This window comes from Aristolochia californica, unplaced genomic scaffold, assembly GCF_029961685.1.
Source record: "Aristolochia californica isolate CCGP_79_NKW_82.1479 unplaced genomic scaffold, dmAriCali1.0.hap1 SCAF_3, whole genome shotgun sequence".
NCBI classification, from domain to species: domain Eukaryota; kingdom Viridiplantae; phylum Streptophyta; class Magnoliopsida; order Piperales; family Aristolochiaceae; genus Aristolochia; species Aristolochia californica.
Genome location: NW_027181992.1, coordinates 40,148,824 through 40,220,912, shown reverse-complemented (window position 1 = coordinate 40,220,912; position 72,089 = coordinate 40,148,824). Strand labels below are relative to the sequence as shown.

Genomic DNA, 72,089 nt, shown 5'->3' with positions numbered 1-72,089 from the left:
GTCAAGTCCGGTCTGAGTCGAGTCCAGTCTAACTCTGTTGTGTCCGATCCGAATCGAGACTTGGTCCAAGTCTGGTCCGGGTTGCTTGGCTTCCTTTGAGCTTTGAAATTAAAATCACTTCAGAAATCGTCATCGTACCCGACGCTGGTTTCTGAATAGTGGGACTGAAAAAAATAGTAGGTTTTCTGCAGATGGCGAGTATTTCTGGCGACGAGAGAAGATTTCAGGCGACAGGCACGATTTTCTGGCTATGGTTGAAGACGAATCATATTTTCCATTGGGACCGCTAGTGTGGGTTACTAGAAGGCCGAGCGGTGGCTTGGCTGCAGTCGTTGGCATTTCGGAAGTTTCGTTGGAGTTGGGTGACAGTAGTGCCGACTACAACAGAGAAGGAATAGGGTGCTACTGCTCTACACCTCTATTTTTTAGCAATGGTCACTGGGCCGATCACAATGATGACGTTTGTATTAGCGATGGGAAGGAAAGAGAAACGAAGGAGAAGAGCTTTCCTGCTTTGCTACCATGATAATTTTTCACCAGAAAATTATCTTTCTCTTTCGTATTTCAATCTCCAATTGCACACTTCGATTACACGATTTATACATAATAGAGTAGATAGATTACATGATTCTTTCCTTTAATCTCTCTGAAGATAAATCAAAGTAAATCCTCCTCTAATTTCTCTCAAACGTGTACATTCTTCACTCTTCTTCTTCTTTCTCCGCTTTACTCAATATGTAATCTATGAAATCCAAAAAATCAACATGGTATCAAATCAGTGATTAATTTTTAGGACTCAAAGCTATGAATTCCAAACTTACTATTGTTCGGCGGATGATTGATTTGTTGATGGTTATGTTTCTGGTTTAAGGCAAGAACCCATGTTAGTAAGACAACATATATCTTCTCTGGCTCTACTTGAAAAGCCTGGTGCCAATCTCATTCTTCTTTGGATTTCTTCAATATATTTCAAGACATCATACAAGATAAAGGATCATCATCGGCTTATACAGGAAGCTGCCGATCTACTACTTCTTGGATTAAATTCTGGTGATTTTGTGTTGATTATCTAGTGCCTTGGTCCAAGAAGGTTGAGGTTGATTAACTCGAATTTTCCTAACTCATTATGTCGTCAACTTCTAGCACTCCTTATTGCTTTGGAACATCCATTACTTGCCTCCTGTTTTGAACTCAGTATCCTGTTTACATTTCTGATTCCCATTCAAGTGCAAGAGCTACTTCACCGGACGTGTGTAGATCGTACTACTTTGGACAATATTCTAGAAGCTCACAGCAATTGATGATCTCGGTTCATTTGGGATCATTCCAGTAGTATTCTCTTTCATTAGCGTCGCTGGCATCTAATCTCACTTTGGGATTTCTTTTCTCACATCATCAGCTTGGTATCCGCTCTGGTTGCTCTAGTTGCTTCGGCTATCTGCTTCTGGATAGCCTTGAATTCTGCTTCTCTTCTGGATGAAAGTCAGACCGGTATTGCTCTCTGCTCTCATCTAGCCCAATATTGCTCTCATTGCTGTCATCTGCTGGCCGTCAGAAGTCATTGCTGTTTTTCCAGCTTGTCTTTTGACTTCCTTTGATCAAGGATTATGTGCATGCGTTCTTCACTAATCTCAAACCAGACCCGTGCCCGGTGACCTCTGTTACAATTTGCCACTTATGGTTTAATTGCCTCCTGGTATTGTTGAAGATAAGATATTGGAATATTTGTTTGTATCGACCGGGCCAGTCCTTGTATAAGATCCGTGCGGTTGCTTTCCTAAAAGGTTCGAGCCTTTTAACCCAATGGTTTAAACATGGTAGCAGAGCAGGTTGGTCCCGAGTTCGAGTCCCGCTCCCACCGAATTTTGTCCCAGGTATTTTTGGTGAATTTGTCCCAGGTTTTTTCGGTGAGTTTGTTCACGGGTTTTTCCCATGCGGGGGAGTATTAGAATATTTGTTTGTATCGACCAGGTCAGTCCTTGTATAAGATCCGTGCGGTTGCTTTCCTAAAAGGTTTGAGCATTTTGGCCCAATGGTTTCAACATAAGATTTGATTTTGAGATAATCAGATAGGATTGGAAGATATGATCTTGTAATTTAAACGGGATAAACTCCCTTATAGATTTTTAATTTTTTTGTATAATTTTATCCATGAATAAGAACTCTATTATGGTATCAGAGCGTACCTATCGATCCTGAAGAATTTATCGTCGCTTTCGGCTCCAGCGATGACGCAATCGAGGTTCAAACCTCTTGGTAAACAGACGTCTCCTCTCTCTGTAAGGTCGAACAAATCCATCTCCACGGCAGGCTCATTCATCGCTTCTGGCTTCGCAACAAGCCTCGTCTCCGCCCCCGGCTCCGATAACAATTCCATCGAGGTCTAACACCTCTCGGGATTTTTTTCTCTCGGACTTGCCATTCGACGATCCTTGGCACACACGCCAAGGCGTTCCATGAACACGCGACCACCACTGCTATCGCAGACGACGACGACGACATCCTGCTGCAACATCCAGCCGCCCGGCCTTGTCCCGGCCACTGTGAAGTTTCCCATAAGAGGAAATCCCCTCTTCTAGAAATCCGAAAATCCGGACACGTGCGCACGCCCCGAGGCTGAAGAATCTGGAAATCCGAACCCACCACACACGCCGAGGCCGTCTGATGTTTGGTGTATGCAGTAAGCTTATGCAACCCAAGAAATTAAATTTATTTTTGGCTGGGGGAGTATCAGTTTGTTAAACTTTATTCCACGCAAACCGATCAACTATAGGAGCATTACCTTCAACAAGGATATTGAAAGCATACATTTAACCTTGTTAATCCCAATTGTATCTTCACCATTAAGATTAACTTGCGTTGATTCTCGTACCACAACTCTTCACTGCGAAGAATTATAGCACATAGAGTCATTCCATTACTATGGTTTTAGATGTAAAAAACAAATATGATTTTGTTGATGTCACACTAAAGCGACCAGACAGGGATGCCAACGATTAATTGTAACAGTGGATTCATTGTAACAACCTTTTCAAATCCTGGTTATTGAGTTCAATTTCCAAAGATATTGCGACAAGTGTGTTCTATTGTAATGGAACACAAACAGTTTGGAATGAACTATACGAACACTTTTATCAAATAAATAACGTTCAATTATTTCATATTGAGAATGAGATCCATGATTGCTTCCAGCATAATATGGTTGTTAGGTCCTATTTTACCAAACGCAAAGGATTGTGGGACGAGAGAGATGTTCTTTGTCTTGTCTCACATTGTAATTGTGGAACTAAGCAAGATGAACTATCCTATCGAGAAATACATAAAATCACTTTCTCATTGGATTAACTGAATCCTTTACTACAATACATGGACCCTTTGCCTAAGTTTGGCAAGGTTTATTCCCTCGTGCTCAGACATGAATGACATAAAAATGTATCTGATAAAAGGAGCATAGTTCAACCTGAGGCAACAACCTTTGTAGTCAAGAATTCCAGCAAGAAAGGTGCTTGTACAAAAAGTAACAAAGATGGTCACAACGCTGCAAATTATTGGGCACATGTGAAGTGCACTTATTGTGGATGGAAGGGTCACTCAATTGATTTTTGTTGAAAAATCAAGAATGCAGAATCAACTATGTACACAGAGAAGATAAACATCTCCAACTCTTTCACTTTACTCAAGAGGAATGCCAAAAAATAATGCAAATGCTCAGGGATAACAAATCCTTTATGGCAAATCATGTGGGTAACTCCTCAACCCATGATGAACTTTTAGGTAAAGCCCCTCTACTTCTCCTCTCAAAATAAACAAGCTACATGGATCCTCGATAGTGGAGCCACTGATCATATTGTTTGTTGTCCTAAATTGCTTATATCTTGGAAAGTTGTTACGAACTAAACCATGGAATTACCAAATGGTTCTCATGCCACTGTTACCCATATTGGTCAAGTGGTTTTCTCTTCTAGTTTGGTTCTTCATAATGTCTTATGTGTCCCAATTTTCCAATTAAACTTTATTTCCATCAGCAAACTTATTTCTCATTCTCTTTGCATCACTGTATTCCTTACCCATTTTTGTGCCATACAAGACCTATGCTCGAGGAAGATGATTGGGGTGAGAACAAAATTCTCTACTACCTTGCTTGGCCACAAAAATCATCTTGCTATTCCGTCCATTCTTCATCTAGTATTTGGCATCAACATCTCGAACATCCTTCAAATAAAGTATTTGTTTCATTTCCTTTTTTAATAAAAACTCTTGTAGTTCAAACAAATGTATGGTTGGCCCATTAGCTAAATAGGCAAGATTACTATTTTCTTTGAGAAAAATCTCTAGCAAATCGCCTTTTGAAATATTGCATGTTGATGTATGGAGGGTTACCAAATTGCATCTATTTCTGGGGCCCAGTATTTCCTCACCATGGTTGATGATTTTACTAGATGCACATGGATTTATTTGATGCGCCAAAAATTTGAAACTTAGACTCACTTAACTAATTTCATTAGTATGGTAAAAACCCTATTTTCTTCTAAGGTGAAAGTTGTGTGTAGTGATAATGGCTTTGAATTTACTCTTGTGATCTAGTAGTTGTGCAAAGGCATTGTCCAACAAACAAGTTGTGTTTATACCCTGCAGCAAAATGGGGTAGCAGAATGCAAACATCGATACCTGCTAAATATGGTTTGAGCCTGGCTTTTTCAAGCCCATCTTCCTAAAATATTTTGGGGGATACCATTTTAACTGCCGCTTATCTCATAAATCGAACTTCTACCCCAATTTTGCAAGGTAAAACACTTTATGAACAATTATTTAATATAGTATTCACTTAGTCATATTTACGAGTATTTGGATGTTTATGTTTTGCCTCCACTCATGCCGCCAAGCCATTCAAATTTGATGCACATGCAACCCATTGCATTTTTCTTGGGTATCCTTATGGACAAAAAGGATATAGAGTATATGATCTTGAACTACATAGAGTGTTTTTCTCCTGAGATGTTACTTTCTTTGAACAAAAATTATCTCTTAAACACATGTCCGCTGCCAATAAGAGTCACATGTTTCCTCCTCCTATAACGTTTGTCTTTTATGATGACCCTATACCAGACACACCTACTTAGTCAGAAAGTCCTAAAATTACAAATGTTGATAATGCTTCTCCACACCACATATCTTCTCCCATGCCACCCCCTGGTCGTCGCCTCTCTACCGGACCAATTAAGGGACCCAACTTCCTTCATAATTTTCATGTGGAAGTGACCCTACCGTCACAACTTGAACAATCATCCACCTCCAGCGTGGTCAACTCATCAAGTACGCCTTATGCTTTCTCTCAAGTTCTTTCTTATGCCGGGTTATCCACCTCTCATAAAGATTTTGTCAATTCATTAACCATTTCCAAAGAACCAACTAGTTTCTTACAGACCATGAGGGATCCTAAATGGCGTCATACCAAAGCTTTTGACTGTTGTTGGAATTGGTTCATATGATGAATAATTTGAATTGCTTAGGAAAATAAAGAACTTGATGACCCCCCGACTTCTTCATCTTATCTTCCTTATTATTTCCCATTACCCTCTTATTATCGGGCAGCCTTTCTCCTATCGTCCTTTATTTGACTCACGTTTATTCCCTATGGCCAACCCATTGGTGTACTGCTTTGGTTGGCCCTTTTTATATATATGGGTGATTTTTAAGTCCATCGAGACTTTTTATTGGTACCTTTTGGTTTTTTATCGTTGTCTTGTGAATTGCAAGCATTACCCACTTTAGTGAAAATTATTACTATATTTGTTCGAAATCATTTGAGGTTGATTTTTGACTTATGTTTTATTACCCAGTTCTACCATTTGAGAGTATGTACCCAATTTTGTACTTATCTTTGGGACACCATGAAGGAGGAGATTATTACTACATCTATGTTATTTGTTTCAAGTTGGGATCGCTATCATTACCTCCCAGCTTGAGTGGGAGTGTTGGAAGATATTAATATGTTAGAGTGTGATTGATATAATTAGTTTATGTTTTTTAAAGGTGTCTTCTTCTTCATGGATACTTCTTCTAGAGTTGTCTTTCAATGAAGCTTGAGGTCTTGAGTAGGCTTGATCTTTTTGAAGCTTTAAACCTTGAGATGCATTGTCTCTTGTAGGTAAAGTATTAGAAATACTTAGTTTGTAAATTGTTAGCTCTGTTAAGTTTTTTGTTAAGTTGTGGAGCCTAATTATCGCCCTACATTGAGTTGGTTGCGGATCGAGGGGCACCGTTATTAGGATTTGATCATCTTAATTCGAGGAACATCTCGAGTTGCAGCCCGAGAGTTTACAGAGAAACACCTGTAAGTGTGTGATTTCTCTTGTAAAGTATTTCATCTTCATAGTGGCTTACTACAGTGGCGGAAGACAGGACGTAGTCTCACCTTGAGGTTAACCTGTATAAATCTTGTTGTGGTTTTTTTAGCTTGTTTTTCCCTTCTTCCGCGTTTATTATTATTGCTCTCATTAGTTTGGAATTAGGGCATTTAATTTCTAAGAAGTGGTATCAAAGTTTTGATTCATGATTGAGAGCAATGGCTAGCGGAGAAGGATCAACACTAGGAATGAACAAGTTTGATGGTATGGATTTTGCGTTCTGGATGATGCAAATCAAAGATTATCTGTACAGTAAAAAAAATTGCATACACTACTTCTGGATATGAAACCAAAAGGTATGAAAGATGATGAGTGGAATCTCCTCGCTAGACAAGTGTTGGGAGTAGTCTGATTAACACTATCAAAGAACGTTGCTCACAACGTTCTTTGATAGTAAAACCACAACAAGGATGATGAAGATTCTGTTTGACACGTATGAGAAACCTTCCGCAAATAATAAGGTACATCGCATGAAAAAACTCTTCAATTTAAAGATGACAGAAAATACATCACTTGCATCGCAATTGAATGAGTTTAACACGATTGGCAATCAATTGACATCCGTTCAAATTAAATTTGATGATGAGTTTCGTGCTTTAATTTTTTTGGCGTCTCTACCAAATTGTTGGGAGCCTATGAGGGTTGCGGTCAGCAACTCTATAGGCAATGGGAAGTTGATCTTTAATGATGTTCGGGATACCATTCTCCTGGAGGAAGTTCGTAGAAAGAACTCCGGAGAATCGTCAACATCTAATTCTGCCCTAAGTGTCGATACTAGGGGCAGGAACTTCAAGAGGAATTCCAAAAAGGCAATGGTAGATGGAAGTCAGGGAATAGTAGAAGCAAGTCCAAATTCGGAAGGAATATGGAATGCTGGAATTGTGGCAAGTCTGGTCACATAAAGAAGAATTGTAGAGCACCGAAGAAGGATGAAAAGAAAAATAATGTTGCAAATGCGGTGACTGAAGAGGTACAAGATGCTTTACTCTTGTCGATAGATAGCCCTACAGACTCTTGGGTGTTAGATTTAGGAGGTTCTTTTCACACCACCACACATCGTGAGATCATGGGAAGGTGTATCTTGCTGATGGAGAACCTTTGGATATTGTCGGTAATGGTAATGTCAGTTTAAGGATGTCAAACGGGATAATGTGAAAAATTCACAAGGTGAGACATGTACCAAAAGTGATGCGTAATCTGATCTCAGTAGGGTAACTTTATGATGAAGGTCATAATGTGAGTTTTAATGGTGCTGCCTGGAAAGTCACAAAGGAATCCATGGTTGTTGCACGAGGAGTTAAAACTGGAACTCTTTACATCATTTTCAGTTGCAGAGACACGGTTGCAGTTGCTGATGCTGTTACTGATTTTGACTTGTGGCATTATAGGCTTGGTCACATGAGTGAGAAGGGAATGAAAGTGATGCAGTCAAAAGGGAAGCTACTAGGGTTGAAAACTGTAAACAATCGTTTGTGTGAAGACTATATTTTTGGCAAACAGAAAAAGGTTAGCTTTTCTAAAGCTGGAAAGGAACAAAAGACAACACAATTGGAGTTGGTTCACACTGATGTGTGGGGGCCTTCAACTGTTACTTTTCTTGGTGGTTTTAACTACTATGTGATATTTATTGATGATGCAAGCAAAAAGGTATGGGTTTATTTCCTGAAAATGAAATCCGGTGTCTTTGATACCTTCAAGAGATGGAAAGCAATGGTTGAGAATGAGACAAATTTGAAGGTGAAGTGTTTGCAGTCAGACAATGGAGGAGAATACATAGATGAGCATCCTAGGAGCATACGATTACATGCAGGATTGAAAATGATGTTCTAGTGTGAAGTTATTAGCATTGCTGCCTATTTGATCAATAGAGGTCCCTCAACACCCTTGGATTGAAAAATACCAGAAGAGGTTTGGAGCAACAAAGGGGTAAACCTTTTTTTCTTGAAAGTATTTGGTTATGTTTCTTATATTCACATCGATTCTGCTGCTAGTAGTAAACTTAATGCCAAATCTAAATTATGTTTCCTTATTGGCTATGGTGGTACCAAATTTGGTTATCATTTTTGGGATGACCAAAGTCATAAAGTTATCAAGAGCAAGGACATGATCTTCTATGAATGTGCCTTGTATAAAGACAGGTAGATAAAAGAGTCTGAGAGCACAAGTGATGAAGCCAAGAAGTCTGAAGTGATTCAATTGAGAGATCTTCCAGCTATTGAGATAGAGAATATTGCTCAGAACATTCTTGTGACTGGACTCAGGAGATTTGCCTGAACTAGCAGAGCGCCACAGAGGTATTCCCGTACACATAATTATATTTTGTTGACTGATAAAGGTGTAATAGAGAGTTATGAGGAAGTCATGTAAGTTGATGAATCAACCAAGTGGGAGTTGACCATGCAGGATGAGATGGATTCATTGTTATCCAATCAGACAAGGCAATTGACCAAGCTACCAAAAGGAAAGAAGGCCTTGCAGAATAAATGGGTGTATCGAATAAAAGACGAACATGATGGCATCAAGCGGTACAAGGCAAGACTGGTGGTAAAGGACTTTCAACAAAAAGAAGGCATTTACTACACTGAGAATTTCTCTCCAGTAGTAAAACTGACTACTATTAGAACAGTGCTTGGACTAGTGGCCAATGAAGACTTGCATTTAGAGCAGTTGGATGTAAAGAGAACCTTTCTTCATGGTGATTTGGAGGAAGAAATTTACATGATGCAACCATAGGGATTCAAAGCACAAGAAAAGAATAAAATGGTGTGTAAACTTCAAAAGAGCATGTATGGTTTTAAACAAGCTCTAAGACAATGGTATAAGAAATTTGACACCTTTATGAGTAGTAATGGTTTCTTGAGGTGCCGATCCTACTGCTATATATTGATGACATGTTGATAGCGGGTGCTTGCAAATAGGAAATAGATAATTTGAAAAGGGAGTTGTCGAAGAAGTTTGCAATGAAGGATTTGGGTGCTGCCAAACAAATTCTTGGGTTGAGGATTACTAAAGATATTGATGTCTTGAAACTATCACAAGAAGAATATGTGAATAAGGTGCTGAAAAAATTCAACATGAATGACGCAAAACAAATGAGTACTCTTTTGGCTAGTCACTTTAGGCTAGTCACTTTAAGTTATCTAAGGAGCAGTCACCTTCTACAGAGTAGGAGTGAACCAACATGGCCATTGTGACTTATGATTTTTCTATTAGCAGTCATATGTATGTCATGGTGTGTACTAGACCAGACATAGCTCATGTAGTGGGAGTTGTGAGCAGATATATGAGTAATCCGGGTCAACAATATTGGGAAGTAGTGAAGTGGATTCTCAGGTACTTGAGAGGCACTGCAAACTTAGCCTTACGTTTCTGAAAGTCAGACTTGAGATTACAGTGTTATGTAGATGTTGACATGGCTGGAGACATTGATGGCAAGAAGAGTACCACTGGATATGTATACACATTGGGTGGTACAGCAGTTAGTTGAGTTTCTAAGTTGTAGAAGATAGTTTCTCTTTCCACTACTGAGGCAGAATATGTTGTTGTGACCAAAGCCAGCAAAGAGATGGTATGGTTGCAGTCTTTTGGGGAAGTATTAGGTCTCAAGCATGAGAAGAATGTGTTGTATTATGACAATAGTGCTATTCATTTAGCAAAGAATCCTGTTTATCATGCTAGACCAAAGCACATACAGGTGCGTAATCACTTCATCAGATCGGCTCTGGAGAATGGATTCTTAGCACTTGAGAAGATTCAAGGGAGTTAAAATCCGACGAATATGTTGACAAAGACTATTATGATTGAGAAACTAAAGTTGTGTGCAAATTTAGTTAGACTTCTCTCTGAGGATTGAGAAGTTGTTGCCACTACAGAGGATATATTGATGATGGATTAGTCTCCAAGTGATAGATTGTTAAGTTGTGGAGTCTAATTAACGCCATACGCTGAGTTGGTCACGGATTGAAGGGCGCCGTTATTAGGGTTTGATCATCTTAATTCGAGTATCTCAAGTTGCAGCCCAAGAGGTTAGAGAGAAACACCTGTAAGTGAGTGGTTTCTCTTGTAAAGTATTTCATCTTCATAGTGGATTACTGCAGCGGCGGAAGACAGGATATAGTCTCACCTTGAGGTGAACCTGTATAAATCTTGTTGTGCATTTTCATGCTTTTTTTTTTCCTTCTTCCGATTTTATTATTATTGCTCTCGTTAGTTTGGAATTAGGGCATTTAATTCCTAACAGTTTTGTTATCATCAAAATCAATAAGGGATTCAATACTAGGTGGAGCAAATTTTTTTATTGATAATTAGTTTCAGGAAAGAAATAACCCTAGGGTACTTGTGTAAGGATAGAAGAACATATCATTGTGAGAACACTCATGAAATAATTGTGGGAGAATGTTACACCCCAATTATCTTTCCCATACCAAGGTATAGTCACCATTCATTAGTTTGTGTTTTTCTTGGTTTCTTGATTGTTATTTGCAATGTCTCATATATGTACTTTCATCATTTCTCTCCTTTGAAATTGTGTGAGCATTAGTTTGTTTGTTACTATTTGGAAAAGTTAAATAGGATATTGGGCACCTTACCATTGCTAACCTTATGAAATTTCAACACATGAGCCAACTACAAATAAAACAAGTGAATCAAATACTTGTGACATGAAAATTATTAATTGCCTAGGATGTAAAGTGTTGGAAGATATGCCCAAGCCCACACGACTAAGGAAGGCCCACATATCTAAGAGTATTATAAGATGGGTCACACAACCAAGGAAGGCCCACAAGATGGGCCATGGTACATAAGAAGTAGGACCTACAATGATTACCATGAGTTGACATCCTTTTCACATCAATTGGAAGATCAAGGACTCATAAAGGCATTTTTATCTTATGGTCACGTCCTAGAAGAGTTCTAGTTTGATTTATGTTTGTTTTTTATCTATATTGAGTCATTTAATTATGTTGGGACTTATCTTTAAATGTTAGAGTTTGGGTGTAATTGGGACAAAGGTAGTTTTATTGTAATTGGACTCTACTACCTTCCTTTATTATAAATAGAGGTTCATGTACACTAATTACAATAAATCAATGAAGTATTTTTTTTTCCATAAATTCAACATAGTATCAAAGCCAAGTTCTGTGAGTTGACATGGTCAACCCACATAGATAATGAGATCCTTTTCTCAAAACCCTAAATCCTAAGTGTAGGTTCGAAATTATTTTTTCAATCCCTACACCCTTAGTTTGCTTTGAGTTTTTTACCTCTATACAGAGTTTTTAATATTGAAAATATATATTTACGAAAATATATTTGAGTCTAATTTTCAAGGAAAAATGATTTTTTCTGATCAGAGTTATCTACAAAGATATATCGATATTTGAATGAGCGAAGGTCAGATTGCAAAAAGGTTCGAGCAGTAGCAGAAAGCTTCAGATTTCGAGGTATTTTTTGCTATCAAGAACTAGACATTATATGGAGAAATATATATCAAATGAAATATTTGTAAGTCTATTCTTTTACCAATTCAACCAAATTTTTATCTGAGTTATCTACAAAGAGAAATCGATATTTGAAGCAGCAAATGTTAGATGGAAAAAGAGGTTCAAGAGGCAGCAGAAAGCTTCAACTTCCGAGGTATTTTATGCTATCAAGAAAGAGATTTTATATGGAGAATTATATATCAAAAGAAAGATATGTAAGTCTATTTTCATACCTATTCAACAAATTCTAGATATGGTTTTTTATATGCAGATATTGATCTTTGTTGGAAGATGGGCTCAAGCCCACAAGCTCAAGACAAGAAGCCCACACGTAAAAGGAGTGGCATATGTGTAAAATATGGTACTTTCCATAAAGATGGCATAGAAGTGTAAATATGTGTTCCTTTTATGTCTTTTGTTTTATCAAGTTGTAGCCCTAAGGGTATTGTAAAACTATAAATAAAGGCATTGGCTCAGAGGTAGGGCATTGAAGCACTCTCCTCTCTTTCCACAAATTCGTCTAGCCCTCATTTTTCTTTTGTACGCAACCCTCTTCTCCCTTAATCCAAACTCTCTTCTTCCACGTTCTTCTTCTTCTTTCTTGTTGATCTCAAGTTCCTTTCATGAGATCCTAAATTCTACTTGGTACCAGAGCAAGGAGTTTAGGATCTCTTCATGGAGTTATTATGAAATTTGTTCAAGAAGTTGTAAAAGAAGTTCAGTCATAAAGAGATAAGTTCCTCATCTTCTTATTTACGTTTTTTTTTTGTTTCTTTTTCTTATTTACATACTCCTTTTTACTATTTTTCTTTACTTCTTGAATTTTGAGTCACATCAAGTCAAGATAAATCTTTATATGTTGTAAAGATTTATTTCTATGACTAAATTGATGTTATAATCTTGACTCCTTGTAAATCAATTACAAGAGTGATCAAGATCATTTGCTGTTTGCATCTTATTAAGATTGATGGGCGAAATTCAATTACCTTTATGTAATTTGGATCCATCTCATTTGAGGTAGAATTCTAGGACATGTTGCTGTATCTTCTCCTACTTTAGGTTGCTCATGGGTTTGTGTTATGTTGTTGGATGCCCATTATATGTTTGATAAAATGCCAACAGCCATTTACCCTTTGTAGTTCCATTTTTTTTAACTTCAACAATTGAATTTTTTCTTACGTTGAAGTCTCCCATGAGCTGAAGATAAATCTCTTCCAAGTGTCTTGGTTTGTCGTTAAATCTTCTCTAAATTTTTGTCTATTGCTCGTTTGTGTTGGAGTTTGGATTAAGGCCTAATCGGTTGCATCTACTTTCTTCTCTTTGTTCTTATGAATACAAGAGAAGTTGAGTGATGGCTGGATGTTATTATCACTTTCTAAAGGCACAAATTTGTTGATAATTTCGTGTTTGCCCTTGTGAAAGAAATTGGTTCTTGTTCTCTTTTGTTGGTGATTGATTTGGTCTACGGGGTCTTCAAATTACATAGAGTAATTGTTCTTTGAAGAAGGCTTTTTCCCTTGACCTCCATATTTTACTTGCCTCATCATGGAGATTGGATACAATAGTTATAAGAGTGATATACTCCGTATTACTACAATTCCACTTAGAGGTCTCTCCAATTACATGAGTTGGTCACAATCGGTTCAAAGGGTTCTTATTACTCGTGACCTCTTGAGCCATGTTGTTAACTTTCCTCCTCCGATTGATGAAGAAGATGCGACCTACCACAAGTGGGTTAAGGATGATAACATGGTGATAAGTTGGCTCATTAATAGCATGGAAGAGCAAGTGGCCAACAATGTGGTCCACTTGGAAACCGCCAAGAACATATGGGACAATTGTGCCAAGCTTTACTCAAGCACTGCTTCATTACAAAAAATATATGATGTCTTACAAAACATGCTGCATACGAAACATAGAGATAATATTCACGAATTTTTGGCACGGTTTCGCGGTCTTCTTCAAGAATGAAAACTAGCTCAGCCATATTCCACTGATATTACCGTTCAAGAACGACAAAGAGAAGCTTTGGCAGCAGCCATTTGCTTATCGAATATTAAACCATACCTTGAGGTGGCCAAAACTCAACTTCTAAGTTCTTCTGCTCTTCCATCCTTTGATGATATTAGTGTTACATTACTTAGGATGCCAGATCCATCCCCTCCTTCTCCTATTGATGCTCCATCAGCGATGTTCTCAGGCAATTGGGGAACATCTTCCTCATCCCGAGGACGGGGCAGAAATATGAGAGGGGGTCGAACTATGAGAGGGGCTGAAAATAGAGGTGGTAGAACGGGTCAGAATTCTTTCCGTACTGAACCTCAACTTTGCACTTATTGTGGCCGTCAGAAACACCTTGTGGTATCATGCTGGAAACTTCATGGCAAGCCTGATTGGGCCACAGCTAACCCAATCTCAGTTAACATTGAGAAAAATGAAGATAAGGCTGAATCATCATCTGGAAATGTGACTCTTACGGCTGAAGACTATGCTGCATTTCAAAAAATGAAGTCCTTCATGGAATCATCTATTCCCTCATCATCTACTGCTGCCACTACTATTGCCTCAGGTATGCTTTCTTCCTCTTCTTCCTCTTCCTCTTGGATCATCGACTCTGAGGCCTCCGAACATCTATCACGTAACAAACACTTGTTGCAGTCCTTTTCTCCTTATTATCCTCATAAATTCGTTACTATTGCTGATGGTACCCAAACCAAGGTCCTTGGCAAAGGTTCCTCCTCTCTTACTTCATCTATTCCCCTTCAAGATGTTTTGTTTGTTCCTCAATTTCCTTTAAATTTGCTCTCGTTAGCCAATTGACCAAACAATTAAATTGCTCTATCACCTTCTCACCGTCTTCTTGTGTCTTTCAGGATCTCACTACAAAACGGGTGATTGGTGGTGGCCATGAAAAGGGGGGTTTGTACTACTTCACTCTTCCACCATTAGCTACATTATCATCCACTACATCTGAGGCCCAACTTTGGCACAACCGAATTGGTCATCCGTCTACCCCTTCACTTCGTTCTTTGGTTCCATCTTTAAAAGGACTTTCTAATATCAGTTGTGAGGTTTGTCAATTAAGTAAACATGTCAGGAGTACATATTCTCCTCGTCTTACAACTACAAGTACTGCTCCGTTTGAGCTAATACATTCTGATATATGGGGCCCTTTATGTGTCTCAAATATTTTCCAAGTTAAATATTTTGTCATTTTTGTTGATGATTTTACTCGAGTGACTTGGTTATATCTATTTAAAGAGCATTCCGAAATTCTTCCTTTGTTTAAAAATTTTCAGGCTATGGTCTTGACACAATTTGGGAAGAAAATTCAAACCCTTAGATCTGATAATGCTAAGGAATACATGTCTCATGACTTCAAATCATTTTGTGAGAGTAATGGGCTTATTCATCAAACATCATGTGCCTATACTCCTCAACAAAATGGTTTTGCTGAAAGGAAGAATCGTCATCTTCTTGAAGTTGCTCGGGGCCTCCTCTACTCCATGAAGGTACCCTATTTCTATTGACCTCATGCTATACTTACAGCATGTTTTCTCATTAATAGGTTACCTTTATCAGTCCTTCCTCATAAAACTCCTTCCTCTGTGTTATTTAATGGTGAAGATCATTTTTCTCTTCCTTTGAAAGTGTTTGGATGTACATGTTTTGTTCATGTTACATCTCCACATAAAAATAAACTTGATCCTCGGTCTATGAAGTGCATTTTTTTGGGATACTCTCGCACCCAAAAAGGTTATGTCTGTTACAATCCTACCCTTCGGAGGATGTTTATCTCTAGGGATGTGACTTTCTTTGAGAACACTCCCTTCTAATCCTCCCATGATGCTCCTCTAGGATGGACTTGTCCTTCTACTACTCCTAGTCCGCTTGTGCCGTTCAATCTTGAAGTGGATCCATCCCCTGATGCACCGGCCGTACCTTCACCTGTGGAGTTTTCGGATCCACCCGAAGTAAGTCCTTCTCCTCCTATGTATGGGCCTGAATTTGATACTCAGCCTATTGCTTTAAGAAAAGAACGTCGCTCCTGTACTACTTCGCATCCTACCTCAAATTTTATGTCTCACCATCGCTTGTCTTTCGAGTGTTTTCAGTTTCTTGCATCCCTTTCTTCTACTTCCATTCCGCAGTGGAGACATCCAGGATGGAAGGCGGCTATGGATGAAGAAATGCACACCTTATACGAAAACTCAACCCGGTACTTAACATCACTCCCGAAAGGTAAAAGACCGGTTGGTTGTCGATGGGCTTTTATGGTGAAACATAATCCGGATGGATCGGTTGCTCGTCTTAAAGCTCGACTGGTTGCTAAGAGTTATACCCAGTGCTATGGGATAGATTATGAAGAGACCTTCTCTCTTGTTGCAAAATTGAATTCGGTACGCATCATCTTATCTATTGCTGCTAACTCCTCATGGCCCGTCTATCAGTTGGATGTTAAAAATGCTTTTTTAAATGGTGATATCAGTGAAGAAATTTATATGGTTCAACCACCTGGTTATGTGGTTGAGGTGGAGTCAGTATGCCAGTTAAAAAAGTCTTTATATGGGTTTAAGCAGTCTCCTCGGGCTTGGTTCAATAAATTTAGTCAAACACTCCAACGGTTTGGTTTTCATCGGTGCTCAGTTGATCATTCCATATATTATAAAGATACGGTCAAAGGAAAAATATTATTGGCCGTATACGTGGATGATATTATCTTAACCGGTGATGATGCTTTGAGCATACAAGAGGTGAAACAGATGATATGTCAGGAATTCAAGACTAAAGACCTTGGTATGCTTAAATATTTTTTGGGTATAGAAGTTCTTCAATCTAAACATGGGAAAATATTGTCTCAAAGGAAATATATCTTGGATCTCCTTGAAGAAACATGAATGAAGGGTTGTAGACCAGTTGACACACCTATAGATACAAATGTAAAATTATGTGCCACAAATGAAGAAGATATTGATATTGGCAAATATCAAAGACTCGTGGAAAAACTGATTTATCTCATGGTAACTAGGCCAGACATATCATATGTTGTAAGCGTGGTGAGTCAATTCATGCACAAATTACCCACTGGCAGGCTTTAGAGAGAATATTACGTTATCTAAAAGGAGCTCTAGGAAGAGGATTGCTGTATAAAAAATATGGGCACTTCAACATAGAAGGCTTCTCAGATGCAGATTGGGCTGGATCTCCTGATGATAGAAAATCTACATCAGGATATTGTGCTCTGGTTGGGGGAAACTTGGTTACATGGAAAACTAAGAAGCAAAATGTGGCTGCAAGATTGAGCGCTGAAGCAAAATACAGAGTTATAGCCCATACCGTTAGTGAACTTTTATGGATTAGGACCCTTCTTACTGAACTAGGTTTTTATAAAAAGGGGTCCATGAATCTGCATTGTGATAATCAAGTAGCCATTCATATCACTTCAAATTCAGTTTTTCATGAAAGAACTAAACATATTGAGGTGGATTGTTATTTTATACGGGAGAAGTTTCAAGCAGGAATAATCTCTCTCAAACATGTGTCATCTCAAGAGCAAGTAGCTGATATTCTCACTAAACCCGTTACATCTAAAATCCTATCGTTTATATGTGGCAAGCTGGGTATTTATGATGTCTTTTCTCCTCCAGCTTGAGGGGAGTGTTGGAAGATGGGCTCAAGCCCACGAGCTCAAGACAAGAAGCTCACACATCAAAGGAGTAGCATATGTGTAAAATATGGTACTTTCCATAAAGATGGCATAGAAGTGTAAATATGTGTTCCTTTTATGTCTTTTGTTTTATCAAGTTGTAGCCCTAAGGGTATTGTAAAACTATAAATAAAGGCATTGGCTAAGAGGTAGGGCATTGAAGCACTCTCCTCTCTTTCCACAAATTTGTCCAGCCCTCATTTTTCTTTTTTATGCAACCCTCTTCTCCCTTAATCCAAACTCTCTTCTTCCACGTTCTTCTTCTTCTCTTCTCCTTCTCTCTTCTTCTTCTTCTTCATCTTTCTTGTTGATCTAAAGTTCCTTTCATGAGATCCTAAATTCTACAATCTTGGAAGAGTCAATGGTCATTCTGGAAAAAAAGGAGAAACAGTACTTAGTTCGGCCAGATAACGGAGACCGAAATCTATCAGATTATTTATCTTCTGATAATTATATATTATGAAGAGAAGTTATACTTGGATGAAATTTATTTAAGTCTAGTTTCATAAGGAAAATATTTAATGTCAATCTGATCTATATTTAAAGAAATATTCGCATTGGAAGAATCAAAGGTCATGCTAGTATTCTATTGTATTGAAAAATCCGAATTTATGCCCATTGTTTTGTGTTACTTTTTGAGTTGATATATCAGGAAAATATCTCACTTCTCCCTGGTTTGAGGGCTTATTTATACATCTCTATTATTTGGGCCTATTGCTACATCTATGATATTTGGTTCAAGCTGGGATCATTGCCATTACCTCCCAGCTTGAGGGGGAGAAGTAGAAGAAGTATAAGAAAGAGGTATTTTATTTCATATGTTGTGGATGAATTTATGTAATCAAAATATTCAAGAAAAGGGGAGCACAAAAGATGAAGCTTCTGCATCTAAGATAAAATATTTATATCGGATTATGATTATTTCATGGGTCCTTCTACAAGGTTTATTATTTTGGTTCATGTTATATGAGTTCGAAGATGGTCGTGTTATATACAGCTGCTACTATTATGTCTCTTTGGATGAGACATTATTATTGAAGAAGAGGTGGCCTCAATATATATTACATCACCGTGACGGAGGAGATTATTACTACATCTACTACCCGTAAGGACATCTATGTTATTTCACCGTGATGGAAGAGTTTATTACTAACTCTATGTTATACCCCCCATGAATTGGCATTTATTACTCCTACCACTTGAGAGTCGTTGTCTTGTGGAGGGACACAGTGATGGAGGAGTTTTTTTATTATTACACTTCTGAATAGTGTATAGACCCACTACCTATAGAAGATAGGAATGGCACTACCTATAGATGATAGGAGTTAATTGACTGGATTAAATAGCAATGTCATACAACTTGAAGTGATTTTACTATCACTTTTCTTATGCTAGTTGGGCCTCATGAACGAGAGCACCAGCATGAGGGGAAGAGTTGGAAGATCTGCCACATTATACAAAAAGAGATTCTATATATCATCTGCAGCAAGCTGGGAGTTCATGTTGTTCTCTTACCCCCAGCTTGAGGGGGAGTGTTGGAAGATATGCCCAAGCCCACACGACCAAGGAAAGTCCACATATCTAAGAGTATTATAAGATGGGCCGCACAACCAAGGAAGGCCTATAAGATGGGCTTAAGCACATAAGAGGTAGGACTACAATGATTACCATGAGCTAGCATCCTTTTCACATCAATTGGAAGATCAAGAAGGACTCATAAAGGCATATTTATCTTATGGTCACATCCTAGAAGAGTTCTAGTTTGATTTATGTTTGTCTTTTATCTATATTGGGTCATTTAATTATGCTAGGACTTATCTTTAAGTGTTAGAGTTTGGGTATAATTAGGACAAAGGTAGTTTTATTGTAATTGGACTCTACTACCTTCTTCTTTTATAAATACAGGTTCATGTACACTGATTACAATAAATCAATGAAGTATTTCTCTTTTCCATAAATTCAACATAGAAATAATCTTAACAAATTGAGAGATTTTTCATGTGGCCATCACTTGTTGTTCTCATTTTGAGCCATCATTTCGTTTACTCTTTTAATTTTCATTAGAACAAATATAATGCCATATTATGTTTCTAGAGGTTTTTTTTTTAAAATTATAATGCAATGTTAATTTTAAATTTTAAAAATTAAAAAAACCTAAATCCTAAAATTTTTAAAATGTTAAAAAATTTCATTTATTATGCATTTACTCGTTTAATCTATCAATAAACAACAATAAATGAAACATGTTATAGTAAAAACATAAATATTAACCACTGACAACAAAAATAAAATCCATTCCATCATAAACAATTTACGACCATTCCCATGTTATACAAAAGTTGCATTAGTTGTGGCAGTCACCCATGAAGAAGGATACATTGATGGACAATTTGACATAATACTTCATAGTAATTTGATTAGTGATGACTTTTAAGGCCCTCTTATTCCACTTGGAAAATTAGTGAACTTGGAAAGTCTGGGTGGAATTCACTTCACTCAGTGATCAACCCTATTTCTTAGCAACACGATGGAATGTGAAATTCCATTTCTCATATTGGAATTTCACTTGCCATCGTTAGTTGTCTTTGTGGGTTTGCACTGAGTAGTTTGATGCTCTTTTGTTCTATCATCTTCATTCTGCCTTCTTCTTTTTTGTTTATTTTTTCAACAATACAAGGGGGGAGGGAAGCTACGCTTGAAGGGGGAGAGCCTTATCACCCCCTTTTCTGTTTTTGGCATCGTTTGCAAGTTGCAAATGACGTCGAGGAAGGAAAAGGGAGAACTAGTGTTTCCATACAAAAATTCTAGCACGAGGGTGAGGAAAAGGCGTCCTTAGCATCCTCGACGACTTGTAGAGTATGCAGAAAAACTAATATGAGGGCTTCATTCCAGCGACAGTGGGAGGAGGAGCACCTCCCCCACCCGCTTCCTTAGTCACCATCCAAGAGGATTTTTCTTCATTTTTTTAAATATTAATGTGATTATTATATTTTTTTAAATTGATAAAAAATTTACTTCAATTAATTACTACTACTGCTTCAATTATTTTACTAATATATTTAATTTATTAAGACCTATTTTTTATTTTAATTAAGTATTTGTGACATCTTTAATTGATGATATTTGATCAAATTAATCCTATATTATTATTTCATGATTTTTAATTGGATTCAACGAAACTTTTTAATTTGTTGTATTGAAGTCAAAATTAATTTTTATCAAAGTAAATTTAATTTAAATATTAAATTAATTTTTTATATTTTTTAATTTTTATCTAATGCTTATTTTATAAAAAAATTAATTTATAATTTTTAAATAAATTACTTGAATTTTTTTATTATTTATCACTAGTTTTAAATAAATAAATTAGTAACTTAATTTATAATAAAAAAATTAGTTAATTTAAATTATATTATCACTTTAAATCAATTTAAATCATTGCTTACATTTATTTTATTAATTTAATTACACGATGTGAATTAAATTTTATATTTTTTTAAGAGTCAAAATTAAATTATCAAACTAAAAAATTATTTTATAACCAAAGTAGTCGATACCAGATATGTTAACTAATTAAAAATATTTTATAATTTATAATGACTTATATGAATGCCCTCTTTCCATAATGTTACACTAACATAAAAAATCTACATTCTATATATTATTGTACTTTATATAGGTCGCATTAGCATAAAAGTACACTCTCCAAAGAAAATAGATCTTCTTAAATTTTATTTTATTTTTTCTTTCCCTGAGTGATCTGTGAACGGCAATGCATCTACATGCTTCCGTCCACCGGAATCGACAGATCACAAATCCGGCATCGACGCATCACCAAGCCAGATTTATCAAATTCTTGTTTTCAATTTTCTGTATAAATATGTGATGTAATCTTGTTTCCAAATCGTGGTGAATAAAGATTTAATCTTTACATGGTATCAGGAGTCCATCCGATCCTGTTTCCTAAGTAATTTTTTTCCTCTCCGACTAGTAACCTTTTTCTGCCACTGTAGTCCCATTGTTCATCGCCGCTGTCGTAGCATCCAGCCCAACAACAGAACACTAGAGGTTCCCTCCCAGAGCTATAATTGATCGATCTGCCGGAAAAATTTTATTCGGCCACCACCACTCTTGACCAGAGAGCGCAATAGCTCGGCGACCTCACACGGTTGGAAACGAGCCTCCCCCCACTGGCACAAAAAGCGACGTCGGCCGAAATTCGTTGAAGACGAGCTAAATCATCTCAGACACTCGCCGAAACACTGGCTGCCCGTTGTCGGAAACGAAGGAGACAAGCCACATGTCTCGCTTCTGTCACGCCGCCCAGAACCGGGTTAGCTCAGATCGCTCGGGTTCGCACTGAACCCACCTCGGTTCAACAGGCTTGAAAAAAAAAATGGTCGCCGAAGCCTTTTCTCAAATTCTCCCTTTCCATACCCTCATCCATATGATTACCATTAAACTTTCTTCCACAACATATCTCTTTTGGAAAAGCCAACTTCTTCCTCTTTTGGAAAGTAATAATCTTCTCCCCTATGTGAATGAAACCCTCATGCCACCACCTCAGTTTGCTACTACAAATTCTACCATTCCTACTACTGAATATTTGCAATGGAGAGCAATGGATCAATGCACAACAATCAATCCATTGTCTCTTACACACACACTTTCAAGGGTCTTTGCGATCAGCTTCACGCAATCGGTAGACCAGCCGACAACACCGACAAACTCTACTAGTTTCTCCGTGGACTTGGCGTCGAATTTTCCACCTTTTCCACGTCATGAACATTAGGTCATCTCATGTGTTAGACCTTATTCATTGTGACATATGGGGTCCTTCACCTGTCAAATCCCATTTAGGATATGCATATTATGTTATCTTCATGGATGATTTTTCCCTATTCACTTGGCTTTATCCTTTGAAATTCAAATCAGATTTTTGTAATATTTTTACCCAATTTCAAAAACTTTTGGAAAATCAATATTCGGCACATATTAAAAATTTTTAAAGTGATGGTGGAGGAGAATTTACAAGTACTTGCTTCCAAACTTATCTTCGTACCTCTGGAATCCATCATCAAATTTCTTGCCCATATACACCTGCCCAAAATGGACATGCAGAACGCAAACACCGTCATGTGACTGAAACTGGTTTGACACTTCTTTTTCACTCTCATCTTTCTCCTCGCTTCTGGGGTGAAGCCTTCAGCACTGCAGCTTACATCATCAACCGTTTACCCACATCACTTCTTGTCGGTAAATCCTCGTTTGAACTTTTATATGGTTATGTTCCAAATTATGAAAATTTTCATCCTTTTGGTTGTCGTGTATATCCTTGCTTACGTGATTATATGAATAAAAAATTTTCACCTCGTAGTCTTCCATGCATTTTTTTAGGTTATAGTCCCTCTTATAAAGGATTTCACTGCCTTGATCCTATCTCCTCACGGATCTACATCACCCACCATGCCCAATTTGATGAAACCAACTTTCCTTTCATAAAATCCTCACAGGCTCAATCCCCATCCTCTCTCCAGTTTTCCAACTTTCTGGAACCCAGTCTTATACATATAGAAACTCCTCCTTCCTTCTCACACCATTCTTCGCATATTACTCAATCCGGATTAAACCCATGTTCAATTTGTATTAATCCAATCGATGCATCCTTGTAGACAACTGATTTTTTTGTAGGTTCCTCCTCGTGGCATCAGATTTCCAGTCCGACACCTCCTGAGACAAATCACTACTCCTACTCCAATCTCTACACTACCGTTGGGTTCTCATCATATGCTAACCCGAGGTAAAGCTGGCATTTTCATACCACGCCACCCGGCCAACCTCGGTATCATGGGCTCCTCTAGACTTCTCTCTGCTCTCCTTGTCTCTACTGACCCTAAAGGATTCAAATCTGCCGCTAAGAATCCAGCTTGGTTTGCTGCCATGGATGAAGAAGTTCGAGCTTTGCAAAATAATCGGACGATTTTAGTCCCTCGACCTACAAACACCAATATTATGGGTTCCAAATGGGTGTTTCGAACAAAATACCTGCCTAATGGATCCATTGAGCGTCTCAAAGTACGCCTCGTTGCCAAGGGCTATACTCAAATCCCTGGTCTTGATTACACTGACACCTTTAGCCCTGTGGTAAAAGCAACTACTGTCCAGGTTGTGCTCTCTCTTGTTGTGACCAACAAATGGCCTCTTCACCAACTTGATGTCAAGAATGCATTCTTCAACGGTACTCTCACTGAAAAGGTTTACATGGAATAACCTCCTGGGTACATTGACCCTCGATATTCGCATCACGTATGTCAATTAAAAAAAGCTCTCTATGGTCTCAAGCAAGCTCCTCGTGCCTGGTTCCAGCGCTTCAGCTCCTTTGTCACTCAACTTGGATTCTCCTGCAATCGTGCTCACACTTCTCTATTTGTTTTTCATCAGCATTCACACACTATATATATACTCCTCTATGTTGATGACATAATTATTACTAGCAACAACTCAGCCCTTATCACCAGGTTCACTCGTGAGCTTCATTCTGAGTTTGCAACTAAAGATTTAGGTCCGCTCAGCTACTTTCTTGGTATTAAAGCTTCGCCAACTAGTGATGGCTTATTTATCGGTCAACTCAAATATGCACGAGATATTCTTACTCGCGCTCAGCTACTTAATAGCAAGCCGGTTCTTATGCCTATGGTCATTTCACGGCATCTATCCGCAGATGGTTCTCTATTTTCATATCCCACTCTCTATAGGTCTCTCGTTGGTGCCCTTCAATACTTGACCATCACTCGCCCTGACATCGCCCATGCGATCAACTCTGTTAGTCAATACCTGCATGCTCCCACTGAAGATCATTTTCTTGCTGTTAAACGTATTTTTTGCTATGTCAAAGGTACCATTCACTTTGGCCTTATTTTTCGTCCATCCTCTACTCCTGTTGCTCTTGTCACTAACTCTGATGCTGACTGGTCTGGTTGTCCTGATACTCGTCGCTCCACCTCTGGTTACTCCATTTATCTTGGGGACAATTTGATTTCTTAGAGTGCTAAAAAACAGCCAACAGTATCTCGTTCCAGATGTGAATCTGAGTATCGTGCTCTAGCGCACACTGCAGCTGAAATTATTTGGCTTACACATCTTCTTACCGATCTATATGTTCCACTTCCATAACCACCTCTACTCATATGTGACAACAAAAGTGCCATCTTCCTCAGCTCCAATCCCGTATCTCACAAGCGCGCCAAACATGTTGAGTTAGATTATCATTTCCTTCGAGAACTTGTTGCTACAGACAAACTTCACACACAGTATGTGCCATCTCACCTGCAAATTGCGGATATTTTTACCAAAAGTATTCAACGCCCTCTCTTTGAATTTTTTCGATCCAAACTTCATGTTTGTTCCAATCCAAACTTCATGTTTGTTCCAATCCGACGCTCAACTTGAAGGGGGGTGGGGGTGGTTGGGTGTGAACGGCAATGCAACGGAAGCCTGCAGACAAGGCTTCTGTCTGCCGGAATCGACGGATCACCATGCCAGATTTAGCAAATTCTTTTTTTCAATTTTGTGTATAAATATGTGATATAATCTTGTTTCCAAATCGTGGTGAATAAAGATTTAATCTTTACATGATCTACTTTTGAAGTGCCTTAACTCCCTTAAGGGAAATGATGTGCCACTGTGTATGTATTGAGACTTTAGAATCTAACCAACACTTAGCTTTCCACCCAACGCTGGTCTGTTGTCTTCTTTTCTTTCTGCCAAGTCATGTTCCCACATCGAAGCCACTAAGTATTCTAGTGATGTCTATCTTTCTATGAGTATTTGGTTTTAACTCTTCAGTTTTCACCGCCTGGTCTTCCGCCTCACGTTGTACAATATAGGAATGTAAAATAATATTGTCGTGATTATCATTGATCAGATGTACACTATTTATAGAATTACAACAAAGACAGTAATTGATTACAACACCACAATTTTATTTTTTCTTTGTTTCAAACACCTTTTATCTTTATCTCTATTAAGGGTGGCATCAAATCGAGCCGAGACCAAACCTGCCTATGTTCGAGCCAGGCTTGATTTAAATTTTTCAAACTCGAGCTCAAGTCAAGCCTAGCCTCGAGCCTAAAATTGTAATCGAGCTCGAGCCCAATGATTTTAACCGAGTTTGAGCCCAAGCCAAGTTCGAGCTTCCACCTATATTTAAAACTTTGCATAAAATACATGTCAAATAAATTGTATATAAAATTATTTATACACTCTACATAAAATTATTTATAAAAGTTGCATAATTATGCATAAACTTTATTCAATAATAAAACACAAAAACATCATTGAAATATCAATATCAATATTAATATAAAAAGGTTGATGTCTCCTCTGTAATTGAGAGCTCGAAACATGACGCGATTAAACTACAGTCTACAGATATCTAGTAGTGCTGATTGCTGAGGATTGACGAATTATTTGGCAAACAATTAAAATGCCCAACAAAATAATACAATGGAAAAATAGAAAAATCAATAAAACTGTAAGAGCTAAAAATAGAAAATCAATAGTAGGGTGAGAGCCATTACCTCTGAGTAATGAGTAGGAAGAAGCTCTTAAAACATGAGGTGTTCATCCATAGCAGTTTTAATGTGAGATCGAAGATAAATAATGGAATACAAAAGATTAAAAAAAAAATCATTGTTAGTCTGTTACATCATCGACAAAAAAAAAACAAAAGATTAAGATTAAAAGAGAGGCAAATAGGGACATAAGAGAGACAAGGGAAGACGACAAGTGGTTGGGCTCGGAAGGTGTTGGATAGTTACCGAACCCGATCAGTTTTTTTCCCCTTGTTTGCCTTCTTGTCCATCAGTAAGCCTGGATAATTAAATGCCAAACACCCAGTCGACTGGGACAATCCTTTTGTACCTGTTTTGCTCATTTGGTTTCTCTCTATGAGTTCCTTTTGTCCATTTTACTCAAGGCAAGGAGAATCTCGCCTTCTGAGCTTCTCTCCAATTCCCGCCTTTTCCACTTTAATAAATTTTCCTTGATAGTTGATCGATATCCACTGAGACCATATTAGCCTTCATTACTGAAAATTATTTTAATTTTTGGTGTATATTGATGAAAATATTAAATGGCATAAATTCCCACTTCCCATCTTCTTTTTTACCAAATTATCTTCCTCAAGCAAAGAACTTTCCCTTTGCAACTTTCGTCTCTTTTCTTTCTTCTATGTTGGCTCTTCTCTCTATTCTTGTTTCATCATTCTTCTCTTAATTTCTTCAAATGGGGTGTGTTCATAGTAGCTGGAGTGAGTCAAACAAAGCAGAGATGGGGGAGAAGGCTCGAAAAACTCAAGAGGGTTGTGCAACTGATGAGAAGAAAATGTTATGGGGTTTGAGCTTGATGATTCTTCTGGATTTGAGCCGAAGGCAAAGGAAGTAGGAGGGTGAGAACGACCACATGTGACTCCTGGCGGACTCTGCTCTAGCAGTTGCAGACAACGCGGACCCAGAATCTCAAGAACTTACATATGCTTCGTTACTTCCGTCGACGAGCAAGAAGTTGAAAGGAAGAAATCGAAGAGGAAGAAGATCGGAGAAGAAGAAATTGAAGAGGAAGAAATCGGAGAAGAGTAATAAATCGAAGACTGAGATTGACAGTAAGAAATCGGAGAGGGAGAATGAGAAATAAGAAGATGAAATTCTCCCCATTTTCGCTCGATCGCCGCCTGTCGAATGTCGTTTCCCTGTTCCCCCTAATTCCTGAGAGAACAAAAGACGAAGAGTCGAAGACCTCCTGCTCCCAATTCTCACCTCCCAAGCCCTCATTAACTTAACGAGCCATCTCGTGAGCTTTCGAACCGAACCATGGTTCAGTGGAGCTAGGGTCGTTAACTTAAATGGGCCTCATCTAGATTTCAAACTATGTTCGAGATCCAAATAAATCGAATTGAACTGAGTCGAGCTCGAGCCGATCACGAACCGGCTCAGTTCAATGCGACCCCTAATATCTGTCATTATCTTTATCTTTATCATGCCCCCGCAAGATGGAGCTCCAAGAGGAGAGTTTAATCTAGATCTTCAAAAAGATGAAGCATATTCTTGGAAGTGGTTTGGAGAGAGCAGTGGCACTGGTAGTAGCTAAAAAGAGCAGCGGCTTGGAAGAACAATGACTGAGAAGAGTAGTAGATGAAGCGGACAAAATTGCATCATCCGGTGGTAGAGTAGTGGCACTGGTAGTGGCTGGGGGTGGACGGAATTGCATCATCCAGTGGAAGAGTAGCGGCACTGGAGGCGGACAGAATGACATCATCCAAAGGAAGAACAGTAGAACTTGAGGTGGCTAGGACAAACAGAATCGCATCGTCTAGAGGAAGAGCAATGGCAATGGAGGTGGCTGGGGCAGACAAAATTGCATCGTCCGGTGGAAGGGCAGCAAGTGGGGCGGACAAAATCGCATCATCCGGTGGAAGAGTTGCGGTTGGGCGGACAGAATCGCATCGTTCGGTGGAAAAACAACGGTTGGGGCAAACGGAATCGTATCATTTGGTGGAAGGGTAGTAGCTGCGGCAGACAGAATCGCAGCGTCTAGTGGAAGGGCAATGGCTGGGGGGTGGACGGAATCGCATCGTCTGGAGGAAGAGTAGCAGCACTAGAGGTGGCTGGGGCGGACAAAATCACATTGTCCGGTGAAGAGATTAGGAAGAGCAACGGCATTGGTAGCAGCTTAAATGGAGGAAATCGCATAGTCCTATGAAAAGATGAGGAAGAGCAGAGACATTGGTAGCGATTGAAGTAGACGAAATCACATCGTCCGGATGGGATGAAGAGATTCTGGAGTGAGGGTTAAAAAATATATATATATATATGGGTCATCATTGTGGTCAGCCGAGAGATGTTCTGGTGCGACTCCAGCAAGGAAGTCGCCGACAAGGCAGACAGTAGTGGCAGCAAGGTCAACCGATTTTGGCGGGAAATCAGCGATGAGAGGAGACCGACGAGTGTGGTTGCCGATTGGAGGTGACAAACTGAGACCGATGGGGCGGGCATCAGATGCGACTACTTCCGAGATGGATTTCTAGCAACGGCGGACTGGTTCTGATTAATCGATCGGGAGATCTAATACCATGTAGAATATAGGAATGTAAAATAATATTATCATGATTATCAATGATCAGGTATAATAGTTGATTACAACTCTACAATTTGTCTATCTTTGTTTTAATCACCTTTTATCTTTATCTCTATCACTATCTATATCTTTATCTCTATCACATGTTACCATGTAATGCAAATTCAGATCCACTGGATCCACTTTAAGATAATGATTGATGATGATATGGCACTGTGATCACTGATTGTATTGCTGACATTGTGTCATCCATCCCGAAGACGTGTTCCAACTGACAGAACTCGCGCCGTGATGGACATTGGCATGGTGGTGACGAGGTTCCCGGTGACAGTGTACACGGCGCTGCGAGACACCTTACTGACGGAAACAATAGGGTTGCCACGCGCCGCCGACATTTCCATCTTTGATAAGTGTTACGATCTGTTCGGATTCGAATCGGTCCGAGTCCCGACGTGTCTTTCTACTTCTCAAGGGGTCCGATACTGACGCTGCCGACGAGAAATTTCCTAATTCCGGTGGACGAGGTGGGGACATTCTGCTTTACATTCACCCCTTCTGGTTCAGGGCTTTCCATAATAGGGAACATACAACAAGAAGGGATATAAATCTTCTTCAATGGTGCCAATAGCTTCATTGGGTTTGGCCCCAACACCTGCTAAGCTTGTTAATCTCATATTAATCTTCAATTACTTGTAAAACATGGGTGATCACTGTCAGTCTGAGTCTTCCATGTAATATGTAATGTAAAGGTACTGGATTTTTCCAATTATAGTGAGAGAGGTCTTTTGTGAGTAACCACAATCTCCTTTGTTTTATGGTTTTCTAAGTCATTTTGTATTGAATTGATGAGTAACAAAAATTTTGTCCATATATTATTGTAGAGAGCAATGATTTGACCTAAATGTGCATTTTGATCCATGCAGAAGTACCCCAATTCTATTAGATTGGTAAAACCATGTTTCATTAATTAGTATATTAATATATTTAATACTACATTAAATCACTTATTAATATAGTAATCATGTTTATTTTGGTTAATTATCTGTTTACGTATATATTCTATTTAAATATATTATAAAAAATTATTCATTCTCTTGTTTACATCATATTTTTTATTTTGGAATACTAACACTAGATTCTGTTTTCTAATGCACTTAAACTCCACTACACAAACACCCAACTTGAAGTTGAAATTGAATTAAATCATTACCTTGAATTTAAAGTTTAACTTCAACTTCAATGTTGACCCCCCCCCCCCCCCCCCCCTTTGCTTTCCACCCAAGGCTGGTCTGTTGTCTTCTTTTCTTACTGCCAAGTCATGTTCACACATAGAAGCGGTTAAAGTATTCTAGTTATGTCTTTCTACGAGGATTTGATTTTAACTCTTCAGTTTTCACTGCCCGTTCTTCCGCCTCATGGTACCTTATCTTTCTATGAGCTTAATCAAACTGCTCATTAGTACTTGAAATTTTCACATTCAAGTACCAACGCCAGCCGTAGAAAACTGAGGAACTTCCAAATTTTTGATAATTAACCTCAACCAGGAGCTGATTGCAGATACAATAAACAGTAAAATGCCAAGGACAAGGATTGTCACTATTGCCTATAAAGAAATAAACAATTCAACTCATGAACCGAGAGAAAAACCCAAAAATTCAAATTTACACTTTACTGTGCACTCTCCCGTAGCAAGGTCTAATAAAATCATAGACAGCCGGAAATTTACACCTGTATTCAAAACACAGCAAAATTCAGCAAATACATCGCAAAGAGTTTATTGCTCTCCATCAAAAATTAAAGAACAAAAATACCTCATCTCGATCAACTTTCAGATGTTATATACAGCAGAAGAGCACCCTGCATAGATTACACATAAAGAGTAAATAATAAATCAAATGTCACCATCCATCACTAAAAAAATCAAAAGCAACAAGTAAATAGTTGCAATAAATAAAAAGAAATTGAACTACCTGTTTTGATTTATTTTATTTTTTTAAAAAGAGCCTTCCCTGAGAAACCCAGAAAGCAGAGCACTTGAAAGTTTTGTAATTGCTCGTTATCAGAAGATAATGAGTTGAACTCGAATGCTATCTGAATATATGGTTCCCATTCTGTTGACATCTTAGATTCTCAATTAGAGACAGATAAAATAACTTTAGAGCCTTGATATCATTTCCCTGAATACATCAATGGGAAGTTCCAAGATCAGAAATTGCAATGTGACAGCTAAAGAGGTGAACAAGAAAATTCAGTTATCTGCAAAAAACATAAAGAGGATGCAATTAGAACGGGTTGTTATTACCTGCAATTTTCGACAATACTGCTCTGCTAAATCTTGAGAGCAATGTGCAGCAGGGAAACATTTAGAAACAAAGTGCATGAGAAAATCGTTGCCAAACTTTTCATACATTACTTTCTGAGCCATCACTATCTCTCCAAATAAAACAAGCTGCAAATTTGAAGATGGAAAACATCAATAAATAATTGAACCCAGAGTAGCAGCAGTTACAGTTTCCTACTGAGAAAAATATGGTCCCAGCTAAATTTCATAGTAAAAACATGAATGAGTGATTAAACAAAATATGTACGTCATACCACAACATTATATTTCTGAGGCTCCAAAAAAGAGTTTTTATTTACCATAATATTTCTGAAGTCATGTGTTTGTCAACTTGCAAAAGGACAGATGCATGGATAGGCAGAAGTTTGAGCAAACTGAGCATTCTTAACCCATGTTTACAATAAAATATCTTTTTCGACTGCTAGTATAACAAATATTTTACAAGAAAACATGCGAAAGCAGTTGAAGGTATGGAACTTGCCATGTTTGCATCATGAAAATCAAATGATTTGTCAAGTACACTATATAGACAACAGTTTGTTGCAAACGTCTCAATGATGAAGGTCTTGAAACCAGGCACCTGACCAAACATTGAAAAGTATATCAGTATAAGAGCTAGAAACATGAAAGACTTATTTATCTTTCAAATGATATAAAAATGACATAAATAACAAAAGAAAGACTAGCATTAGTCTACTTACTTTCTCTCCACTGTTAGATTCGGTACACCAATCTTTGGTAAGTCTAACAAATATTTGTACACATGCCTGCAGAATTATTCATTTGTAAGAAGGTAAAACACTGAGTAATTACATAAATACACTAGTCACAATTGTTATTCATACCTTCCGGACAAGTATATCCTTATGGTTGCAGGAAGTGTACAAAAGCAATTGCATTATTGAATCCAAATAGCCTCTGCTTTTAGGTGCAAGAAACACAGAAGATAGATCATGTGTAGCCATTACATAGAGAAATGTATACAGTGTCTTTTGAAGTTCTTGCAGTTCACGGATTTCCTGCCAAGAATTTACAAAGAAAATGAGGAAGAAGAAGAAGAAGAGACACTGTAGAAGGGTAGTTTGGTACTTTCTCATTATCTGCACCTCCTAGTTATAGTCTTGTTTTATTCAGTATGTTTGATAGTTTATGTAGTTCAAGTTTCATGTAGTTAGGAAGTGTAATGTAGGAGTTATATGGGTTTGAGTGAGTAGAGGCATTATCGTTAGGGGTGGCATCGAGCCGAGCCGAGCCCGAACCTGCTTATGTTCGAGTCGAGCTTGATTTAAATATTTCGAGCCGAGCCTCGTCTTGAGCCTAAAATTGTTATCGACCTCGAGCCCAACGAGTTCGAGCCGAGCTTCGAGCAGAGCTCGAGCCTCAACATACATTTAAAATTTTTCAAAAAATATATATCGAATAAAATGTATATAAAATTATGCATACATTTTACATAAAATTGGGCATAACCTCTACTTAAAATTGGGCATAACTTATATATATAATATGTATATAAGATTGGGCATAACCTTTACTTAAAATTGAGCATAATTTATATATATAATACTTGTATAAAATTCGGTATAACCTCTACTTAAAATTGGGCATAATCAATATACATAATACCTGCAAAAACACTCCGTAAACACTCTATAAAATTGTCTATACATTCCATAAATACTTCATGAAATTATTTATACACTCCATAAAATAATCTAAACACTCCATACACTGCATAACATTATAAATAAACTACATACAATAATCAAACACAACAAAATAAAATAAAATATCACTATCAATTTACAATCACCCAAATAAAAACTATAAATCCTTTAAATAAAATCCTATTACTATTACAGACTTACTAGAAAATTACAAAAAATATTTTAAATTTTTCTTAGGAAAATTAAATGGACCTCTGATTGCCTTTTCTAAGGAAATAAATAAAAATTAATAATTAATCTAATATATTATTATACTTATCGATAAATTTTTAATTACATCAAATGTCAAACACAATTGCTATGAAAATTGCCTCATGCTCAAAGTATGATATCATCAACTGTCAAATACTTATTCAAAATTTTTCTATATGGTTTTCTAACCCATCTTGGCAAGAAAATCTTACTTAGAAAATTATATGATTTTTTAAAAAGAATTTATAATTAGAAAAATATTTTGAAAAAAAATGAGGCACTAATGGTCCCTATATTTCTATTAAAAATGTCTTTTCAAAATTTATTGAAAAAACCACTAATAGTCTCTAGAAACGTATTTCTACTAAAATATCTTTTCAATTTATTTAAGAGCCATGAGGAAGGGACAAAGAGTTTTTTTTTCCTTGTTTATGATCTCACATGTAGGGGTGGCTTTCAATAAATTATATATAAAATTATGCATACATTTTAAAAAAATATAATGATAGGGGAGGTTCGGGATTGAATTTCAATAATGGATTAAAATGAACCAATATTAATATTTTTTACTTCAATTGTTATCTAGCTTTTTTTGTAATTTTTGAATCTGGCCATAATTTATTATGGCCATCTTAGTGCCCCTAGATAAAAATTTATATTCTAGGGAAAACTAAAAATATTTTTCCTATGATACATATTCCCAAAAAAACCTTTAAATAAAATCTTATTACTATTAGTGACTTGTTAGAAAATTACAGGAAATATTTTAAAATTTTCTTAGGAAAGTTAAATGGACCTTTTATTGTCTCTTCTAGGGAAATAAATAAAATTAATAATCAATCTAATATATTATTATACTTATCGATAAATTTTTAATTAAATAAAATATCAAACACAAAATTGCAATGAAAATTGCTTCATGCTAAAAGTATTACAGCATCAACTGTTAAATACTTATTCAAAAATTTTCTATACAATTTTCTACCCCATCTTGGTACGAAAAATCTTACTTAGAAAATTATATGATTTTTAATAAAAAAATTTAATTAGAAAAATGTTTAAAAAAACATGAGACACTAATAGTTTATAGAAAATTATTTCTATAAAATTTATTTTTAATTTTTTCCAGAGGAAAAAGTTTTTTTATTTTTTTATTTTATGATCCCACACGTGCGAGATCATCTTCTCGCGAAGGAGGGGGGAGATTATTGCTCCCTTGTTCTGGTTTTCCACCGAGACGACGCGGAGGGAAGGGGGTTATGGTGCCGGGGAGGACCTATCGTCGGGGATGACGGCCACGACGGAGGCGGCGGCGACAACGAGGAGAGGAAGAAATTTTACGGACTGCCACAGAGGCGGCCGGCGAGCAGCTGCGACGGCGGTAGAGACTGCCGGCGAACAGCTGTGACGGCGGTAGAGGCGGCGATAACAACCGATGGGAGGGGTCGGCGGTGACGAGGGGGGAGGAAAAATTCCCCCCCCCCCCCGCTTGCGATCCCATTACCGATCCATACCGATCCGACTCACTTCGAGCCGGCTCGCAAGCCGACGAACCGAACCTAGCTTCGGTCGAGCTCGATAAATGACGAATCGAACCGAGCCGGCTCGGTTTGAAGCCACCCCTAATTATCGTCCTTGTTCGTATTTTAAGCTATAAAAATAGATTAGGGGTCGACCAAAACCCTCGACCCCTAATCACAAGAGTCTAATCACTCTTTTGCTGTCGTCTCCTATCCCTTTCTCTCTTATCTCTTCCTTCCTGTCTTAATCCCTCTTATCCCATATTTTCACATAGTATCGGAGCAGTAAGACCTTGTTACAAGTACGTGAAGCCTTCCTCTTCCTTTTATTGAATTCTACAACTTTTTTTTTAAATGATGCTAATTTATTAAGAGAGGTCAAACGAGCATATTACAAGAGGAGAAGTCTTCCCAAACAATGAGAGATTGCTGGAAGGTTCCGAATTTTGCCAATTTAGCAGCCAAAGAATTGGCTGATCTGGGAACGAGGTTCCACTTACAATGAATGGATGACACAATGTCAGCAATACAATCAGTGATTGGCCAGTGGCGCCAAGGAGGGGAGTTATCTTTTGAAAACCAATTGGTGACAATCTTTGAGTCTCCTTCGATAGGCAGCTTGCCATGAAACCGCTCTTTAAAGATTTGGAGGCCGAATAGAAGAGCACTTACTTCAGCAATATTTGAATCAGCAATACCCACCGGCCCAGCATAGGATAGAATAGGGTCTCCACTGTTATCTCTAAAAACACCCCCAGCTCCAGTCGGCCTAGGACAGCCTAAAGCATTGCCATCAAAATTGAGTTTGATGCAGTCGTAAGGGGGAGGATCCCAAGTGGCCATAACTGGATTCCTGCGGGGGGCCCGCCATATGCATGATCAAACCCCAATTTTCCCGAAGAGAAACGCCCAATAAAGAGGCAAACTCCTTCCTAGTATGTAACCAACTCGAGATAAGGCCCACTGCTTGAGAAGCTGTATTATCCGGGGTGCTAGCCTTGGAGTTGGATCTCCGGTTATTTCGCTCGAGTCATAGGCACCATGGGACATGCGCAAGGCATGCGAAGAGAATTATCTTGCCCAACCTAAGAAAGCGGATCCCCATAACCATCTCATAGGTGTCGAAAAGGTCCTGATGTAGCCCCATTTGGAGTCCAATCTTCTGAAATATCTTCATCCAGACTTGCTTAGAAAAATCACAATGTAAGAGAACAAGCTGGATTGTCTCGTCCCACACACCACAAAGGGGACAAGTACGATCGGGGGTTGTGGAACCTCTTTTATGGAGGTTGTCAGAGGTGAGGATCTATTCCCTGATGGTCGTCCACACGAAGAACTTGATTTTACTAGGCGCTGAGAACTTCCATGTCAGGTTTGCCTTGTGCTCATGCATGATGTAATTTTGCTTTGTAATGTGAGAGTAGGCAGATGCAACTGTGAATCGGCTATTAATGCTAGGCCTCCATGTCAGTTTATCAACTACATGCTCACAAATAGTAATGCTGCTGAGTCTAGAGCGGAGAGAAAAAAGGCGAAGTTTCCTCATCAATTAATCCCCGACAAAACGTGAGACTCCATGAGCGATCTCTCCAAAAATCAGCCACTGACCAAGAGAGGTCCCTCGCCACCCTAGAGAGCCCTAGGAAGTCCTCAGAGAGGGGGCAGGGGCCACACCATTCATCCGACCAAAAAAGGAGGGTTCTTCCATTGCGTGAAAGGAAGTTGCATCTCTGAATATTGGGAGGAGCTTTTGAATTGATTTCCATATCAGGATAGGAGGAGAATAGCGCCATCCTCCCTCCACCAGTGTTATGCACGCAATAACATTATTATTTTAGTTGTTTTTCTTCAATTTACTTTATTTTATTTCAGTTTTAGGTCACATGGGTATTTTTGGAATATTTTATTTATAGAAGTATTTTTGTAATATTTTATCCCAAACCCTAACGGGGACCCTATTTAAGGGGTAAGAGTAATGAGAAAGACAAGCATTGAGAATTAGGTTAAATCTAGTGTAAACAGGCTTGAGTTCTTCTCAACGAGCTGTAGGGTTTTCAAGCTTCCCTTTGGCTTGATCTTCGTTCACCATGTCTCCCTACGAATCCATGTGTCAGATCCGGGACCGTAAAAATTGGCATCAGAGCGGGAACACAATGGGGGATGTATTCCCAAATTGGGAGAAGGTACAAGCTCGCATGGAGAAGGTAGAAGCTCACATGGACAAAATATGCAATCGCATGCACAAAATATGCAAAGAAGCAGGAGAAGCACGAGCATTGTATGAAATTTTCATGGAATGTTGGACAAGGGAGCCACGCGTTGCCGCATAAAAGGTCACAAGACCTGAAATTTCTGAGCAAGAGGTACGCAATGAAGGAAAAGCAACAGAAGAATTGAAAACAGGTGACGAGCCAGAAAAATTGAAAATTTTGTCTTGTGTACCAGCCAAAGTCCCTGCGGGGCAACCTCAAATTCGGACGGGCGGAAAGGCCATGCTTCAGCAAAATTCAAGATTTCCGCACAAGGAAATCCAAAGCCGACCAGAAACGATGCAGAGTCGGGAGAATCGGAGTGGTTTTCTACCAAAATCTCCCCGGTACAGGCTGATTTGGGTTCAACCTCCCAAATCCCCTTCTCACGGCCAGCAGAATTTTTTTCCACACAGCAGACAGAAGCATTCTGATCTATCTCGGTCACGGCGAATCAGTTAGGGCATCCCTCCTCTGTCTCCGAACATCTACAAGCACTGGCAGAAACAAGAGTCTACCGGAAAAAGAGGAAGCGCTGTCGGAAACAAATCCTGTGGGCGCTGGCTTCCGGATTCTCGTTCTCAACCTCAACCTCGCCCTTGGAAGCCCAACGGGGAACCGTCTTCAACGCCATTGGGGGTAAGCTTTGGAAACTTCCTCGATTTTTAGATCAAAATAAGTTTTTCAGGGCGTTGATGTGGCTCAGAGGGGCTGAGCAACAGCAACGCTGCTCGAAAATTGGGGACAAAGGGTCTCTGGGTCGTGAAGCAAAGCATCGATGGCCAATTGAGAGAATTCCGGCTGGTGTGTATGAATTTCGACATGGAATTTTTCTGGGGATGCCGAGATTCCTAGAAAAAAATTTCTGGGGACTGCTGAAATTTTTCTGCTGTATTTTGCTGTGAGGGGCTGTATTTTGCTGCTGACGCACACAGTCCCTGTGCGTGTAATCCCCAGAAGGCTCTGAATCTTGCTCTTCGGGCAGCAAACTCTTTTGAAATACATGCTGCTGGGAAATCCAGATTAGAGATGGTGTTGTATTTGCATGTGATAGCAGCACTATCCTGCAGCTTGGGACAGTACAGTCAGGCTATCCCCTCTCTTGGGCACTCAATTGAAAATCCCAACTTGCATGATGGTCAGGAGCATGCTCTTGCCAAATTTGCTGGCCATATGCAATTGGGTGATACTCATGCTATGGTAGGCCAACTTGCCAATTCCGTACAGTGTTATAAGATGGGCCTGGAAATCCAGCAGCAAGAATTGGGAGACAGCTCCAAGGGTGGGGGAGACTTGCCATGATGTAGCTGTGGAACTTGTCCCCGCACTTCAGTTTGATGAGGCCCAGAATTTGTGCCAGATGACTCTTGATAGCCATAAAGATCATGGTACACCGGTCTCTCTTGCAGAGGCTGCTGATAGGAGGATAAGGGGTATGATCTGTGATACAAAAGGAGATCAGCCAAGCACAGTTGCTGGGGTTGCAGCACAGATGGGTGTGTCAAGTGAGGAGAGGAAAGTTTGGGACTCCTCATTGTCCTCATTAAAGTCAAGCAAAGTTAAAGGGGGCCATCATATCAACTGCAAGAAAGATTTACCGTGGGATCTTGCTGATGAAAGTGAATATAAATATGATACAAACTTTGTCCAGAACTCGTTGGGTATGGTGAGGGATACATCAATATCAAATGCAAGTCCTGGAAGTTCGCAGTAGATTACTTGTATGGTAGTTCATGGTGAGGGAAATTTCAGTGGACTCAAGACTGCTGACTACTTCGCTTATGCAGATTGAGCAAATGTTTATTGGGCAGGATACTTCACAAGTAGACCAGCTATTAAGGGTTATGTGAGAATGATGTGTGGCTACTACTTGGCTGCCAGTCAATTGGAGTTTCTTAAAGGGAGAGATGGTTCAGGGCCATCAGGCCCTACAACAGCATCTCTGGCTGATGCTCTGGCACTAGCTCAACATCATGATGGAGTCAGTGGAATTGAAAAGCAGCATGTGGCCATTGATTATGCAATTAGACTCTACATTGGCTATTCAGAGGCTGCAGAGTTGGTTGAGTCTTCACTCGCTTGCTTGACAGAGTTGAACATGAGCACTGGATGCAGAAACCCATCAACTAAATTTGCAGTGTCCCCTTTTAAATATTAGCTATTGTCCTGCATCAGAGGCACAACTTGCCAATGGAAATGATCTGGTTGTTGTTGTCTACAATTCTCTTATATGGAAGAGAGCGGATATTGTTAGAATACCGGTCACCAGTGCGTCAAGTATTGTGAGGGATGCTGAGGGAAAAGAAATTGAGTCACAGCTACTACCAATTGCTAATGTAGCATTGGGCATGCGGAACTTCTATGTCGGCACAGTTGGGTGTGTTGCCAATTGATATTCCCATGGATTGGCTTGCTTTTGCAGCAAGTGTACCTCCTCTAGGTTTCCGAACTTATGTTGTTTCAAGTTCCGAAAGTATAGGCCCAAAATCAATTCTATCAGAGGTTGAAACGTCTGTAGGACGTAACAGTGATTCTATACCTGTTGGGCAAGGACATCTAGTACTTATGCTGCTGTTGATGGGAAACTAATCCAGTATCATCATACCACAAGCTCGGTGAAGGCATCTCTCCAGCAGTCTTATAAATATTATATAGGAGATGATGGCAGTGGTGCGGATCCTCAGGCTTCTGGTGCCTATATATTCTGCCCAAATGGTTCTGTTGCTATAAAATCGGAGCCAAAGGCAGGTTTCACTGTTTTCCGGGGCCGGTTTTGGATGACGTGCGTCAGAGAATTACACCATGGATATCACAGATCACACGAGTGTACCAAAGGAATGACCATACTGAATTTGAGTTCCCTGTTGGGCCTCTACCAGCGGCTGATTTCATTGGCAAAGAAGTTGTTACTCAATTTATGACAACAATGATGACCAATAAAGTATTTTTCACAGATTCTAATGGACGCGATTTTATTAACAGGATTCGAGATTATAGGCCAGCTTGGGGCCTGCAAGTATCCATCAATATGCCTTTTCGCACTACTTCCGAGCTTGAGGACAAGTTCGTTTTTCCAGGGGGGTGTAAAGTTATGCATGTAATAACATTATTATTTTAGTTGTTTTTCTTCAATTTATTTTATTTTATTTCAGTTTTAGGTCACAGGGGTATTTTTGGAATATTTTATCCCAAACCCTAACAGGGACCCTATTTAAGGGGTAAGAGTAATGAGAAAGACAAGCATTGAGAATTAGGTTAAATCTAGTGTAAACAGGCTTAGAGTTCTCCTCAACGAGCTCTAGGGTTTTCAAGCTTCTCTTTGGCTTGATCTTCGTTCACCATGTCTCCCTACGAATCCATGTGTCAGATCCGGGACCGTAACAACCAGGCACCCCGATTGCAGGGCATGCAAATATCCTTCTAACTCACCAAATGATATCTGAAGGTGTCCTCTGATCCTCTCCAGAGAAAACGCCGACTAATGGCATCAATCCTGTTGCAAACGGGTGCCGGACAGTGCATGAAGGATAATAAATAGTTTGGCAGTCCTACCAAGCAAGACTTGAGGAGAGTGAGTCACCCTGTAGTAGATAAAAGCTTGCCCCTCCAAGTAGCTAGTCTCTTCTCAAATTTCACAATAAGGGGGGACCAAAGCATCGCCGAAGGCCGAGAGTCAAAGAGTGAGAGTCCAAGATATGTAATTGGCAAATTTCCCACTGAGCACCCCAAATAGTCACCCATACCCTAAAGCACAAGTGAGTTTATATGATAGCCTAGGAGGGTGGTTTTCTTCCAGTTAATGTTCTAACCAGAAGCCAATTCAAATAGTTCCAATACAACACGCGGTTTTCGGATCTGATCTATAGTACCAACCCCAAAGCAAATGGTATCGTTTGCAAACTGAAGGATCGGCACATCAAAGGCTGCACATTCCGTCGTGGGGAGGAGCCAACCCAAGTTCTTGGCAGAATAGATCAAAGAGGATAGATATTCCGCTACCACATTGAAGAGCAAAGGGGAAAGGGGGTCTCCCTGCCTGATTCCCCTGGATCCCTTAAAATACCTACAGGAGTAGCTTGCAGAGGAGATGCAACTTTGAATCCAGAAGAGCCATTTTTCCCGAATCCCATCTTCCCCAGGAGAGTATCCAGAAGCTTCCAATTAACTTTGTCAAAGGCTTTCTCAAAATCAAGCTTTAGGATGAATCTGGGAAGAATCCTATGACTTCTTAAAAGGGTGACTTTTCAAAATCTGCATTTACTGGTTTGGAAAAAATCTGAACTTTTGTTTTCTTCCTCTGCCAGAACCCTAGGATCGATGGCTTCTTTTGCTGTTTGAGCAATTCAAAGACTCTACCTGCATCATCTTGAGGATTTATTGAGTGAAAAATCACTCCTCTTTGCATTGTGCACACCCCATCCTGAGTCCTCTGCCTGCATCATCTTGGACCACTTACTCCAACCCCAGTTTTTTGGGTTTCTTCATGGCTAATGCATTTTTAATTGCATAGAACTTGCTTAGAGCTCTAAAGGGGTTCTTTATTGGGATTTTCTCCCATCTACCTACTACGCAGCCCATTTACTAGGCTCGACCTGCCTACTTCACCACTCGGTTGGCTGACATCAGCCCTACATGTTGAAGATTTTGTGAGATTTTTGAGTTTTTATCTTCAACAGTGAGGGGGTTGTGACCTTAGATGATATTCCTAATCAATAAAACCCTAATTTTTCTTAGAAGTGGAAACCATAATACCTGCGCAGCTATTCATTTTGTGATGATCTATGGTTGTCTACAATTCATATTTGCGGCATATATGGCTGATTCTAGTGAAGTTAGTATCCCTTCGAGGGGCTCTGGGAACTCGGAAGAAAAATATACAATCATAATTACTTCTAAAAGACTGAATGGCTAGAACTATCTAAGCTGGTCAATCAAATTATAGTTGAAAGCTAAGAAAAGTCTAAATTCATTAAGGATGAACCTCATGTACCTTTGAATTGATACGAACCACGTCAACCCGTGACGAAACCTGATACCAAATCTAGAAATCGACCCCAAGACCTTTCAAGTTTGATGGAAACGCGACCCATTGCTTAGCAAAGCAAGAACCTTGGTATGGTGAAGACGCCACAAACGGGTATGGAAAATCCGTTTGATAAGTCGGTTTTGAACGCCACAAGGAAACCTTGATAAGTTTGGAAAAGTGAATAACTCACAATATGAATAATCATAAAAAACTTTCTTTAATTTGTGTACTAGGTCCTCTATTTATAGTGGAGGACGTGGTAGAGTCCTAATTACATTCAAACTCTAACTCTTAAAGATAAACCTATCATGATAAGATAACTCAATGTAAACTAGAAATCTAAACATAACTCAAAACTCTTACTCTCTAAGATAAGCATATCCTGAAAAGATAACGAGATCTACTAGAAATCTAATATAACTAAAATTCTAACTCCTTGTGAGGACTCTTCTTGGCATCCCACGTTCTCATGGTGGGTCCCACCAGCTCGTGCAACCATGGTGGGTCCCACATTGTAACAGAGTAAAACCAGCCCATGTCCTCACGGTAGGTCCCACCAGCTCGTGTAACCATGGTGGGTCCCACAATATAATAGAGTAAAACCAACCTTTGTTCACATCATTCCCCCCTCTTGAGAAGGATTTGTCCTCAAATCCTCACCAGGTTCGACCTTAATCAATTGTTGCAACCTCATTTGATCCTCATATACTTGTTTTGGTGTCATCAGAACTAAAGTGATTGTCTGTTGATTGTGAGCGAATAAGTACTTGTTGGTGAAACCGTCATGTTGTACACTTTTGTCAAATTGCCACGGTCTTCCTAAGAGGAGATGTCCAGCTTGCATTGGTACCACATCATACAATACCTCATCCTCATATTTATCGATTCAAAACGGTACAACAATCTGCTTCGTAACCCTTACTTCACCTCATTCAACCATTGCAACTGGTATGGACGAGGGTGCTTAAGAGTTGTGAACCCTAGCATTTCAATCATGGAAATACTAGCAACATTAGTGCAACTACCGCCATTGATAACAACACTACATACCTTGTCTTTGACATGGCAGCGAGTGTGAAAGATATTCTCCTGCTGTACTTCTGCTTCCTCTTCTTTAGCTTGCAAGCTGAAGGCACGTCAGGCGACTAGTCCAAGCATCTCACCATTATCTGTTGCAAACTCCTCATCTCCTATGGGGGCTTCCTCCAATGGTGGCATGTCATCTAGATCAGCTTCATCTTCTAAATCAATTTCACCATTTTCCCGGATCACCATAACTCGCTTGTTTGGACATTGGCTAGCTAAGTGTCCTCTCCCCGGACATTTGAAACATTTAATCTCACTAGAATGAGTCGAAATAGGGGCTGATTTACCTTGAGAATCCATGGTAGTGGTGGCTGTTTGGGGCTCGTGTTTGGCCTTGAAGGTGGACGAATTTTCTTCTTTCATTGGGTAGTTTGACCTCCAAGGTATTGCACTCAAATTCTCTGGTCTTGGCCGTGTACCACCCCTCTTGAGTTGCCTCTCAACTTTGATTGCCATATGCACCAAATCCTCCAATTCCACATAATGGTTTATCTCGATTGTGTTAGCAATCTCTCGGTTTAAACCATTCAAAAATCTGGCCATTGTCACCTCTCGATCCTCCTCCACATTGGCTCTAATCATAGCCATCTCCATCTCTTTATAATAATCATCACCGCTTCGGTTACCTTGATAGAGACCTTGCAGCTTGAGGTATAGATCCCGATAGTAATGACTTGGTACAAATCATCGTCTCATCACTCTCTTCATCTCATCCCAATTTTCAATAGGACATTCTCCATTCCGCCTCCTATTGATGCACAACTAGTCCCACCACACAATAGCATAATCAGTAAATTCAATTGCAGCGAGTTTTACCTTCTTTACTTCGGAGTAATTGTGACAATCGAAAACCAACTCCATCTTCTTTTCCCACTCGAGGTATGCTTCGGGATCACTTTTTCCTTGAAATGCAGGAATCTTCATTTTGATACTTCCCTAGCTATTATCTACCCGGTTCCTAGCTTCTCTATCCCGGCCATATCTCTTATGGCTGCCTACTAACATCCTATTAGACTCCTCATCTAAATCGTCAAATTCACCCATATCCTCAACTTCTCTTCGGTGCAACTTATTCCTCCTTGGGTTGTTCAGAACAAATGATGGTTGCCCCTGTTGTGTTCCCTCTTCTGCCCTATCCAACCCCCCATATATATATATATCTTTTAACTCCACCCTCATCATCCGTCTCATCTTCCCCATTAATGATTGCATTTGCAGATTTGGAACACCGGATGATGGAATCTCTTGATCTTGCGACATGATTGAAATCTGCAAACAAGGTTAGAATAATATGCAAAAGAGAATGGTTCCGGTACTCTTTTTTTTTTTCGTTTGACCCGAGTTGACTCACTAAGTTGACCCGGTCCAAGTAGGCCTGGATTGACTCAGTAAGCAACAGAAGCAAGATCGGGCTCGATTCAATTGACCCAGTCCAGCACGAGACTCAGATTGCTGGGTTGACGTAGGTGCGACCCGGTGCACATTAAATTTTTCCTTAGTTAAGAAAATTTAATCTACAGTGTCGTCTTCTTCCTGGCTTCCGATTCGAAACAGCGCGGACGACGGTAAGTTCAGCAACTTATCTAGCGAGAGCACGATCCTTCAAAGTCATTTTCCTCATGGCACCGAGCAGAGCGGGATACGGTCTTCTTCTTCCTCACGGCACCGAACAGAGCGGGAGACTAGAGACGGCAACCCAGCTGTTTTTCGAGGATAAGGGAACCGTCAATATAGCTCGGAAGAACCAGCCAATAGCTCGGTGATAATCTTCGGCAACGGCCCCGAACAAGCTTCTCCTTCTTCGGCAACGGCGTCGAACATGCTTCTCCTTCATCAGCAACGGTGTCGAACAAAGAAGCAGTCGTTCGCTTTTTTTTTTTCTCTTCGCCAACAGCGCCAAACAATCCTCCTTATTCGGCGACAGCACGAACAAAGAAGCAGTCGAGCGAGATTTTATTTTTTTTCTTCTTCTTCTCAGCAAGGGCTAGATCAGTCTTTCATCTTTTTTTTTCTTCTTCTTCTCGGCAACGGCTAGCTCAGTCGTTCGTTTTTTTTTCTTCTTCTTCTTCTCGGAAATGGCTAGCTCATTCGTTCATTTTATTTTTATTTTTTTTCGGATGTTTTTTTGGCCGAATTGAAATCCTAAACCTAAAAACGTATGACTTTGATAGGGAAGAAAAAAAACAAAAAAAACATAGGACTCTACCATCCTCCACGTCAACTCGTGACGAAACCCGATACCAAATCTAGAAATCGACCCGAAGACCTTTCAAGTTTGATGGAAACCACGACCCGTTGCTTAGCAAAGCAAGAACCTTGGTATGGTAAAGACGCCACAAACGGGTATGAAAAATCCGTTTGCTAAGTCGGTTTTGAACGCCACAAGGAAACCTTGATAAGTTCAGAAAAGTGAATAACTCACAATATGAATAATCATAAAAAACTTTCTTTAATCTATGTACTAGGTCCTCTATTTATAGTGGAGGATGGTAGAGTCCTAATTACATTCAAACTCTAACTCTTAAAGATAAACCTATCATGATAAGATAACTCAATGTAAACTAGAAATCTAACATAACTCAAACTCTAACTCTCTAAGATAAGCATATCCTGAAAAGATAACACAATCTACTAGAGATCTAATATAACTAAAATTTTAACTCCTTATGAGGACTCTTCTTGGCATCCGACCAGCTCGTGCAACCATGGTGGGTCCCACATTGTAACAGAGTAAAACCAGCTCATGGTGGGTCCCACCAGCTCGTGCAACCATAGTGGGTCCCACCAACTCGTGCAACCATGGTGGGTCCCACAATATAACAGAGTAAAACCAGCCTTTGTTCACATCATGAATGATGACTAAGAAGGCGAGGACAATCAAATTATGACCTGGCTAATTAACAGCTATTCCAAATTAGTGAAACAGGTTATGAATTATGACACCGTCAAGGACATGTGGATATCCTTAGAGTATTTATACTCAGGTGAGCAACTTGTAGCGTGTTTATGAATTCTATGCCAAGATGTTTAGCCACAAGAAAGGTCAGAGGTCTATCACGGGATACTTCAATGAGTTGGTTAGTATACTGATGTACTCCATCCCTTCACTGTTGATGAAAGGGAAACAAACAGGCATGGAGAAGAACACATTGCAAAAAATTTGGACGGTTTAGGGCCAGAATTTGACACTATTAGGGGCACAGCTATTGGCCTCAAAAGATGTTCAGTCCTTATCCACAACTTATTGTAGAATATTCCATGCAAAGAATTCTATTGTAGCCCAGGGAAGTAAACATGTGATTGGTGTTTCTATATCAGCACTAAATACTCTTGAGTTACTCAGAGTCATCCAAGGCAGAGGCAGAAGTACTTGAGGCAAAGGAAGAGATAGTCAAGGCAGCGGTAGAGGAAGAGGTGATGCTACACCAGACAGAAAATGTGCTCATAGTGCTCATACAAATCATTTTTTAGACATGTATTGGGCAAAATTTGGTAAACCCACTTTGGCCAACTCTCTTGTTCATGAGAGTAGTCATGTACCCCTTAAACCTGTAGTGAATATTGTACCTGGAGCATCAAATGAAGTGCAGTAGTTGCTTCAGTGCATTGCCCAACTGACTATTGTCTCCTCTTCAGCCTCTATAACTTAATCTTCCACTCCTACGGCGACACTCGCTAATTCACGTACGTTTGCTCTACACGTGTGCCCTACTTCTACCTGGGTTCTGGACTCAGGTGTTAAGTTGTGGAGCCTAATTAACGCCCTACGGTGAGTTGGTCACGGATCGACCTGCACGGTCAGATTGTCATGGGGGTTGGAAGGGTGGCGGAAAGTCTCCCTCCAGGGGGTGCAGGGGTAGAACCCCTGTCCGATCCACGATATATTGACTGTTGTTTCATTAAGTGCAGTTTGGGACTGTTACTCTTGTATCGCGGTTGCCCTAATTTTCTCTTTATAATTGAAGGGAGCCGCTATTAGGGTTTTATGATCTTAATCCGAGGAACATCTCAAGTTGCAGCCCGAGAAGTTAGAAAGAAACACTGTAAGTGTACAATTTCTCTTGTAAACTATTTCATCTTCATAGTGGATTACTGCAGCAGCGGAAGACAGGACGTAGTCTCACCTTGAGGCGAACCTGTATAAATCTTGTTGTTTTTTTTCATGTTTGCTTTATCTTTCTTCCGCGATTATTATTATTGTTCTCGTTAGTTTGGAATTAGAGCGTTTAATTCCTAACATTAGGAGCTACAATTCATATATCAAAGATATTTTTCATGTTTTCTACTTTAAAAGAGTCTTGATGTCATGTTTGTTACCCTAGCTGATGGATCATCCATTCAGGGAAGAGGTACACCAGATCCTGCCCCTTTTATGTCACCCCATTCAGTGTTACTTGTTCCTAAATTTCCTCTTAACTTGTTGCCAATAAGTCAGCTTACAAAGTCCATGAACTACTCAGTAAACTTTTATCCATCTTATCGTGTATTTCAAGATCTCACAACGAGGAGGACGATTAGTTCCAACTGTGAGAGGGGCAGACTTTATCATCTGGAGGGACACTCACCACCTCCTTTACATGTTTTAAATACTGCAGTATCACTATTTAAGTGGCTCCTATGATTAGGACATTCTTCTTCAGCAAAGTTGATTCGGCTATTTCCATATTTTCCTTCTAGTTTATCTTTTGAGTGTAATTCGTGTCAACTAGGCAAGCATCACCGGGTTATATTCCCCTTGAGCAAAACAAAAGGCACAAGTTTATTTAAAATTGTTCACTCAGATGCATGGGGACTCTATCCCGTGTCCAGTGTCTTTGGTTACAAGTACTTCCTTTCGTTTATTGCTAATTTTAGTAGATGTATCTAGGTGTATCTCCCATGAGAGAAATCTGAAACATTTACTCTATTCCAAAAAAAAATTCAATAAAATAAAGACCCAATTTAATGCATCTTTTTGTGTCATTCACAATGTCAATGCTCTAGAGCACATGAATCACATGTTTGATACGTTTTTTCCAAACTCATGGAATTATTCACAAATCGTCTTGTGTTCACTCCTCAACAGAATGGCATAGCAAAACCGCAAAAACTGCCGCTTGTTGGAAGTTGCTCGTACTATCCTCCATATGAATGTTTCCAAATAGTATTGGGGCGATGCAATTTTGACTAAGTGCTACCTTATCAACAGAATGCCTTCTTCTATTCTTGGGGGGAAAATTCCCATCCAGCTGCTTACGCCATCAGTTTCCATACATATCTTGACCCTGGAGTGTTTGGGTGTATATATTTTGTACATGTTTTTGGTTCTACCACAAATAAATTATCTCCCCGCACCGTGGAATTTTCTTCCTGGGATACTCTCATATAGAGAAGGAATATAAGTTTTTCTATCCTTCCACAAGGAAAACCTTCATTTCCGCTAATGTGATATTTTTTTTTAAAACGTTCCCTTTTTCTCTACTATAGTTAGAGATACTTTTCTTCTCGATCCAAATCTGGAAATTGTTGCACTAGCTCTTGTAGAGGATAGTCCTACACATTCACCAGTTGTTCCAGCAAAGAAACGACTACAGGTATACCATAGAAGACATTCTTCTGAGCGCTCAACACAAGTTCCCTCTCTCTCACCGAACCCAAAATCCTCTTCATCAACTGATCCTGAGGTAAGTAACTTAGACCTCCCTATTGCCCTTCAAAAAGGTGTCTATAAGTCCACTAGACCCCACTCTCCAATTTTGTCTCATTTGATTCCTTATCTTTCTCTTTTCTTTTTTTTACTATGTAGTTTTTTTTTTTTTTTTTTTTAGATAAAGATGTATTTATATAAACAAGAGATATTACCGAAGAGGGAGCAAATCCCTGACAACCAGCGATTGTAGGGTAGTTCCCTGCTTGGCAAGCACATCTGCTGTCAAATTTGTGGATCTCGGAATATGAGACCAAATACAAGATAAAAGTGAGGTAATTTTAACAATCTCCCGAAACATGTCCCAATGGAACCACAAGAGAGGGGATGCACACTCACACCATCCAATGACCACCTTCGAGTCCCCTTCAATATGAAGGGGACAGTTGCACTTATTTCTAAAACACAGAGCCCGATGAGGTGGCCATGAAGCTCCGCAAAAGTAAAATCGGTGATTCCTAAAGGGCCGGTATATGAGAAAATCTGGTTGCCAGAATGATCTGAAATAACCCCTCCGAATTCAGAAATCCTGGGATTACCAAGAGAAGAGCCATCAAAATTCAACTAAAGGTAACCAGATTCAGGAGCCGGGTTGACCCGGATTAACTGGGTAGAACGGTCCAGTCCAAGACTTGGGCAGACCCAGCGAGCCGATGAAATGTTTCCTAACTTAGGGAAACATTTAATTTTGCTACAGTTCTTCTTCTTCCCACAGTGCCGAAGAAAGTGGTGATGAAACGCAGATGTGAGATAAGTCTAGAAATCAGCAGTTCGAGATTATCCGTGATAATAGATTATCAGATTTCTGGATCAGAGAAGAGCCAGCGAGATAATCTTCCAGATAGCAGAAAATCCCGTTAATTCAGCAGATCTTTGTATTCTGAAGTGAAGCGCTTGCTGGTTTGTCGCCGATGCTCCCAGGATGGAAACAGCGATTAACCAGGAAGTCCGAAATAAAATAGCCAAAAAACGATTCTGCTACGGCAAATCAATATCGGCAAGATCCCATAACAGTTTTAGCAGATATGCTTGATTGTAAGCGAAACAACAGCTGTCGTGGGTAGCAGACTGGATCAGCAACGACAGATATACCATGAGCAGCAGTAGAAGCAACGTGTTGAAGCCTGAATTACAGGAATTAATCAAGCTACATGATACTCATAATCAGCAGCAGAATCACCGGACTGGTTTCCAAAAGAAGATGCCAACAAGCAAGATACAACGGCAACAGAAAATAATACCGATGACAGCAATGGTCCAGCAATAAACGATCATCACAGCAGAGATCCGATGAATCAGGGATCACGGACCAGAATTTTTCTGGATGCTAGTTTCTGAACAGAGTGGATCCGTTCCAACGCCAGAGAAGAGACAAGCATGAGAAGATAATAAGCAGCAGCAAATTCCCATCTCGTCAATGCAAATCTTCCCTCAAATAACTCCCGAAATTAACAGGAACAGAAACAAGAGAAGCATCCAAAATAAACAGGCGAAGAAACAAAGATGAAAGTGTAGATCAGAAAGCAAAAGAAGACAGCATTGACAGTAAACCATGAGCAACAAAATAAAATAAAATAAACTAATATACAGCAAATAACAAAAAAGAAGGAGAATGAAACCTAAAAAACCATAGTCGGAATCCTGAAAAACAAAGCTCTGATGTTCTATTATCTCACCAATACAAAAAGTTTGCCCTATCTTTATCCTCATATATCATTCCTTATCTTACAAGAAGCTCTATTATCACCTCAGTGGAAAGCAATTATGGATGCTGAAATGGAGGCATTATGTGATAGAGGCACATTAGAGTTGTGTGACTTGCCTCAAGAGCTATTGTCATTGGGTAACGTTGGGTATACACTATCAAATACAAGGCAGATAGTTCTATCGAACAATATAAGGCACGACTGGTAGCGAAAGGCTACACACAGACATATGGACTTGATGTTTTTAAGACCTTCTCACTTGTGGCTCATCTGTCTTCAGTATGTATTCTTGTCTCTATTGCGATTAACCAAGATTGGCCATTATTTTAACCAGATATAAAGAATACTTTTTTGTATGGCAACTTCAATGAGGAGGTGTATATGGAGCAACCTCTTGTGTATGTTGCTCAAGGGGATTTTCAAAAAGTGTGCAGACTCAAAAAGGTAACCTACGAATTTAAACAAAGTACAGGGTGTGGTTTGGGAAATTCAGCCAGGTGGTTAGTTCATATGGATTCTCTCATAGTCACTCTGACCATTCTCTATCTATAATGAAGAGATATCTAGGATTATGGTCCTGCTAATGCATGTAGACGATATTATTCTATCTGGAAGTGATCGACAAGGTATTGAAGAAGTAGAGTTATATCTCTCACAGCATTTTCAAACGAAAGACTTGGCTCCCATGATGTACATCCTTGGCATAAAGTAGCCCAAAGCAAGGCAAGACTTGTATTCACACAAAAAATATGTCACTGATATGCTCGAGGAGTATGGGCTGTTAGGAGTGAAACCAATAGAGACTCCAATAGAAGTGGGTCATAATCTTCATAGTGAGGACAGTGATGAACTTAACTATGTATCGCCAATTAGTAGAAAACTAATCTATACTATAGTTACCTTCTTGACATATCATTCCCAGTTAGTGTGCTCAACCAATTCATAGATCAGCCACAGAAGATACACCTTGAAGTAGCTAAGAGAATAGGCATACTCAAATGTTGACTATGATGGGTCTAAACTGGACAGAAAATCAACTACTAGCTATTGTGTGTTCTTAGGTGGAAACCTAATAAGTTGGAGAAGTAAGAAACAAAATATGGTGGCCCGCTCCAATGCCAAAGCTGAGTATAGAGCTATGACTCATGTGGTCAGTGGACTGATGTGGGTGAGATCAATTGCACCATAATTGAATCAACAGAACAATGGGCCTATGACTATGTACTATGACAATCAAGCAACTATTTTCATTGCTAGAAACCTAGTTTTTTCACGAAAGAACTAAGCACGTAGAAGTGGATTGTCACTTTGTCGAGATGCGATTATTAGTCCAATGATCAGATTGTTGATATGTTCACCAAGGCAATAGAAAAAAAGGAATTTGGGAACTTTTGTAACAAGCTACTCCAGCTTGAGGGAGTGTTGGAAAAGACTGGGTAGTTTGGTAATTTCTCACTGTCTACTCCTACGAAGTCTTATCTTATTCAGTATGTTTAACAGTTTATGTAGTTCAAGTTTCATATAATTAGGTGTAATTTAAGAGTTATAAGGGTTTGAGTAAGGGTATTATTGTCCTTGTACATGTTTTAAGCTATAAAAAGAGATTAGGGGTCTACCACAACCCTAATCACGAGATTCCGATCACTCTCTTGCGGCCATCTCCTCTCCCTTTCTCTCTTCTCTCTTCCTCTCTCCATCCCTCTAATTGCATATTTTCACACTTTAAATAAAAGTAAGCCCATAAATTTTTATCAGAAAAAATACATGAACATACCTCAGTATTGCTCCCAGGACCTGAAGGGAATGCATCTCTTGGGAGGATATCAAATGCTCTGCTAGCAATGGCAGGAAAGATCTCTTCAAGTATATCACGAACCAATGTACTGAATTTGCATATCAGTTGATTTATAAGCACTAGAAAACCTACCATTTCCTTTGGCTGAATTCACAGATATCAAATCAAAACAGTAGAGAAAAGTCAGAAACACAAGATTGTTTCTCAAAGTATATGGCAATGCAAGAAATACTGTTGAATGTACAAGCCATGAAACTCAAAACATCATCATCTAGAGTAACAAACTTTTTATTAGCTACAACATAACTTCACAGCATTCAACAGGTTCGTCAAATTTATATGGTTAAATCAGAAATAAAGATCCATAAGACTTGTATATTGTCCCTTTGTTACATACTACCAGAGTGAATTATCTTGAAATCATGATTATTAACAATTGATAGACCTTGGATTTAAAAGGCTGATACAGATCCCCCAAAAAGAAGGATGTGCTCATATCCTACCATCTTCCCTTATTACATTCTGGAACAATTTTGCATGAAAAGGAACGATGACCAGCAACCTCAGGTAACAACAAACTGACATTATAGCGAAGTAATCAAGGGTTGGCTCACTAAATGATGAATCATCACTTTGAATAAAAAACAGATGAATCTTGGTTTAAATGATGTTAACAGAAAATAATAACCACATAAGAAAGGATTATCAATTTAACATACAATTAAGTGAGTAACAAAGTTACACATGAACAACGCATCTTTGGACCAGACTTGCCATCAACATCATCATCATCCAACTATATTCAAAATAGCTGTAATCTTTTTCCTCCATCTTGAATTATATCATCCAGAATATAGCATTAGTTTTATCATTTTAAGTTCCTCACATTTTCCTTTCAAGTTATTCCTGGTTTGTCTTTGTTCTTGTCTGCCCCCAGCTGCAAAATCTTTGCAAAGTATTCCCATATCCAACAATGTCCATACCATCTCAATTGTCTCTCTTATCTTTCCGTCTATATGTCCCACCCTCCAGTAATTCTAACTAGCCTATCTCTTCTTTCATTTTTCATAGTTTTACTATATAACCATCTTCTGCACCATAAAGCATAGTTGGTCTAACAGTAGGCAGTATACTTTTGCCTCAACCCTTTTAGGCATTCTAGATTTTGCCTCGACTTTAACCAGTGTTTTGGTAGTTATGATCCAAAACAACCTCTAAGAGTAAAAAGCCTAGCTAATGAAAGGAGACATAACAAAGTGTCAGATTTACATTTTATTAAGCCGCCCACTAAAACAGAGCAATTAATACTAGAGAGGTCGACTTGCTTCCCAACAGTAAGATCTAAGATTTTGCCTCATCTTTTTGTTTTTCCTTCAGAACATCAAATTGCTACTTGGATTAAACAAGAACTACAATCTTTTTGCTGAAATATCATTTAACATTCGTTCCATAAATAAAGATTTAAAAAAAAAACATAATATTTAGAAGCTTCGATGAGAAGGCACAAAAACTTAAAGCAAGTTAAGAAACTTGAGAAAAACCTATAAACTTGCAAGAAGATTATCTTGACCGTGAGACAAGAAGTTACTGGGAACTTGCTGTTATGGTTTCATCACCAAGAACCTCAACTCTATTACATCATTAGGAAAATCAGGAGTCATGAGTGATTTCAATATTAGACATTTGAATATTAGACAAAATGACCAATCTCATTTCTCCTAGGCAAATGGAAGTCACAATGTTAATGGATTGAGATGGGAAGCAAGCTTGCTGGCCCAGAACTGGATATGGTGGACAGCTTGCTAAAGGGTCTCAGTCAACGGCCAAAGCAAGCTTCTAAGGATTTTGTCTGATTCTTTTTTTTATGAAATGTGATTTTATTAAGAGAAAAAAGGAGCTAACTCCTGACAACAAGAGATTGGAAGGAGACTCCTTACTGGCTAAAGCATCAACCACAGAATTTGCTGATCTCGGAACGAGAGATCAAAAACAATCAAAAAGATTGACAATATCCAAAATTTCAAAAAAGGCATCCCAATGGCGCCATGGAGGTGAGGAGGCATTCTCACACCAACCGATCACCACCTTAGAGTCTCCCTCGATTAGGATCGGCCCGGAGCAATTATCACAAAAAACACGAAGCCCATTAAGAAGACTTTGAAGCTCAGCCATCGTGGAGTTTGCTATACCGAGAGGCACAAAGAAGGAGACGATATGGTTCCCAAGAGAATCACGAAACACACCACCGAAACCGGCTAAGCGAGGGTTACCAAGAGAGGATCTGTCAAAATTCAACTTAAGGACTCCAACAGGAGGCGGGGTCCACTCGCAGATGACGGGGGGCTTCGAAGAAATGTGGAGTTGGGCAAGGCACCTCCAATTATTTCTAATGAAAGATCCAGAGAAGGGGGAGAAGACTTTTCGAGAGTGAAGCCAAGTAACAATATTGCCTGAGATGGTTTCAATGACTATCTTGAGTGCTGAATTTGGCATTGAATCTTCTTTGATTGCGCTCAAGCCAGAGATCCCAAGGATGAATGCAGATAAAGCAGAGATCATCAATTTCCCAAGACCAGGGATAGGAGTCCCTGCAAGCATTCGACAGGTGGCAGCCAAATCATCAGGGAAACAGAGATGGAGCCCAATTCAACAAGTATCGACATCCATATCCCCCAAGAGAAAGGGCACAATAGAAGCAAGGTGGCTAACTTTGCATGGCAGAAAAGGCAGATGGGTCAACTCCGAGTTGGCCACGAATTTTGAGATTGTCAGCAGAGAGAATCTTGTTGCGACAAGCAATCCATATGAAGAATTTAATTTTTTTTTTTATTTTTTTATTTTTTTATTTTTGTTGAGGGGGGGGGGGGGGGGGGGGAGGCGTTGAGACGCCATGTGAATTCCACTGCATGCTTGGGACCACAAATGATCCCGCCTCGAATGACAAAATAAGCGGAGGAGACTGAGAAGGAGCCGCTTTTATCTGGCCACCAGATTAATTTATCTGTTTGTTAGCTTGAATTCTGGCTGGCTGCAAAGCATCCCAAAGGCAACTGGCTTCAAGACCTTCTATCTCAGATAGACCACAACGAGGTTGAATGTTCCATAGAAGGGTCTCTTCCCATCTTCCTAGCTCAAAAATTAAGACAATTGGAGAATTGTGGTTTCTCTTCCTGAAGTTGGGATGGTAACCTTACTCCAAAGGCATATCAAAACCAAAAACAAAAAAAGAATGAAAAATTGTACTCCAAAGGTTTTCCCTGTTACAGTGATTGATCAAGCATAATTTTGATTGCACAACTAAGGGCACCACTAGGAACAAGAATGGAAGGATTGATCAAGCACACTTTGCTGCCTACAGCCATAAGGAGTGTTAAATATCGTATAGGGGTATTTTGGTCATTTTCATAAAATGTATGTTTGTTGGAGTGGTAGTAAGATTTTGTTTTTTTTTTTTGAAAATGATTGTAGTAAGATTGAGTTATTGGTAGAAGTCTATGTTTCTAAATTACATGTTATTTGGATATGTAATTAGTAAGATAGAGAGTTATCAGTCATGAGGGGTACTTATGTAATATGATATTATAAAAAGTCACTTAAGTGAGAAATAAATGGAGGTTGATTTTTCCCCCTTCAACAAGTGCAGTCTACACTCTCCCTCTCTCTCCTTCTATTTTATACATTTTTACATGGTAGCATTAAGATCCAGTTTCAGAGCTCTTTAAGCACTCTATTCTCTCTCTTTTGACGTCTCCATGTTCCAAGAAAAGGGAATTTTAGGATTCTCTTATGATCAAAAGTAAAGGTTTGCTTTTTCTAATTCCCTTTTATGCCATTAACCTCTGCCTACTAATGCCAATTGAGCCGGTACATGTTTAATTTGGGCTCCTAGAGAGTTGTGCCTTGGAATATTACCAATTGAAGTGCTTCCAATCTTGTGCCTGTTACCTATGTCATCTCCAAGAAAACTGATGTCAGCCAATTTTTTGTTTATTGTGTCAATTGATCTTCTTGTGATTGAATTGAATGATTTTTTTGAAGAAGTGAATGAATTGAATCGAATTGAATGAAATGATGGGATTGGAGTAATCTGTCGAACCCTAAAAGTTTAAGTGGGGCTCACATGGCCTATGCAAGCATCAGTAGGGACTGCTACCTATTAACGTTATATTGATCGTATCTATCATATATAGCTGATTCTGGTGAGATAGTTACTCCTACAAGAAAAATTGGGGGTTTTGAAAGTAAAGAAACTGTAAAAATCAAGATTTGGGTGAAGGAAGAGGAGAAAATTGAGAGAAAAAGGAGAAAGGAGAAGAAGAACTTTTTGAAGAACCTGAAAGGCTTCGTTGGGAACTGTGCACAAATTCCAAGACTTCTTAAATAAGTGTTTTGAGTTACAAATTATAAAAATGCCCCTATACACTTAATAAACCTTAATCTCCTTATATCTGCCAAACTACACATCTTATGTACATGAAAATTTAACCATTGATATAATTTAACATGCAGAATAAGATTAAATAAAGAAAATTAACCACTGAAGCGGTAAAATGACAAAAATATCCCTGGATTTATTTTCTAACACTCCCCCTCAATCTTGTTATTCCGAGTATACAATAGACCCTTTCGAAGAGCACCCTTCAAGTACTTTAAAATTCTTTGAGCAACTTCCAAATGTACCATCCTTAAATTTTACATAAACTAACTCACAATACCCATAAATATGTGTATAAGTGAAGTATAAAGCAGATGGGTCCATTGAGAAATATAAGGCTCAACTAGTAGCTAAAAGATACACCTAGACTAATGGTGTTGATGTCTTTGAGACTTTTTTCCTTGTTGTTTGACTATCTTTTGTAGTATACTAGTCTCTATTGCATTGAATCAAGGATAGTTTTTGTGCCAACTAGATATCAAAAACGTTTTCTTGTATGGTGATCTGGAAGAGGAGTATATGGAACAACCTCTAGGCTATGTTGCTCAGGGAGAGCTACATAAAATATGTAAACTCAAGAAAGCTATTTATGGCTTAAATAAATCCACGGGCTTGTTTTATAGTTTTTAGCTAAGTGGTGATGTCTATGGGATTCTCTAGAAGCTATTGTGACCACTCATTGTTCATAATGAAGAGACCAACTGGGATTATAGTATTGTTGGTGTACATTATGCTATCAAGCAACGATATTTCTGGCATAGAAGAAGTTAAATCCCGCTTGGCAACACACTTCCAAACTAAAGATCTAGAGCTACTGAAATACTTTCTAGGTTTTAAGTAATAAGAAGCAAAAAAGAACTTGTCTTGACACAGCAGAAATATATAACAGATATGCTACAAGAATATGGTCTTTTGGGAGCCAGACCAGTTGATACTCTAATGAAGGGTAGTCGTGATCTCCCATGATGATCAAAGTGCAGAACTAAATGATAAGACAATGTATCGGAGATTAGTGGGTAAGCTTATATTTGCAACAGTCATTAGACCAGATATCTCATTTGCTATGAGTCAGTTTATGGAGCATTCACGTAAAGTCCACCTAGAAGCAACACAAAATTTTACGGTATCTAAAGGGGGCGCCAGGAAAGGATCTTTTCTTTAGACCTAGTGATCATTTGAAGATTGAAACCTTCTCTGGTGCTGATAATGCTAGTTCCAAACTACACAAGAAGTCAACTACTGGTTACTGCATTTTTCTAGGGGGCAATTAATCAGTTGGAAAAGTAAAAAACAAAATGCGGTAGCTCGATTTAGTATTGAAGCAAAGTATAGGACAATGGCTCACACTGTTAGTGAGTAAATGTGGGTGAGATCAATCTCACAGTAGTTAGGCTTCTATCAAAATGAACCAATGACAATGTTATATGACAACCAAGCAACTATCTTTATTGCTAGTAATCCAATCTGTTATGAGAAAAAAAGTACTTAAAGGTGGACTATCACTTCATTCAGGATCTTGTGATGAAGAAGGAGATAGTCTAATATAGCTTCTCAGGTAGTGGGCCTTATCTTGAGTTAGCTACATTCTAGGAAGGAGTTTGCTTCTTTATCGGGCGTCTCCCTTCGAGAAAATTGGGGCTTGATCGCGCACATGGCGGACCCCTGTAGGAATCCGATTATGGCCACCTGGGATCCTCCCCCTTACGACTACACCAAACTCAATTTTGATGGCAGTGCTTTAGGCTATCCTAGGCCGGCTGGAGATGGTGGTGTTTCAGAGACAGCAGTGGAGACCCTATTCTATCCTATGCAAGGTCAGTGGGTATTGTTGATTCAAATACTACTGAAGTTAGTGCTCTTTTATTTGGCCTCCAAATCTTTAAAGAGTGGCTTCATGGCAAGCTGATTATCGAAGGCAACTCAAAGATTGTCATCAGCTGGTGTTCAAAAGATAGCTCCCCTCCTTGGCACCACTGACCAATCAATGATTGTATTGCTGACATTGTGTCATCCATTCATTGTACTTGGAACCTCGTTCCTAGATCAGCCAATTCTTTGGCAAATAAATTGGTTAAATTCGGAACCTTCCAGCAATCTCTCATTGTTTGGGAAGGTTTCCCCTCTTGTAATTTGCTCGTTAGAGCTCTCATAATAAAATTCAGCATCATTTAAAAAAAAAAAAAAAAAAAGGAGATAGTCTCTCCATATTTTTGATCAGGTGGTAAAGACAGAAAAGACTAACGCAGCTTAACTGAGATAGATGCCCCAAGTGAAGGTGCCATAAGTATCAAGAGTTGGAGTAGTGAGCGTCACAACCTTGGGAATAGAAACATCATCCAACAAATAGAGGCCCCCCATTCTCACATCCGCAACCAATTGTCCTCTTCGTCTGCAAGTGCTGAAAAACACTAATAGGAGACAAGGTGACTAAACAGTTTAATGATTTAGTAATATCACTCACAGATAAAAGGTTGATAGGAAAATTTGGGACAAAAAGAACGACATCTGGGGGGTGTAAGTATATAGTATCCTCCCACTAAATAGGTGAGGTGGACTCATCAACTACAGTAACATGACGATACGAGTGAGACGGATGAATAGATTGAAACAAGGATATCCTTCCCAAACAGCCAATCTGGAGAAAAATCTTCCTCCTTCCCAAATTCTCTGATACTGTTAAGTGCTTCCCTACAAATGGACTTGAACTAAATGCTGGAAGGATTGGTGGTTGGGTGATAAATCGTTGACCAAAACCTTCAGCTCCATCTCTAGCCTCTCCAATCTCCCTTCAAGCTTCAATCACTAAAATCTGGCAGTGCTCTGGCAAATGGAATCTACAACTTCTCAGAGCCCTCACTGATACTAAAGCTTTGGTGGCTTCTAACTTACTCTCAAGCCTCACAAATGTCAAAATCAAAAATCATTCCAGACACTCTTATCTGGACCCCTTGCTCCAAAGGCTCCTTCACTGTTGCTTCTGCTTATAATCACATTCAAGGCTCTAGCACCACTCAGCCTCGCCAGCCAATTGCGCTAGCCTAGTCTCTCCTTGCCCCTCCTCGAGTCAAGTTTTTTCACGGGGTGCACCTGCAAAAACAAAGCCCTCACCTCTAACGCCTTGATCAGACGTGGAACCCATGTCCCAAACCCGTCTTGTCCCTTCTGCCATAGCACTCCAGAATCGGACACTCACATTTTATTTCACTGCCACTTTGCCGAATCTATTTGGGCCAACCTTCTAAACAGAATTGGCATGCAATTTTGTGTCCCCCACAGTATTTCATCCATATTTCAATTCATCACCGGCTCTTAGCTCCCTAAGCTCGATAAAATGTTAATCTCTAGTTGTGTGGGTCACATTCCTTGGGCACTCAAGAAGAAGAAAACAACAGGAAATTCCAGTTCAAGTCCTCCTCTTTCTCAGTTCTTGCTGAGCACATTGCTGGCCAAGTCTCCACCTAGCTCCTCAGGCAAAAAGAATTCCTCCACTTTAGCAACTCTTAACTTTCGTAGGATTTTGGCGCTTGGTTGCAACCATAGTGGATCCTCATGCCCTCCAAACATGATTGTTTGGTCTCCTCCCCCTCCTGGTCACCTCACGTTGAGCTTCAATGGAAACGCCTTTGGTTGTCCTAGGCCTACCGATTTTGGCGAAGTAATTCATAACTATAATGACAGCCTCCTTCTCTGCTTCGCCGGTCCTTTGGGTATATCCGACTCCACCTCCACTGAACTTGTCGGGTTGCTTCATGGCCATACGATCTTTCGGGACCGATTCTCGGATCCACTCATCATTGAAGGGGATTTCAAAGTTGTCATTGATTGGTGCGCCAAATTCAAGAAACCACCTTGGCAGCACTGGGATGTCTTCCTAGATATCTGCAGCATCTCCTCCTCCCTCAATTGTACTTGGGTGCATGCACTCAGATCCGCCAATCACCTTGCGGACTTCCATGCTAAACGGGGATCCTCCCTCCAAACCCTTTTTATGGAGGGTAGCCCCACCTTATAGGTTATATCTTTCCTCTCTTTTTCTTTTTATAAAATTCACTCATTCCATAAAAAATAAAAAATAAAAAGAATAGAAGAGATTTGGGAGAGAAATAAAAGAGAATAATAGAGAAAAGAGAGAAGGCGGAAAGCAGCTTTCCTGCATTGGAGTTTTGTGCTCAAGAAAGATCGAGCTTCCCTCTTTAATTCATGACTTAATTGAAAGATTTACAAAAGGAAAAAAATGCCCCTAGTGACATAAAAACCTATAAAACATAAAATACAATTCAGAATAAGGTGAAGTGTGGAATATAAGATCTTAACTAAGATATCTATCTAGTAGAGCTAAGTAGAGAATAATCAGGGTGAGTAAAATGACCAAAATACCCCTATACTGATTTTCACACGAAGTTTATTTCTCATGAATCAAATGATAATAACAATAATAATTAATAATTACTGGATCTTAAAGAATTGAAATTTATACTGAAAACAGTCAAATGCTTAGCTAATTGGTTCTTTTCAACAAACTCCAAAATTATAAATAAAATAAAATAAAATAACTCGCTTGACGAGGTGAAATGTTCTCAACAGACCACTTGGTAACCAGCAAAACAGTAACCCCAAGTGTTCCAACAGACTAATTTCATGTCCCATGAAATCTGCAAAGCCTAGAATAAACCTAGAATAAGTCATTTTTTTTTAGTGTTTGAATGATACTAAAGTAAATCAATTGAACTACATCTAAGCATCAAATCTCACACTTCTAATTCTAATAGTCCCTAAAGAAGCTGCTTTGCATCTAATCAGGGAAACAGAATGTGAAACAAAATACTAAAGGTAGTATGGTTCACCAGCCTTATTCTTTCATAAAGCTCCCCAATTTCTCCACTACCAAAATAATGGAGTATAATCAAACAGATTGTATTTGTTCGCTACATTACAGATAATGAAGACATTAGAGGGAAAGCAAGACTTACAGAGCACCTAATTTCTGCTCTGGCTAGGAAGGCAAATTATTTCAGATAAAAGGGAAAACAAAAAAGAATAAGGAATTCCAAGCCATCACCTATTTCTAACACTAGAAAGATAGTATGAAGTAATGACACATGTTTTTTTTTTTAAATGACACATGTTGAAGAGCAGATAGGGAAGAGTCTTACATAACTCTCACAAAAAAAAAGTTTCACAGAAAAATAATTAATATGGCAGAATCTTACAAGAATCTCATGGGAGGAAGTCTCTCAGTTAAAATTGTTTTAGTTATGTTAGTCTTATATTCTTGTTCAGTTGTTTAATTACTCTAAGACTTATCTTGAAGTGTTTGACTTTGGGTATAACTAGGATATGGGTAGTTTAATCGTAATTTGATTTTACTTGTTTCTTCTATTATAAATAGAAGTTCATTGTACTCAGTTATAATCAAATCAACGAATCATTTCTCTTTTCCAGAAAATCAACAAGACAAAATTTGATATTAGTAAAAAAATCATATCAATGAGATTTTTTTTTTTTTTTTTTTTTTTGAAATGATGCTAAATTTTATTAAGAGATAGCTCAAACGAGCAAAATTACAAGGGGGGAAGTCTTCCCAAACAATGAGAGATTGTTGGGAGGTTTCGAATTTTGCCAATTTATCAGCCAAAAAATTGGCTGATCTTAAAAATGCACAAGAGAACAACACAAAATATATGTTATAGGATAGAAGATAATTTACCTCACTCGCAACAAGCAGCTGCTCCAATGCCTTCGGAAGATAAGGAAACACAGATGCTCCTAAAGTTTCAACCATGGAGTGCAAAAATGATGTCACCTACATTTGACAAAAGTACTTAGTTTTGGTAATAGCTAGTGCAGCCTACACAACAAAGGAAAAAAGAAAGATGCAAATCTACCCACTTACCTTATTTCGCAGAGGTTCAACCTTGGGAAAAACCACAAGAATTTGTAGTAGAAGATCCAGTGTCTGTTTAACAAAGTGGATACCAGTTAAGAACTTTTATATCAATAGATACAAACCGCTAAAATGCTGCTACAGATTCTCAACACGCTTCAAATTGGTTCAAAGGGAACATCAATACTAGAAAACGAGAACATGTTAAGCTGAAAGCAGACCAGCATTACAGTGTTCAGTGATGATAATCTCAATTGCCTTGAATAATTTATAGCTAGTACACATGGACCTTTCTTTGAAAGGAATTAATACAGATTGACTAAAAATAATAATTCAGATTCAAAGTTACAATCAATATTTTGATAGTACATACATACATACATATATCTTTATCAAAAAAAAAAAAATATATATATATATACATACATATATCTAGAATAAATGTTGTTCATCCGACAATAAAGGTGTGGCACTATCTTACCCGCTTGAACATGACACCAATTGCAGGACGTGTAGCAGTGACAAGCCGCTCACTGAAACCCTAAATCCCAGTGAAAAAGACAAAACAGCTAAAATTCATATTCTTAAAGTGCAAGTCGATGATAAAATGCATCAAATGACCAGTTTTAGAACTGGACTAAGAGTAATATGCATTTAGGAAAAAAATACAGCTCCCTGGCGGTCATATTTCAAATATGTCCTCTTAAATGTGTATTCCCAAATAGCCATGACGATTACTTATCTTTACGAAATTTAAAATTACTAAAATACCCTATATTTCAAATTTTCTCATCACCCCCTTTGTCACTACAGGGAGGGGGCAGCTCCCAGTGCAGAAAGAAGGGGGAGGCCTAGCATCCCCAGAGGAAGCCCTTGTATCAGAAGGGCCAAGAGAAAGCAACCTCAAACCTGCCAATCACATAGAGATAAAGAATATTTCAAGAAGTAAAATCATTTCCATAGAGTAGAAAGAGGAAACCTTGCTTAATGAATTTATAGCCATGATTATTTGCTGGATATTTGCAGTTCTTGTGTTAGAATCATTGGAATTCTGATCTTTGGCTTCAGAAAGCAGCAATTCAACCTGAATAGAACAAACATGGGAAACTATGTCAATCACCAATTACTGAACAGCATCGAGTCAAAAGTCCAAAAACCCCCACATAAGCCAAAAATTTATAAAACGATTTTTTTCTTGTTTGAAAATCACTTGAAACAGGGAATAATTATTCATTGTAAGGAATACGACAATTTACACCCTAACCTGTTGATGCAGAGGTATAAGCAATGCTGATAGGTACTCCGACTGTTTTTCAGGGGGCACATCCTCCATCCCAATCAGTAAACCAATTGCCTAAAAAATGCAAATTAAAAATTCCATAACCCAAATGTAATGGTTCAAAAAGATAAACAAATAGGGAAAGAAGTAAATCATTATTAAAAACAAAACTGAAACATAACTAGTAAACGATAGAGCGAAGAGAGGAAGATTCATATGGCACACACCGACATAGCTGAGACAAGGCTTTCTAAAACATGATGATGAATCAAGCTGAAAGAAACTGCAGACAAGCATTCAATAGGAATATACCTCAAATGTATGAGTACCATCTTCAGATCCTGAGTATTTAGGCTCCTTCCAATCAACACTGGTGAATCTCGCAACTGTATCTTGCAAACTCTAACAGCCACGAAACACAAACATGAAAAATAAGAAAAAATGAAATATAATGGCAACATACACATGATCAAGGCAAAATGCTCTGAGTACCTGCAGAATCATCTCAATAAAAGGAACAAGCATTGCTTTCATCAATTTTACGACTCTCATGAAGAGATAGCTAGCCCTTTGGCTCACATTGAGATTTGGGTGATGTATACCTCTGTCATCTAGAAACGCTGCCAGCACAAGAGGTATATACTGAGTATTCACTTGCACAAATTTCATATATCGGGCTAATGTCTCCAAGTAGACAAGTGCTACCAGCCGATGTGAATGGCAAGAAAAGCGGGCAGACAAGAGCAATGGAACCAATTCTGTCAAAACCCCAGCACCATTTCGTAGTCCTTCTTCGCTTAGCGACTCCCCAAAAACATAGAGAAGTGAAACAGCAGCTTCTACATCTTCGACGTTACTCTCAGGAGACCCAAGTGCACTAGCTACCGAGTTCCGGATAAACATCTGGGTGACATCTGGTGCAACCCGACCCATAGTACGAAGCAATACAAAGAAATCCTTACGATATTCAGCCATTCGATCCTCCTCTTCCATACCAATTTTATCAGGTAAATTAAGATTCTCTCTGTACATTGGATCAAACAAAATGCGTGTGCGAACCACCTCCAATATCTGGCTCACGTGCATGATTTCTTTCTCCCTCAAAGCAGAAAAAGTTTTCATAGTAGAAACATAGCATGAAAAGAATTGGACAACATTGAATGTAATGTCCACTTCACAGTTCTGCATAACATAAAAGACAGAAGGAAGAACTTCCTCCAAGAGGTCCAATGAAAACCCTTTTACATACTCAGAATCCAAATGCCTGGAACATTCCAGAGCCTCCATTGCATAGCCCGTAATTAATACCCCCAATTTCAAAACTAACTCTGAATCACTATCACCAACTACTAAATGAAATACCTGACTAATCTGAAGGCTCCGGAGAAGTGATAGCTTGGAAGCCGAATCCATCCGCTTAGAAATAACAGATAAAACACAACTCACTGCAGCTCCTCTTACATGTTCGGAGTTCCCATCAACTAAAATAAGTTCAAAAAACAAAGGGATAAAAGCATTATTTGCAACTAATCCAATGTCAATCCAAGTAATATATCTCCGCATTGTGTCTAACACCAAAGTAGCCAGGTCTGGATCAGATTTCCTGTATAAATCAACAATGTCGTACCACGCTCGAACAATCTGAGGAATACACTGTTGTCTCATAGAGTCCTTAACCCTTGTGGCAATAGAGATTTCATCTGAATTTCTAGGGTAGTCTAAGCTGATAAGCTCATCATCTAAAGCAGTTAAAACCCTACAGAACATGTCAATCACAAGTGGGCTGCGGCCGAGATGCTGGAGGAAATCAAGAAACACTGACGACCAAATAAGAGGATACTCAAAGTAGATTAGCGTGACAACCACTTGAGCTAATTTGTTTTTTATGAAGGTTGGTCCCTCTAAAATCCTAGAGGAATTCGCACCATCAGGGGTATCATGGCAAGCGACTGAGAAGATGGATTTCCGAATATAGGAAACTTCTTCAGGATTTATTGAAGAGTAGTGGAGACGAAGGACTTCATGGACAGTTTGAATGCACCAGAACTGAACTTGGACAAATTTAGTGTCCGAGAGGCGGTCTATACAAACACGAGCTATCGAAGTAGTATCTTTTACTTGCTGGCAATACGAGATGGCTCGGGATTTTAAGAGATGATCGACAGTGCCGGATTCGTCAAAGCTGATAAGTATAGCTTTCTCAAGGTCATCCATGATGGCAGATGAACTCTGAAAATAAGCTTAAATCCCTCACAAGAACAGCACTAAAACCCTTAACGAGCAAGACTAAGCAGTACGAAACTGAAGAATCAATGACAAGAAAACTCCAATTTTTTTATTTATTCGGGAATGGTATCCCGGTAACGACTCGAATTAAGCGAAGAAAATAATAATGAATAAACACCAAAAACAAAAGCCGCAGAAAGGGAGATGGTGGCCCAATACGGTAGTAATAACGAAAGAATGCTGCGTGAGAAAGATCGACACTTGCCTCGATCGATTAAGAAACAGGTTCGGTAGAATGATCTGTATTCCAGAGTTTCGAGGAATTGATTTGAATATAGAGAGGAAACAGTTTTAAACTTAATTTGGTTTGTGTTTTTGCTTTTCTAATATGGCCACTTCACACCCTAGTCCACGAAGACCGCGAAGGGTAGCGGCAACATGGAAGACATGATTTGTTCAGTTGTGTGTTTAGTTATTTTACCTGTTAGTTGTATGGTTATATATAACTTGACTGAATTCGATAAAGGATATGATTTAATTCTCAAACAGTTTCTCCTTACCTCTATTCCTTATCCTAAATTTTTCATATCAATGGTATAAGAGCGGTTACACCACTCGATAAGATATTCCGTTTCGCAACCTCTCGTTCCATCTCTGAAGATAGAGTTCCACTTCATATGTCACCGTAGACCTTCTTCTGTCCTTCTTGACTCTTGTGAATTTTTTTTTCTTCTCTCTACTGTCAATTCCCTACTTCCTCTCTACTGTAGCGTCGCTCAGAAATAATTTTCCTTTCTTTGCGGCTACATCTTCTCTAATCTCACCAGAATAATCTCCTTCCTATGTAGTGAAGAAATTCCGAATTCAAAGTCGCAACTCTTTGTTCGGGAAAAAACGGGAAAAAATCAAAACAGGTTACGCCACTTCGAGAAGAAATCCCGAAATTAGAGTCACCGGGAAGAACCTCTCTCGCCGCGTACCTTCCTTTGTCGCTGGGAAGAAATCCCGAAATCAAAGTCACCGCAGACCTCCCTCTGTCGTCGGGAAGAAATTTCGAAACCTTCCTCGCAAATCTCTGTTCAGGAAGAAATCAGAGCACCTTCCTTGCCGCTGCAAATCAGAATTCTCGTTCGCTACTGCAGCCTCGTCCGGAATCGACGAAAGCTTCCTTTGAAGCTTTTCGAAACCCAGAGACAATCGCCCAAAAAAAAAAAAAAGGTTCTGACCACGGACACTCGTGGCAAAATGAATATAGAATTCCGCAACAAGGTCAATGAAATCTTGGCACGACACGAGTCAAGTTTCGATTAGGAAAACACAGCATTACAAGCGGTGTTAACCGAGCTCCAAGCTCTTCGAGCCTTCTGTAACCAAAATACTAGCCCTTCCGAAACCAACCCATTTGCACGTGACGAATCTTCACACCCACATACTTCTCGTTCTAACACTATAAATAACCACTCCCATCAACACCACTGGATGGATTTACAAGACAGAACAATACTTTGAATTCAAACACATTGCACCAGAACTACAAGTTCAACTAGCCTCCTTCCATTTAGAAGGCATCGGCCTGCAATGGCACAGGTGGTTGACGAAATTTCGTGGACCATTCACATGGGATGAGTTCACCAAGTTTGTACAACTTTGATTTGGTCCAACCGACTATGAGGACCCGTTAGAAGCTTTGAATCGCCTTAAACAAACCACAACCGTAGCAACTTATCAAGAAACTGTTGAAAGGCTTCCCATCGAGTGGACGACCTGCCCGAAAGGTTCCTAATTGGTTGTTTTATTGCAAGACTCTGAGACGACATTCGCATAGACGTTAAAATTAAACAATCTAGAACATTGGCAGATACAATAGGGGTGGCTCGGCTAATTGAGGAACGCAACTAGCTGCAAAGGAGCCCAATCCAGCAACTCCATTCCCAACCAATTTTTACAACACCAACGGCCTCGTCAAACCCAATAGTTGGTGTGCTAGGACCTCCACCAACCCAACGCATAAACCAAAGCTCCAATACTCAACCAGCAACCTTCCACCAAATCACCAACCAAGAGGCACGTGAACGTCGAGCGAAGGGGTTATGCTATTATTGTGACGAGAAATTCGTTCTAGGCCATTGTTACGAATGACCGCAATTATTTATGATCGAGGATTCACCCCATACAGACATCGAGGATGTTGAGGGCGATCACCCAGAACCAGAACCTCCATGAAGCTTGCCCCACGTTTCTTTGGTCCCTACAAAATCATTGAGCGGGTTGGTCCGGTGGCTTAAGCGGTGGGGAGAATGAGTGGTGTTTCACCTAGTCCTATCCTGATTTCATCCTTGAGGACCAGGATTCTTAAGCGGTGGGGAATGATATGGCCACTTCACATGCAGCAGTCCACGAAGATTACAAAGGGTAGTGGCAAGATGGAAGATGTGATTTGTTTAATTGTGTATTTAGTTATTTTATCTGTTAGTTGTATAGCTATATATAGCCTGACTGAATTCAATAAAGGATACGATTTAATTCTCAAACAGTTTCTCCTTACCTTTATTCCTTCCTTATCCTAAATTTTTCGTATCATTTTCTTTTCTTTCATACCTAAGAGGAGAGAATGGTCGAGGCGAGAGACACCACTGCTAAGGATTGTGTGAGGCGACAGGAAGTAGAAGAAGCTAATGAGAAAATTTTATAAGGAGAAAAAAACTACTCTCACTCACCCTAATTGTTAAGAAACGGCTTCAACTTTCCACGAGAAGCGAGGGTAACCATGGAATGAAGAATCTACTTCAAAGTTGATAATGACGTATTTGGACTGATTAATTCAAAGTATAGAAGTTAAGAGACCATGCACTTTTGTAACAACGGCTTGTTTGAAGTTTTAAACTTTTAAAGATGAAATAACATCCAAGATGTCCAAGTAACATTGGCAAAAAATGCTACATTATATTATAGGGGCATAATGCTCTTATAAAAGTAAATAAAAGGTAAAAATTTTACAAAAAATAAAGCATATGGTGGACAATTCATTTAAAAAAATATTTTACCTATTTTGAGGGATAAAATATGGATAAGTTTATATACTACATGGAGAAAACTCCTAGAAATCATACACATGATATACAATAGGCCAGATTTCTCTCCTTTTTACAGTTGCATCGCATACATATTCACTCAAGTTCTTCATCAACTTCTTTGTAGGATTTGAGAATGGATTGACCTTAGAAGTTTCACATCCTTAATACATCCACTCTACTATAAGTCGAAGTTCCACTCTTTAATTTTTCCACTTTTCTTCTCACTAGTTAGAAGAAGACGGTAATAGATTGAACATCGAAGCCAATTGAAGTTGTCAGGTAAAATTCTTCCTTTCCTCCTCTCCGCATCAAGTGCCTCTATTTTTCATCATTCATTTTTGCTTTTAGATACTAAGCTCCTTAGGTGAAGAATATTTTCAATTTCAAAATGGAAGAAAGAGTATCGACTACTCCATTTGAGATAGTAAGCACTTCTTCTTATTATTATTCTATATTTCCTTTTTTTTACCTATAATTTGTAGAAAGAAAGAAATATTTTATAGTATGTGTTTTCCTTTATATTTTATTTTTATATAAAACAAGCATATTTTCATCCATAGCCACCTTCCATCTTTGATGTTTCAGAGCCTCCTGATACGATAGTGGAATGGCAGTAGAAGAAAGAGAAGCAAGGAACTGAAAACACTTAAAAGACAAGAGATAGTGAGACATAAAATTTGAGATAGGATGCAAAGTAGTACAGGAACGACGTTCCTTTCTTAAAGAAATAGGCCTAGTATCAAATTCAGGCCCAAACATAGGAGGAGAAGGACTTACCTCTAGTGAATCTGACAACTCCACAGGTAAAGGTACGGCCAGTGCGTCAGGGGGTGGATTAATATCAACATTGAAAGGCACAAGCGGTCATGGAGTGGTAGAAAGAAATGTCCATCCTGGAGGAGCATCATGGGAGGAGTAGATGGAGGTATCCTCAAAGAAAGTCACATCCCGAGAAACAAGCATCCTCTGGAGGGTAGGATTGTAACAGATATAACCTTTCTGGGTGTGAGAGTACCCCTAAAAAATACACCTCATAGACCAGGATCAAGTTTATTTTTTTGTGGGGAAGTAACTTGTTACAATGTGGGACCCACCATGGTGCTCGAGCTGGTGGGACCCATCATGAGGATGTGGGACATCAAGAAGAGTCATAGAGGACGTGGGACACCAAGAAGAGTCCTCACCCAAAGCAAGCACGAGTTAAGGAATCAAGAAGCACAAACTGAATTGAGCTAGAAGACTTGAAGATCAAGTGGGACCCATAAATATCTCACGAGCTGGCACTCTTATCAAGATGCATTGGGAGATCATGAGGGACCCAAAAGGATAAGGCTACGAGTGGCTTATCCCTTATATTCACTTGAATGAAGGACTCCTAGTTCAACTCAAGTTAGTCTTCTAGTAGTTTAGTTTGAATAGACTTATATTAAAGAGTTAGAGTTGGAATGTAATTAGGATTGAAAGACAAGTTGTATAAGGACCTCCTCCTCTACTATAAATAGAGGTGTTTTAATTCGGAATTAATCAAGTTGCACATCTCAATTTCGAGTTACCCTCTCTCTCACTCCCTTGCTTGGCGCAACCTCTCTTTGCTCTTCTATTTTTTCTTCTCTCTATCCGAGAGCTCTTCTTCCCTTTTCTCTTTTTTCTTTCTTATTTATCTTGCTCGGAATTGTGGAAAAGGAATCCTAAATTTAACATGGTAATAGAGCATTATATTTAGGATCCCTCGTCAAAGGAATGCTCTAGAGAAGTGATGATCAACACCACTCAAAGAAGGCTCTTTTATGAAGGAAGAACACAAGCCGAGAGATAAGTGTTCAATTTTTTTTTATGCTACTGGTTTTCGAATTTAGAAGATGATTCAAGGATGAATATGTGAATGTTTTCATCTTATTATGTTATGGATATGCATGCCTCTCGATCTAGAAGGAGTTATCAAAACATTTTTTTTGGTTTAGAAATTCTGTTTACCGAGACCAGTCCATTATCAGATTACGGAATATTGTTTTCATGGGATAAGAGTTCCCTGATATAGAAGATTGTTATTGATCCTCTTATGAGTGGTTTTTGAAAAGAAAAAAATACGAATAATAATTTAGCATTTTTGCTAAATTTTTCCCATACATCGAGTTGATTAAAGAAGTGCTACTTGGTGTTATTATTAGAATTTTTTTTTAAGAAGGGCCTATCATGGTTGACGAAAATATGAATATCAAAGGTGATATACTGAGAATCACCACCATACCCTTATGTTGGGTATCAAATTTTATGAGTTGGTCCACATCGCTTCGGAGGTTTCTTATAACAAAAGACCTACTGGTCACCTCACTACCCGAGGACCCCCTGTTGATGAAGATAATATTTTGTATATGAAATGGCTGAAGAATGATACTTTGGTAATTGGTTGGCTAATAAATAGCATGGAAGAACATGTCTCTAGTAATATTATTCATCTTGACACTGCTAAACAAATTTGGGAGACATGTGCTAAACTATACTCATGCCCGGATACACTATATAGACCCTATGATATTCTCCAAAGAATGTTGAATACTAAACAAGGAGAGAATATTCATGAGTACTTGGCCGGCTTTAGAGGCTTTCTTCAAGAGTGGAAGTTAGCCCAGCCCTGCACCACTAATATTTCTATCCAAGACAAATAGAAGGAAACATTAATTACTACCATTTGTCTTGCAAATGTTAAACCTCATCTTGAGATTGCCAATAGTCAAATTTTGAGTGCTTTTGCTGTCCCAAAGTTTGATGACGTGTGTGTGACGCTACTTCATATTCCAGACACTTCTTCCTCCACTACTGATATATCATCCGCTATGTATTATGATCATAGAGGATCATCCTCTGACCGCGGCCGAGGACGAGGTAGAGGTTATTGAGGGGGCAGAGGAAGAGGTAGAAGGACTAGTGCTGGCAGAATAGATGGTACCAAATGTACTCATTGTAAATTTTTTGGCCACACTATAGATCAGTGTCGTTACAGGGCATGCACTTACTGTGGAAAATATGGTCATTATAAATAAATATGCTATAAAGCAAATGAAAAATCAGAATTGACAAGGGCTAATCAAGATTTTATGAGTGAGACAAAAGAAGAACATCTCACAACAATAGT

The 72,089-nt window shown here is 39.0% G+C and overlaps 2 protein-coding genes and 1 pseudogene across 2 annotated transcripts; 2 read left to right on the top strand and 1 right to left on the bottom strand.

Annotated features, from left to right (window-relative positions):
* The first annotated feature begins 23,444 nt into the window (after positions 1-23,444).
* On the top strand, positions 23,445-24,641 carry LOC137959556 (uncharacterized mitochondrial protein AtMg00810-like). The gene is made up of 2 exons (XM_068806922.1): positions 23,445-23,852; positions 24,039-24,641. Exons 1-2 carry the CDS (start codon positions 23,445-23,447, stop codon positions 24,639-24,641), a joined length of 1,011 nt encoding a protein of 336 aa, XP_068663023.1.
* Positions 24,642-30,227: 5,586 nt separating this feature from the next.
* On the bottom strand, positions 30,228-66,185 carry LOC137959116 (exportin-T-like). The gene is made up of 15 exons (XM_068806424.1): positions 64,149-66,185; positions 63,969-64,058; positions 63,642-63,731; positions 63,357-63,461; positions 62,859-62,918; positions 62,387-62,449; positions 62,201-62,296; positions 52,038-52,202; positions 31,917-32,090; positions 31,773-31,838; positions 31,553-31,651; positions 31,033-31,179; positions 30,701-30,907; positions 30,542-30,587; positions 30,228-30,458 (listed from the first exon to the last, which is right to left on the bottom strand). The coding sequence occupies exons 1-13, from the start codon at positions 65,868-65,870 to the stop codon at positions 30,818-30,820; spliced, it is 2,967 nt and encodes a 988-aa protein (XP_068662525.1). The 5' UTR covers positions 65,871-66,185; the 3' UTR covers positions 30,228-30,458; positions 30,542-30,587; positions 30,701-30,817.
* Positions 38,483-39,877, top strand: LOC137958491 (alpha-mannosidase At3g26720-like; annotated as a pseudogene).
* Positions 66,186-72,089: the final 5,904 nt, after the last annotated feature.

Coding starts and splice junctions, on each gene's coding strand:
- LOC137959556 (XM_068806922.1), top strand. CDS start 23,445: ATGGGCTCCTCTAGACTTCTCTCTGCTCTCCTTGTCTCTACTGACCCT. Junction 23,853..24,038: donor ACGGTACTCTCACTGAAAAG/GTTTACATGGAA, acceptor GTTTTTCATCAG/CATTCACACACTATATATAT.
- LOC137959116 (XM_068806424.1), bottom strand. CDS start 65,870: ATGGATGACCTTGAGAAAGCTATACTTATCAGCTTTGACGAATCCGGC. Junction 31,180..31,552: donor ATTTTCATGATGCAAACATG/GCAAGTTCCATA, acceptor TCAAATTTGCAG/CTTGTTTTATTTGGAGAGAT. Junction 30,908..31,032: donor AGTATTGTCGAAAATTGCAG/GTAATAACAACC, acceptor TGATGTATTCAG/GGAAATGATATCAAGGCTCT.